At 46.8% G+C, this 71,554-nt stretch overlaps 1 protein-coding gene across 3 annotated transcripts; it reads right to left on the bottom strand.

Annotated features, from left to right (window-relative positions):
* Window positions 1-21,123: 21,123 nt before the first annotated feature.
* Window positions 21,124-65,983, bottom strand: LOC115899214 (protein S100-A7). Of its 3 annotated transcripts, none has more exons than XM_030936697.1 (3): window positions 65,935-65,983; window positions 22,258-22,414; window positions 21,124-21,348 (listed from the first exon to the last, which is right to left on the bottom strand). In XM_030936697.1, the coding sequence occupies exons 2-3, from the start codon at window positions 22,396-22,398 to the stop codon at window positions 21,184-21,186; spliced, it is 306 nt and encodes a 101-aa protein (XP_030792557.1). In that variant the 5' UTR covers window positions 22,399-22,414; window positions 65,935-65,983; the 3' UTR covers window positions 21,124-21,183. The 3 variants fall into 3 exon arrangements, with proteins under 3 accessions (XP_030792557.1, XP_030792555.1, XP_030792556.1); XM_030936695.1 differs by lacking the exon at window positions 65,935-65,983 and adding an exon at window positions 27,446-27,750; XM_030936696.1 differs by lacking the exon at window positions 65,935-65,983 and adding an exon at window positions 23,970-24,029.
* Window positions 65,984-71,554: the final 5,571 nt, after the last annotated feature.

Here is a 71,554-nt window from a genome sequence, read left to right as displayed (position 1 = left end):
CGCGTGTGCACACACACATCCATGGGCTTCAGAAGGCTGGGCCGTATCACAGGGATATAGTGCTCAAGATCCTGCTGCTTCTTCCCATCCATGACCATGACCCACAGAAAGGTGTCCCGCTGGCCCTTGGGGAAAGGCACCAGCTTTTGTCCAGGATGTATTTTCAGCATGAGAGTAGAGAGCAGGTTCCTCCATGACTCTGAGGAACAACAGCAGGGAGGGGCGGAAAACTAAGTAGGGGGTGGGAGGATCAGCATCTGCGCCTTCCCCCTGCTGTGCCCTCAACAGCCAGCTCAGTGATGGACCTCCCAGGGCACCCCTCCTCTAACTCTCAAACACAGACAAACACGCCTGGGTGACATGGTTCCCTGAGGACCCAGCTCCCTCACCTGAGCCTCACTGTGGCTGTGCTGATGGCAGCAGGTGCACCTTGGTGCCAGCAAGTTGGATGCCTTTGGGGGTTGGGGAGCAGAGGTGAGCCTGGGGGAAACCCAGGGAGACCTCTCTGGAGTGAGTGTCAGCTGTGCTGAACCCCCTTGTGAGAATCTACAAAAGTGAGAGCCAGCATTTGTCCATTTGTCAACACATGACACCCAAAAAGAAGGTGTAAGAGACCAAGTGTCTGGTAGAAAAAGACGTTTTATTGTTTGTGAGATCTCTGGAGACCCCTGGGGCTGGTTCACTGACTTCCCTTGGAACAGAGCTCTGCTCCATGGCTCTGTTTGTGGCATTCTGTAACTGTGTCCCCCAGCAAGGAAAGAAATTCAGAAAAGTGAATCTTCTTATCTTCATTCTTGTCCTTTTTCTCAAAGACGTTGTCCAAGTAATCTGTACCCTTTTTGTTCTGTGGAGAGAAAAACATACAAACAAGAAAAATTTAATCACTATCCACGTCTGGACTGGGAGAGAGAGACAAGGAGGACAAAGACAGGGAGACAAGCACCTACCTAGTGCTGAACAAAGCTGAGGCTGATCAGCTGAAGCCACAGAGATGGGGGTGAGCAGTGAGCAGCAACCCCAGTTACCCCCGGCAACTCCTTGTCTCAAGTGGCAGCTAGCATGGGAAGAGCTGTAGTTCAAATCCAAGGCAGTCTCCTGGCAGAATTCCCTCGGGACAGGTCAGTCTTTTTTCTTTTCAGGCCTTTAACTAATTGGCTGAGGCCCATCCACATTATGGAGGGTAATCATCTTTACTCAAAATCTACTGATTTAAATCTTAATCTCATCCAAAAGACACCTTCACCAACACATCCAGAATTATATTGGTCCCCAAACAAGTTGAACATGCAATTAATCATCACACCTAGCAATTACTGTTACTCTGGAAGTCACTGGGGAATGTTTTCCAGCAAAATGAGGGAGTAAGTCAAGAAGAGTGAGAAAGGATCCAGGAAGCCAGGGATCCATATGAGACAGCAGAATTTTCAAGAAGAGCCTGCATGGATAGAGGCAGTAAAGCTAGCAAAAGGCAGTGTCTAGAGAAGAGGGGGATTCCTAGGATGAGGAAAAGGGCAGACCCAGGTGAGTGAATTTGCAGGAAGGCTAACGAGCAGCCATCGGATGGAATAGCAGGTGTGTGGTGTGCACCTGGGAAGGGGCTCAGCTGTGGGGAGAAGGAGCTGGAACTGGACATTGCCTTGGCTGAGGGTGATTCAGGAGGGTTTACCTGAGGTCTACCTGAGGGCCAGGCACCATGGGGATGGGTAAGGTAGGGAATGTTCTTTCCTGAATGAGGCTCTGCCCTCAGGAACAGCCTGTCTTCCCTCCCCCATGGCATCTAATCCATACATCTTTTGACCCAGCCACTGCTATAGCCAAGGAATCTGTAACCACAACACCACTCCCACTGCTGTAAACTGGTTGCACCAGGGAGTGGGGATTTCAAACTCAGAGTCACAGATGTCACTTGAGCACCTGAGTCACAGATGTCACTTGAGCACCTGAGACACAGATGTCACTTGAGCATGTCAGTAGCAATGCCATCTCTTCACACTTATGCAGTACTCTCTACCTCACAAACCACTTTCTCACTGACAGGCTCTTGTGATCCTCAGAATTCTGGGAAGTAGGAATAGGTGTCTCTATTGATACATAAGGCCTAAGGCACAGAGAGCTAGATGCCACCCCTAGCCAGGCCACACAAAGGATGACTTGTGGGCCTGGGATTGGCACCCTGTGCTCCTGACTCATCCAGGGATGGCAGGCAGGTCACTCCAGAACCGCCACGTGAGAGGGCGCACCGAGAGATGTGGACGTGCTGTTGGAACCTGGGGTCCCAGCAAAACCTCTGTTTGAGGAAATCAGGGAAGGCTCTACCACTGCAGTGACTTTTGATCTGCATCCAAGGGACTGACGAGAGTTTTCTAGGCAGACACGGGTGGGGGTGGGAGGGTGGAAGGGAGTGCCAGGTAGAGGGCATGATGTGGGCAAAGGCATGGAGAGTTCAGGAAACCTAAGGGGTTCAGTGAACAAGGACGAGAGACATCAGTGCTGAGCAGGATAGGTAGCCTTCTCATGACATTTTCTAGTTCTTTTGTATTTCCTGCAGCTGTTGGTACAGAGTTCTGCTTCTGGAATGTTCTGCATATTTGATCAAGGGGTCTAGGCCCTGCCCTCAGGGACCTTATGGTGAAGACTAAGGGTCGAACTCATGTTTTCAAGGGGAACATAGCAAAAAATTGTGAGTGTGGTGAAAGTAAAAACCAGTCCGAAGTGTAATTTAACTCCATCTGCAGTGGAAGAATCCAAGACCTAGAGAAGGGAAGCAATTTGTGCAAACCAACAGCTATCATGGGACATAACTGAGGACGCTGGCAGCACTCATCCTGCCTAGCTTGGTGAGCCTAGATCAGCACTTGGAACCCTCGCCTGGGGCCTTGCCAGAGGCCAGATGGGCACTTGCTCTCTGCACTACTCTCATGAGTAGAAAGGAGCAGCAGTGGCATGAGCACTATTCCCCTGTCCTCTGGCCTGGCCCCTGCAGCTCTGGCCTCGTTCCTGTGTCTGCTTGTTGGGATCAGTGTGAATGGATATTGTTGTCTTTCTCTGAAATGAGGTTTGCTGAGTGCCAGCATCTGGTTGGGCACTGGGATGCAAAAGCAAGAGAGTCAGTCTTTAGTCAGTGAGGAAATCCTTCCAAAACACATGGAACTGGCTACAAGTCCAGCTGATTCAGGTCCATGCTTTTCGGGTGGTCATTGTTGGATAAGGAGCATCAGATGAAGGGCAGGGAGGAGACAGTTAGTGATGCTTATCTCTGAGCCTTGTACTCTGCCAGGCAATGAAGATGCGGAAATAAAAATGATGCAATGGCTGTTCCTCCCCACAAGATGCCCATCTTCTTGTGGCCTCTCCACTGGGTGTTGCTATTTCTTCCCAGTTTTAAGCCCTTCAAACCCTTCGGGCCAGGCAGGGGGATCAGCATTCATTTTAATCACCAGGACCATGTTCAGAACACTTCCCCATTATTCCTTACACCTCTGTGAATTCCTCCATCTTTGAGCCTCATGTCATAGGATTATCTTCCCTTTTTTGAGACAGGGTCTTGCTCTTTCCCTGATGGGATGGAGTGGAGTGGTGGGAGTGGTGGGATCATAGATCATTGCAGTCTTGACCTCCTGGACTCAAGAGATCCTCCTGCCTCAGCCTCCCTAATAGCTAAGACTACAGGTGCAGGCCACCACATCTGACTATTTTTAAAATTAGATGGGTCTTGCTAGGCTGTCCAGGTTGGTCTCACACTACTGGCTTTAAGCAATCCTTCCTCAGCCCCCCAAAGTGCTGGGATTACAGACGTGAACCACCATGCCCAGCACCCTCCATCAAAAAATGGAGTTTTATTTATTTTTTTTTATTATTATACTTTAAGTTCTGGGTACATGTGCACAACATGCAGGTTTGTTACATATGTATACATGTGCCATGTTGGTGTGCTGCACCCATTAACTTGGCATTTACATGTTTTTTTAAGTAGATGAGCTCTTCCTCTGTCACACAGACTGGAGTGCAGTGTTATGATTATAGCTTAGAGCAGCCTTGATCCTCTGGCCTCAGCCTCCTGAATAACTGGGACCATGGGGCACACTTCTTCGCCTGGCTTATCCTTGTTTCTTATCGGATTCTTGCATTCTCCTCACTCTTGATACTTGGCTGACATTACCCTTTCTATTTTAAGTTCACAGTCAGATGTCCTAGAAGTAGAGACTAAGATGGGCATTCCCATGCAAGTGATATGGTTTATCAGGGAGTGCTCTCAGGAGAAACCTGGGAGGACATGGGGGTGAGAGCATGGACAGGGAAAAATCTCATCAGAGACAGGAGCTTGGCCTCAGTCTAGCTTTCTTCTCATCCCACAGGGAGCTCTGCAGCCTGAATGGAGTTGCCCCACCTGGAGGCAAAGAAGCCCACCTCGTGTACCCCTGCACCATTTGTCACTGGCTACGGGCCACCCCCAGGGAGAGGCAGAGTGTTTTAGGCATTTCTGGGCTGGGAGCTCCATTGGATCAGGGGCTGCTCTTAGGAGAAGGGTGCAGTCTTGCCCTATTAGTGGCCAACAATGACAGAAGCTGGTGACGGGCACATGGATCAGGTAATGGAGATGAGGGTGGGCATCACAGCATCTACTGCACTCCACACCTTGTACCCACTCAGATCCATTTGGTTCTCATGTCAGATTCATTCCATCCAGTGACTGCCTCTCCAATTCTAGCTGGTTTTGATTTCTGGGTAATTTTACAAGAGAAGAGCTGGAGGCTACTGTAGGCCTTACTGCTGCAGTTGTTTTTGAGGTCGCAACAGATACTCATCCTCTGCCTCCTCTACCATCCATTATAGGTTTCCCTCTACTGGTCTAGGTGGCTTGCCTGGTGGGGTGATGCAGACTCTCATCGCTGAGGGGTGAGACTCTCATGGCTGAGGGGTGCATGCTCCTGGTTCCTATGCCCTTATCAGGCCTTGGTTGCTGTAATTACCCATTTACACTTAAAATTGCATGTAGGGATAATAATTGATACCCCAGGGGACCACCTGAGTCTCAGAAATATCCTCCCTACCCCATTATGTAGAAGCAGTCTTACATGGTGATCAGAATCAATTACCCTTCCTGTTAAGTTATGCATTTTGGGGGCAATTGGGGTCCTGGCATGAGGAGCTCCACGAACAGGCCCTATTCAAAGGAAGCATGAGAAGCAGCTGAGAGGAGGACCAGGGTACCTGGGTGGGTGCCCAGGGAGTCATCTAGGCTCCCCTCTCCTAGTGGGGAATAATTTGCATTACATAGTAGGCCAATGGTAAGCCCAGTGAGTTGGCAGGACTTGTTCCTGCCCATGAGGTTTATGTGGGGGATGGACCATGGCTGTCTTGGTGTGTCCAGGGAGCTGGTGAAGCTCTGAGATCATGCAGCAAGGGTGCTCATTGGAGTCAGAGTTTTGCGACCAGGCCCCATGTCTGCCCCTCCCCAGCTCTGTGACTTTGTGCAAGCCACCTGCCAGTGACCCTTTTTCCTTCAGCTGTAAAATGAGATAAAAATCTCAGTTGTCTTCCTGGGCGCCCTGGGAGGATCAGCAAGACGCCTCTAATAAAAGTGGGTTTCCTTAGAAAGCACAGGGGTTTCCTCAGCAGCTGTCCCTTCTGGAGTGACCTGGAGGCCACTGTGGCCAGCAGGATGACATGTGCTCTGGAGAAGACAGAGGCTTCTTGCCTGCCACCTGGGGCCTAGAGCTCACAGAACAGCCTGAACAAAGGTCCCTGGGCCATGTCCAGGTCAGAGCCCTGGTTTCTCTGCTGTGCACTGCACTGGACAGTGGCTCCTGTGGGGCAGGGTAACCAATGCTCAGCCAAGACAGACAGCACAGACCCTGGATTTCCACAGGCAGCTAGAAGTGGGCTTCGGAGTCAGGACTTGGCTTCAAATCCTGGCTCTGCCACTTTCTAGGGGTGTCCTCTTGGTAAATCTAGCTAAACTCTCTGTTCACATCTGTAAACTCAGATAATAATACCCATCACACAGGATTCTCCTGAGAATTAAATGAGACAATGCATGCAAAGCTTTTAGCAGACTGCCTGGCGTGTGGTAACCTGTCACAAATGACAGCGCATTTACCTTACCGACAGGTGAGGAAAGCTCCTCAAATGACCCATTGGATCCATAATCAGGGACTCCGATTCCACCTGCAAATCCCCAAATGCCCTATGTCCTGGGGGCACAGCAGCCTTCTCACCTTCCCTGTGTCATCACCCGCCGTTCCAGCCCCAAAGGACTTAGAAAGGCAAGAGGACTCTGCTGGGGGCTCGCTGGGAGGCACAATGGAGCCCTAGGGCAGTGTCGGCTGTGGGTTCCCACCCGGACCAGCGTCATGTTGAGGCAACTGATGGAATAAGCCCCAGGCGCCCAGTCCTGGTCCCAGCCTAGATCTGAGCATCATCAAAGGCACTGCTCTCCTCCCAACAACCTTCTCCCATTTACCTCCCTTCTCTGCCTCCTCTGTGGGGTCTGGTGAGTCCCTGTGTGCCCATGTGCTTCTTCTAGGTTGAAGGTACAATGCCCCAGCCTGCTTGCTGCCTGCTCATGTCAGGAGGAAGGCCCTGGGCTGGGAGTCAGGATGCCTGGGTTCAAGTTACAGCTTGTTCCTGATTGGCCTGTGCAGCCTGCAGGGAAGTCATTCGTCCTCTCCCTCCAGGCCTCAGCATCTTCTTTTGGGCAGTGAGCAGTTGGACTAGATAATCTACATCCTTTCTGTTCTGACTTTTGGTGGTCCTGTGACACCAGGGAGCCTCACAGAAGAGCTACTGCAGAGAATGTCTCTGTAGACCACTGAGGCCAGAACCAAGACCAGGATCCCCAGCGCCGCCTCTACCTGCTGCAGTCCTTCTTTCTACTGAGAGGTTTGTCCATTTCCCGGCTTCCTGGGCTCAGGTCTCTTCAGGACGCTCTGAGGCACCGGAGAGGCCCAGAGTGAATCCTTCATGTTTGTGCCATTCCCTTAATTTCCCCTTGCTCCCAGCACTGGGCCCAGAGTTGGGAGCACAGGGATGGTACAAATGTGCAGGGATTGGCAGAGTCCTCCAGTGTCCACTGGAGCATTGTAAGAGGACTTGAGCCCAGAGGTCCAGGAGACACATGGAGTGGGGTGGCTCAGGCCTCCCCCGGGCTGTTGATTGCTGACCTGTCAGTAGCTCCACAAGGACGACCTCCCCTCCCTTTCCTCAAACATTTATTCCCTCTTCTGGATTTCACCTGGACCAAAGGATTATCAGATTCCTTCTGCTCCATCTCAGGGTTGCCGCTCACCTTCCCTGCAGACCCAGCCCTTACTCCATTCCCTGCCTATCCTGTCTCCTTTCATCCCTGTTCCCCACAGTCTCAGATGTTGGAAAGCAAGCCAGGCAACTGGCACCCTTTCCTGCAGCCCTGGCCCTTACTCCATTCCCTGCCTATCCTGTCTCCTTTCATCCCTGTTCCCCACAGTCTCAGATGTTGGAAAGCAAGCCAGGCGACTGGCACCCTTTCCTGCAGCTTACTGGACACAGGAGCTGCGGAGCTGCTGAAGGGCTTACTCAACCTATGTCACAAATACACCCAAGATTCAGATGCCGTGGGCAGATCTGGCTGTCCAACGTCATGCATTTCCCCACCTTCCTGTCGGCCTGTGTGAGCAGGCACCCAGCGGCTGGGTGGGAGTGGGGCAGGAGTGCACGGCACCCCTGGACCTCACTGGCCTCAGAACCAGCTCATGGAGAGGCATGGATGTGGCAGGCTGGCGAGCACCTCGCACCTCTCCCCAGCCACTGCACCTCTACTCCTGAATGGAAGGGGTGTAGTAGACAGAGTCCAGGATGGGGTGAGAAGACCCGATTTCCTGCACAGCCCCTGCTGTTTACTTATTTCATTGGTACAAATACTTAAACACCAACTCAGGGAGCCTTAGTTACCTTAGATGTAAAAATGGGGACAATGTCACTTATTTCCTGGGATTGTTATGAACACTTAAATGAGGTAAAACATGTGCAATGCTTTGTAAGATGGGAAGAGGGATAGTGATGTTAACGATTGTTATTATGTAGTCAGCAGGCTACGTGACTTATGAGTCAACAGAAGGTCTCCTGGCTTAAAATATCTCTCTTCTGTCTGCAGAAAAAAAAAAAAATCCCCCTTTAGATTCAACTCTTTGGGTTCATCTCCTCCTTCTGGAAGCTTCTTTTCATGTACCCCTGGGAGCAGCAGTGACACCACAGAATCATAATGCCAAGTGAAATGGGGCAGCCCTAAAACCCTGGAGAGTTTTTGATTCCCCCTCACTATGACATCTAACTTCATCATTAAACCATTAACACCCACTGAACTCACTGGCACAAATAATGCAACAGACCGAATCACAGAGAGTGAGCTCCGACAAGGAGGGGATTCGGAACTGGTGTGTTTTGATGGAACGATGAAGAGAGAAGTGGAGGTTGTTTTGTTTTGTTTCGTTTCATTTTGTGTTGTTTTGTTTTGTTTTGCTTTGTTTTGTTTAGATGGAGTCTCACTCTGTCGCCCAGACTGGAGTGCAATGGTGCTATCTCGGCTCACAGAAACCTCTGCCTCCCGGGCTCAAACAATTCTGCCTCAGCCTCCCGAGTAACTGGGATTAGAGGCACGTGCCACCACACCTAGCTAATTTTTGTATTTCCAGTAGAGATGGGGTTTCACCACGTTGGCCTGGCTGGTCTTGAACTCCTGACCTCAGGTGATCCACCCGTCTCAGCTTCCCAAAGTGCTGGGATTATAGGCGTGAACCACCGCGCCCAGCCAAGTGGAGATAGTTTTGAGACTAGGGTCCAAAGGGTATTGGCCCATGTAGAATGAGTATTGGGCATTTCAAGGGACACAGGCAGACCCGGCCTCAGAATTTTGGGATCTCCTACGCATGCTTTCATTTGAGCCAAGAGTCACCAATTAAAACGCCAGGGTCAGGGCTCCCCATCCCATCCATTATGGCTGTCCCAACCCCACCCTCCAGCAACCCCCATCTCACCCCCTACGTATTTCCCCTTAGCCTGTGCTGTCCCCTTCTCATCTTCCTAGTCCAGCCCCAGGTTGTAACCTTCCCTTTGTTTGTCATCTTCTACTCAGAGGGAATAAAAAGGGCCCAGATTTCTTAGAAAAGTTGTTTAGGCCAGGTGTGGAGGCTCACGCCTGTAATCCCAGCACTTTGGGAGGCTGAGGCAGGCGGATCACCTGAGGTTTGGCGTTCGAGACCAGCCTTAATATGGAGAAACCCCATCTCTATTAAAAATACAAAATTAGCCAGGTGTGGTGGCGCATGCCTGTAATCCCAGCTACTCGGGAGGCTGAGGCAGGAGAATTGCTTGAATGGGGGAGGTGGAGGTTGCGGTGAGCCGAGATCGTGCCATTGGACTCCAGCCTGGGCAACAAGAGCGAAACTCCGTCTCAAAAAAAAAAAAAGAAAGAAAAGAAGGACAGCAATCATGATAAGAAGATCAGTTTTTCTGAGTTTCTCTCCGGTGTTGCTGCAGTTGCTAAGGAGTTATACCATCAGTTCCGTGACCAGAAGCCTTGTTCCAAAGGTTACAGTTGACCAAGCTCAAACCCAGCCCAGCACCACCTATAGGGTCTCCACCCAGGCCCCAGCATAGCAGACACCAAGAGCCAGTAAACTGGTCCCTTGCTCTGGTTGCTGTGTTATTTTCCTCTTTCTCTTTGGTTATGTGTTTTGGCAACACACTTGATTCTTGATTAGTTACTTTGTTTTTTTTTGGGTTTTTTTAGACAGCCTTACTCTGCCACCCAGGCTGGAGTGCAGTGGCGTGATCGCAGCTCACTGTAACCTCCCCTCCCCGGGTTCAAGCAATTCTCCTGCCTCAGCCTCCCGAGTAGCTGGAATTACAAGTGCCCACCACCGCCCGGGCTAATTTTTGTATTTTTAGTAGAGACAAAGTTTCACCTTGCTGGCCAGGCTGGTCTCGAGCATCTGACCTCAAGTGATCAACCCACTTCAGCCTCCCAAAGTGCTGGGATTACAGGGGTGAGCCATACTTATTTTTTTTTTATGTGGTTTTCCCCTCTTATGTAGCTTTGGACACATGCACAAACGCACATACATAAGCACACATAAGCACACAATTTTTTTGGTTACCATTGAAATTTTAACTTGCTTGCAATATAAACTACACTAGAGTTAATCAATATCTCTTCTCTCCACCTGAGCAATCTAAATAATTCACTTTAAATTTAAAGACTTCCCTTCTGGCTTATATGCTTTTTTTTTTTTTTTTTTCTTTTTTTCAGCCTTTTAACTCTCATTAAAAATTACGTCCCTTCTTTAGGAATGATTATTATTATTAGAGACAGGGTCTTGCTCTGTTGCTCAGACTGGAGTGCTGTGGCAGGATCATGGCTTACTGCAGCCTTGACCTTCCTAAGTCAAGTAATCCTTCTGACTCACCCTCTTAAGTAGCTGGGATTCCTGGTGTGTGTTGGCATGCCTTGCTAATTTTTTATTTTTTGTAGAGACGGGCGTCTCATTATGTTGCCCTGGTTAGTCTGGAAGTCCTGGGTTCAAGGGATCCTTCCACCTTGGCCTCCCAAAGTTCTAGGATTAGAGATGCGAGCCACTGTGCTGGGCCAGGAATTATTAGTTTTGATTTACACAAATATTTAATTATGATTACTCACTTGTTTGCTATTTCCATTATTTATCATTCTTTGTGCATTAGGGTAGTTTTCCTTTTACTTGCAGTACTGTACTTGCTTTTGATGTTTCTTTAGTAAGAGTGTGGTGGGGGGTGAGTCTTCTTAGTTTTTATATATCTGAAAGTGTCTTTATTTCATCCTCTAAAATTTTTTTAAATTATGAATTACTTTTTCAGACACATTAAGAATAGAGAAAATAGTGTGATAACTCCCTATGTATTCATTGCCCACTTTGATGATGGTCAATACACGACCATCTTGTTCCACTTGTAGCACCATCCATTCCTATCCTTCATTTTTGTTGGGCCACATTCCAAACTTCATATAATTTCATCTGTAACCATTTCGATTTGTATTTCTAAAAGATAAGGACAACCTAAGGAGCCCATAATCACCATGTTACTGTCATATCTAAAAATAATTAATAATATTTCTTTAATGTAATCAAATACCCAGTCAGTATTCACATTTTTCCAGTTGTGATGGATTTTTTTTTAAGTTTACTTAAACAGAGATCAAATAAGTTACATTCAATATATCTGATTGATATGGCTCTAAAGCCAACATTCCTGTTTTCTCTCTTTTTTTTTTTGCTTTTTGGTTTTTGTTTTTTTTGTTGTTGTTTTCTGTTGTTGTTGTTTTTGTTGTTGTTGTTGTTGTTGTTTTGTTGGAGTTTCACCATAAATTTATTTAAAGTTACCTTGTTGGATTGCATGAAATAAAGGCTCTCATGCCCTTCTGTGTAATTCCCAAAGAAACTGGTTGGTTCACATAAGCTGCTTTAATTTAGTTTGAAACATGGTAAATAATAATAAAAGATTTTAAAATTACTTAGGTAAAAAAAAACCTAAGAAACCAAAGACTCTACTAGAAATTGAGTTTTAATATAAAATTTAAAATAATGGTAAATAAATGATGCTCCTAGTGAAAAGCAGTAATTATTTAATCCAGTAATATTGAGGCCAAAGAAAGGAGAGCACTGAAGTTTATCTGGTGCTGGTCAGAGCTCTTGTAAAATACAAGTAACAAAAATGATAAAATATTATCTCACACTTAGTTAAATATATGTGTGTGTGTGTGTGTGTATATATAGATATAGATATAGATATAGATATAGATATAGATATAGATATATTCTCTATGATGCATCAACCCCTTTCCTGGGAAGGAATACCAAAGAAACTACCTCACGGATCCATAAGGGGATATGTATGTGTTTGCTGTCATGGTGTGGTTATAGTGACAATGTGGAAACAATCTGGTTGTTTATCAAACACATGGTCTTCTATGATTTTCTGCTCCTTTCACATTGTTCCCTTTGCCCTCTTTTCTTCCTGGAAAGTTGAGATCACTCTTGAGGAGCCTACTCAAAAACCACCTGCATGTGGGGGAACATAAGAGATTCCCGTGGAGAAGGTTGAATGTCAGTCAGAAGAAAACAAAAGGAGGCAGGAGTGACGTCACAGTGAACTCAGCACCACGGACAGCTCACAACTTTCTGGGTATATTTATGCAATATACCCAAGTTACTGGACCAGCCTGGCCAACATGGTGAAACTCCATCTCTACTAAAAATACAAAAAAATTGGCCAGGCATAGTAGCGAGCACCTGTAGTCCCAGCTACTCGGGAGGCTGAGGCAGGAAAATGGCATGAACCTGGGAGGTGGAGCTTGCAGTGAGCTAAGATCGCACCACTGCACTCCAGCCTGGGCGACAGAGAAAGACTCTGTCCTAAATTTTAAAATGAATAAATAATTAATTTAAATATATATACAAAAATCAGCCGGATGTGGTGGTGCACATCTGTAATCCCAGCTACTCGGGAGGCTGAGGCAAGAGAATTGCTTGAACCCAGGAGGCAGAAGTTGCAGTGAGCCAAAATTGTGCCACTGCACTCCAGCCTGGGCAACAGAGTCACACTTCATCTGAAAAAAAAAAAGTTATTGGAATGTTTTCATATCAGAATTTCTTGGGACTGTTTGGATTTCCAGAATCTCTTTCACATCAGCTGTCATGTCAGTGTGGGCATAAAGCTGTCAATTATTCTTTCTCTTTAGTACCAATACAATGTACAGTAGCTATTACTTATTCCAAATCAAGTAAATTCTTGCTCTAGTATGTGTTAGAACAAAGGTTGAATTCTGATCAACGTGACCTGTGCCCTTAGACCTTGCTCTAAAATATCCTCCTTCCAATGCAGAATGACACATTGCCTCCACCCTACTCCTTGACACTCTTTTGAAGGAATATTGGATGAAATCAAATCAATTTTCTATCTGGTGACTGTTTGGAGCTCTGGGCTGTGGTTGTAGAGATCTGGCCCTCTCTCCCCTTTACATCCATCTGCTTCTGTTCTATAAGCCACCTGGGTGAGTTTTGAATTACACAGTTCTCTTGATGACCTGCCATAGCAAATCAGCAATATCTCAGGATTTGGGATCTTAACTAGGAACTGCATGCCAAACATCTGGTCCCTGCTCTGTGATCACCTCTCTGGGGTGACATGAGTGCGTAAATAGAATATCCTAATAGATGTGATGTATCTTGCATTGGCATAAGCATGGAAAGTGTGAAATAGTCTCAGGAACATCAGACAAGTCTCCTTGAGAAGGTGATTCTAATCCTAGACAAGAAGATGAAGAAGTATTTGTCCACACACTCCATCCTAATTTGTATGTGCCACTGCCAATTGGATGGAATATTATCAGGTGAAATATGAACTGGAAAAATAAAGGGGAAGTTCCAAGATGGCCGAATAGGAACAGCTCCAAGCTACAGCTCCCAGCGTGAGTGACACAGAAGACGGGTGATTTCTGCATTTCCAACTGAGGTACCAGGTTCATCTCACTGGGGCTTGTCGGACAGTGGGTGCAGGACAGTGGGTGAAGCTCACTGAGCGAGAGCTGAAGCAAGGGGAGGCATCGCCTCACCTGGGAAGTGCAAGGGGTAAGGGAATTCTCTTTCCTAACCAAGAGAAACCATGACACGCAGCACCTGGAAAATCAGGTCACTCCCACCCTAATACTGTGCTTTTCCAAGGGTCTTAGCAAACGGCACACCAGGAGATTATATTCCGTGCCTGGCTCAGAGGGTCCCACGCCCACGGGGTCTCCCTCATTGCTAGCACAGCAGTCTGAGATCTCATTGCAAGGCGGCAGTGAGGCTTGGGGAGGGTTGCCTACCATTGCTGAAGTTTGAGTAGGTAAATAAATTGGCCGGGAAGCTCGAACTGGGTGGAGCCCACTGCAACTCAAGGAGGACTGCCTGCCTCTGTAGACTCCATCTCCGGGGACTGGGTATAGCCAAACAAAGAGCAGCAGAAACTTCTGCAGATTTAAATGTCCCTGTCTGACAGCTTTGAAGAGAGTAGTGGTTCTCCCAGCTTGGAGTTTGAGATCTGAGAATAGACAGACTGCCTCCTCTAGTGGGTCCCTAACCCTGGAGTAGCCTAACTGGGAGGCACCCCACAGTAGGGGCAGACGGACACATCACACGGCCAGGTAACCCTCTGAGACAAAGCTTCCAGAGGAACAATCAGGCAGTGACATTTGCTGTTCAGCAATATTCACTCTTCAGCCTCCGCTGCTGATACCCAGGCAAATAGGGTCTGGAGTGGACCTCCAGCAAATTCCAACAGACCTGCAGCTGAGGGTCCTGACTGTAGAAGGAAAATTAACAAACAGAAAGGACATCCACACCAAAACCCCATCTGTACATCACCCTCATCAAAGACCAAAGATAGATAAAACCACAAAGATGGGGGAAAAACAGAGCAGAAAAGCTGAAAATTCTAAAAATCAGAGTGCCTCAGCCCCTCCAAAGGAATGCAGCTCCTCGCCAGCAACAGAACAAAGCTGGATGGAGAATGACTTTGACGAGTTGAGAGAAGAAGGCTTCAGATGATCAAACTTCTCCAAGCTAAAGGAGGAAGTTTGAACCCATCACAAAGCAGCTAAAAACCTTGAAAAAAGATTAGACAAATGGCTAACTAGAATAACCAATGTAGAGAAGTCCTTAAATGACTTGATAGAGCTGAAAACCATGGCACAAAAATACTTGACAAATGCACAAGCTTCAACAACCGATTCAATCAAGTGGAAGAAAGGGTATCAGTGATTGAAGATCAAATAAATGAAATGAAGCAAGAAGAGAAGTTTAGAGAAAAAAAGAGTAAAAAGAAACAAACAAAGCCTTCAAAAAATATGGTACTATGTGGAAATACCAAATCTATGTCTGACTGGTGTACATGAAAGTGATGGGGAGAATGGAACCAAGTTGGAAAACACTCTTCAGGATATTATGCAGGAGAATTTCCCCAACCTAGAATGGCAGGAAAACATTCAAATTCAGGAAATACAGAGAACGCCACAAAGATACTCCTCAAGAAGAGAAACTCCAAGACACATAACTGTCAGATTCACTGAAGTTGAAATGAAGGAAAAAGTGTTAAGGGCAGTCAGAGAGAAAGGTCAGGTTACCCACAAAGGGAAGCCCATTAGACTAACAGCGGATCTCTCAGCAGAAACTCTACAAACCAGAAGAGAGTGGGGGCCAATATTCAACATTCTTAAAGGAAAGAATTTTCAACCCAGAATTTCATATCCAGCCAAACTGTTTCATAAGTGAAGGAGAAATAAAATCCTTTACAGACAAGCAAATACTGAGAGATTTTGTCACCACCAGGCCTGCCCTACAAGAGACCCTGAAGGAAGCACTAAACATGGAAAGGAACAACTGGTACCAGCCACTGCAAAAACATGCCAAAATGTAAAGACCATTGATGCTAGGAAGAAACTGCATCAACTAATGAGCAAAATAACCAGCTAACATCATAAAGACAGGATCAAATTCACACATAACAATATTAACCTTAAATGTAAATGGGCTAAATGCTCCAATTAAAAGACACAGACTGACAAATTGGATAAAGAGTCAAGACCCATCAGTGTGCTGTATTCAGGAGATCCATCTCACTTGCAGAGACACACATAGGCTCAAAATAAAGGGATGGAGGAAGATCCACCTAGCAAATGGAGAACAAAAAAAGGCAGGGGTTGCAATCCTAGTCTCTGATAAAACAGACTTCAAACCAACAAAGATCAAATGAGACAAAGAAGGCCATTACATAATGATAAAGGGATCAATTCAACAAGAAGAGCTAACTATCCTAAATATATATGCACCCAATACAGGAGCACCCAGATTCATAAGGCAAGTCCTTAGAGATGTACAAAGAGATTTAGACTCCCACACAATAATAATGGGAGACTTTAACACCCCACTGTCAACATTAGACAGATCAAAGAGACAGAAATCCTCAATAAAATAATGGCAAACGGAATCCAGCAGCACATCAAAAAGCTTATCCACCATGATCAAGAGGGCTTCATCCCTGGGATACAAGGCTGGTTCAACATATGCAAATCGATAAATGTAATCCAGCATATAGACAAAAACCACATGATTATCTCAATAGATGCAGAAAAGACCTTTGACAAAATTCAGTAGCCCTTCATGCTAAAAACTCTCAATAAATTCGGTATAGATGGAATGTACCTCAAAATAATAAAAGCTATTTATGACAAACCCACAGTCAATATCATACTGAATGGGCAAAAACTGGAAGCATTCCCTTTGAAAACAGGCACAAGACAGGGATGCCCTCTCTCACTGCTCCTATTCAACATAGTGTTGGAAGTTCTGGCCAGGGCAATCAGGCAGCAGAAAGAAATAAAGGGTATTCAATTAGGAAAAGAGGAAGTCAAATTGTCCCTGTTTGCAGATGACATGTCTACATTTAGAAGACCCCATCGTCTCAGCCCAAAATCTCCTTAAGCTGATAAGCAACTTCAGCAAAGTCTCAGGATACAAAATCAATGTGCAAAAATCGCAAGCATTCTTATACACCAATAACAGAAAACCAGCGAGCCAAATCGTGAGTGAACTCCCATTCACAATTGCTTCAAATAAGATAAAATACCTAGGAATTCAACTTACAAGAGATGTGAAGGACCTCTTCAAGGAGAACTACAAACCATTGCTCAACTAAATAAAAGAGGACACAAACAAATGGAAGAACATTCCATGCTCATGGATAGGAAAAATCAATATCGTGAAAATAGCCATACTGCCCAAGGTAATTTACAGATTCAATGCCATCCCCATTAAGCTACCAATGACTTTCTTCACAGAATTTGAAAAAAACTACTTTAAAGTTCATATGGAACCAAAAAAGAACCCGCATTGCCAAGAAAATCCTAAGCCAAAAGAACAAAGCTGGAGGCATCACGCTACCTGACTTCAAACTATACTACAAGCCTACAGGAACCCAAACAGCATGGTACTGGTACCAAAACAGAGATATAGACCAATGGAACAGAACAGAGCCCTCGGAAATAATACCACACATCTGCAACCATCTGATCTTTGACAAACCTAACAAAAACAAGAAATGGGGAAAGGATTCTCTATTTAATAAATGGTGCTGGAAAAACTGGCTAGCCATATGTAGAAAGCTGAAACTGGATCCCTCCCTTACACCTTATAGAAAAATTAATTCAAGATGGATTAGAGACTTAAATGTTAGACCTAAAACCATAAAAACCCTAGAAGAAAACCTAGGTAATACCATTCAGGACACAGGCATGGGCAAGGACTTCATGTCTAAAACACCAAAAGCAATGGCAACAAAAGCCAAAATTCACAAATGGGATCTAATTAAACCAAAGAGCTTCTGCACAGCAAAAGAAACTACCATCAGAGTGGACAGGCAACCTACAGAACAGGAGAATATTTTTGCAATCTATTCATCTGACGAAGGGCTAATATCCAGAACCTACAAATAACTCAAACAAATTTACAAGAAAAAAACAAACAACCCCATCAAAAAGTAGGCAAAGGATATGAACAGACATTTCTCAAAAGAAGACATTCATACAGCCACAGACACATGAAAAAATGTTCATGGCCGGGCGCAGTGGCTCAAGCGTGTAATCCCAGCACTTTGGGAGGCCGAGATGGGCGGATCACGAGGTCAGGAGATGGAGACCATCCTGGCTAACACGGTGAAACCCCGTCTCTACTAAAAATACAAAAAACTAGCCAGGCAAGGTGGCGGCGCCTGTAGTCCCAGCTACTCGGGAGGCTGAGGCAGGAGAATGGCGTGAGCCCGGGAGGCGGAGCTTGCAGTGAGCTGAGATCTGGCCACTGCACTCCAGCCTGGGTGACAGAGCGAGACTCCGTCTCAAAAAAAAAAAAAAAAAGAAAAAAGAAAAAATGTTCATTATCACTGGCCATCAGAGAAATGCAAATCAAAACCACAATGAGATACCATCTCACACCAGTTAGAATAGCGATCATTAAAAAGTCAGGAAAAAACAGGTACTGGAGAGGATGTGGAGAAATAGGAACAGTTTTACGCTATTGGTGGGACTGTAAACTAGTTCAACCATTGTGCAAGACAGTGTGGCAATTCCTCAAGGATCTAGAACTAGAAATACCATTTGACCCAGCCATCCCATTACTTTACAAAGGATTATAAATCATGCTGCTATAAAGACACATGCACACGTATGTTTATTGCAGCAGTATTCACAATAGCAAAGACTTGGAACCAACCCAAAAGTCCATCAGTGACAGACTGGATTAAGAAAATGTGGGACATATACACCATGGAATACTATGCAGCCATAAAAAAAGGATGAGTTAATATCCTTTGTAGGGACATGGATGCAGCTGGAAACCATCATTCTCAGCAAACTATCGCAAGAACAGAAAACCAAACACCACATGTTCTCACTCACAGGTGGGAACTGAACAATGAGAACACTTGGACACAGGAAGGGGAACATCACACACCGGGGCCTGTCGTGGGGTTGGGGTAGGGGGAGGGATAGCATTAGGAGATATACCTAATGTAAATGATGAGTTAATGGGTGCAGCACACCAACTTGGCACATGTATACATATGTAACAAACCTGCACGCTGTGCACATGTACCCTAGAACTTAAAGTATAATAATAAATAAAAAAATAAATATAAAGGGAAGGCAGGCCCACATTAGGGATGGCCAGTTGCCTTCCGGACTTTAGAAATGGACTTGAAAGTCCAGCAACCCCACCCCAGGGAGACCCTCTCTTCTTTTCGGAGATCAGGGCTTGAGTCAAGCTCTTCAGTCATTTGCATTATTCTTTTTAGCCTAGTTCCAGATTCTGGGTTCCAGATTCTGGAGTCCTCTCCTAAGCTGCACAGGCTGCCTCCCAAACTGGAAGTTTTTAGATTTTGCACTGCTCTTTACATGAAGTGGTATTGACCAGAATTTGCACAAAAGTATTTTATAATAAAAAATGATATAGAGTACTTATTATGAGCTGGGATCCAATACTGCTATGTGCTGGGTAACCAGGAGATCTGAGGCAACAGTGTTTTCCGCCCATGATTCCAAGTCTGGATGGAAAGACATGAGGGGAATCTGAGGTAATGCAGCCACTATGGTAGGAGTGGGGTGAGGGTGAGGGAGGCACAAATGAGGCAGATATCATTTCTTTGGGGTGAAGAGATGGTGGTTCACCCTCTAAATGTCTAAGAGACATTGACATTAAAGCTCAGTCTTGAAATGTAATGTGAATGAGACAGATGAAGTATTAAAAGACATTTCTGGCAGAGGCAGTAGTTTGAAAGATTGGTATTGAGGCATGAAATACTGAGATATACTGATGGGGGTGTGTTGCGCATACTTGGAATAACAGCAGCTGGGTGAACAGGAGGGATTCAGAGAGTGCTGGGCAGAGAGGAAGTCAGGCACCCACCCTTGGGACCCTGGCATGATGGTTCTGAGCAGTGACCAGCAGTCCTGGTGGAGGAGAGAGGAGGAAAATGGGGAAGATGGTTCTAGGATGGAGATATGCAGGGAAGTTGTGGCCCAAGGAAAGTGGGCAACAGAGCTAAGAGAGGAAAGAGAGCAATTCTGGGGTGGATGATGGGGGGCAGGCTGCATAGAGAAGGCAGCAGGGGGCTGGGAAGAGAAAATGAAAGCCCAGGGAGTGCAGGTCTCTGTGAGTTCCAAGAACAGGTGGAATAAGAATGAGAAAGGGAGAGAAGGAGAGAGAAGAAACCTAATGGTCAGACATTGGGATCTGGAGGTGAAAACTGCAGATCAGTCCTGAATGCGGATGAGGTGCAGAATATGTTCAGGAAGGAAGATTCCTGATGAGGAGAGGAGATGCTGGTCTGTGAACAGTGGTGTGAGTGTGGAGTGGAGCAGTCATTCACAAGAGCAAATAACGCATCCTACACACTTCTGCTGGTCAGATGGAAAGAGAATTTTTGAGATGGTTGCCTGATTCCTCCAAGAAGAATGTTTGCCTGACTGACAGGTTAGCAGCAGACTGACCAGGGTGGTAAGAGAGAAGGAGGAATACTAAGAGCAGCTGCACAGAACATGGCCTGGAAGTGGCACTGGGTGAACATTAACCCTGTGTTGTGGCCTGTATGGAGAGACCCGCCAGCACTCTGCTAGGACAGCACTGTGTCCTGCTTGTTTCTGCATCCTCAGCCCATAGCACAGTACCTGGCCTGGAGTAGACTACCAATAACAAACTACTCATTACCCACCAGATAGAGGTGCTGCAATTTCTCATCACAATCAGCATGAGCTCTCTGTGTCAGTCCTTAGGGCATTTCCATGGTGCTGCCTTATTCTGGCCAGACTCCTTATTTGGACTCCTGGACTACTTTGAGCTCCTAAAAATCTGGAATATTCATTCATCACCAGAAACCTAGTCCTGGCATTTAGCAAACCATCATGGAGGACAGCTCAGCTTCAAGGTGACTCCCTCTCACTTCCACAGGGCCACCCACATAGGCACACGCACACAAGCACACAGCACAGGGAGAGGACACAGCCCCTGAAGCCCAGACCACAGGACAAGGAAGTCCATCCTCAGGGAACTACTGAGCCTCCCATTCATAGCCACAAGGGCCGTGAGCCTGATGCCATCCAGGAATCCCTATGTGAGTGGTTTCTGTTTCCCCAAGCCCTGGAGAACAGCTGGGGCGGGAGCGGGAGGGCAGGAGCACACTGAGAGATGCCAGCTCCTTCTCAGTGCAGTATCTAAATACATCCAAATGACCTGGTCCATGCCTTGACAAGGAGGGGCATTGCTGTGACCTGGCAGAGGCCTTCTACCAACTTCCACCTGTAACCAGCTGTGGTGGCTGCATTTAGGAAGTGGGGCAGAGGCAGACACCAGGACCTGTGTGAGAGGCAGCTCAGCTCTGCTGGAGGCCACAGGGAGAACATTGGTGGTGGGACATTACTCCTGGGTGACCCACTGTTTGGGGGTGGCGGGGATTCTCCAACAAAGTTAGCCTGGAATTGGCAGTTTTGACAATGTAGGTCACCAAAGAGAAGAAGGAAATAAGGCAAGTGTCTGGTGGGAGGAGACACTTTATTGTTCCTGGGGTCTCTGGAGGCCCCTGGGTGGGACTGGATCACTGGCTTCCCCCGGAACATGGCTCCCCTCCGTGGCTCTGCTTGTGGTAGTCTGTGGCTATGTCTCCCAGCAAGGACAGAAACTCAGAAAAATCAATCTTCTTATCCTCATTCTTGTCCTTTCTCTCAAAGACATTGGTCAGGTAATGTATGCCCTTTTTGTCCTGTGAAGAGAAAAACATACAAACAAGAAAAATTCAATCACAAACAAGTTTTGGGCTGGGAGGGGAGAGGAGGAGGCAGAGACAGAGACAAATGCCTAGATCTGCACAGGCGTTGTGGCGGGGCTGGAAGTGCAGGGCGAGTGGGTGAAGTTGGGGTGAGGATGTGAATGTTATCCCTGGAGTTCTCTAGGGAGACTTTTTGTCTCAAACCTCAGGATGGGAGGCAGTTCCTGTCCCAAGGCGCTCTGTTTAGTGACCTTGGGGAGAGCAGTCCCCTGTCCCAGCCTCACTCTCACCTGTCCCCAGCCTTTAAGGGCACTGGCTACCTTAGCTCTACCCCAGGGCCCCCAAATTGGCCCTCATGCTTTGTTCTCTTCTTTCTCTGACCTCCTCTCCTTTCTTCTCTTTTTCCACCAAACTCATCTTCTGGGTTCCCTGCTTTTGGTCGTCTAGACCCTTTGGTACCTAGTAGCCCACAATTTTTTTCAGATTTGCTAATGAGTCTTGTTTATTGCAAAGAGGGCTATTGATTTCTACTAGCAATTGAACTTCCAGTGCTTTCCCATTAATCTCAGGGATGTTGATGTGGGGCCTTTGGGAAGCAGTTGAGTTGAGTTTCAGTCTCACAGAGAGGGGGTCAGTGAGCATTGGGAGGGGACTGTGCACCGCCCTCAAGCTGCACACTTTGCTGACCATCTAATAACCTCATTTATATCTGTATAACTCTTTCCTATTTTCATACTTTTTTGCCTATCATCATTAGATTCCCATATGATCCAAGCAACAAATTTGCAAATGGGAAATGTTTTAATCAGAGGATGAGGGTGACTCGTCCAAGGACACATAGTAAAATATATCCTCAGCCATGCCAGCATCCAACCAACATTGAGAAGCTAAACCCCGACTCACACAGGCACTGAGGAAGTTGGGGAAGTTCTCCTTCATCATCGTCAGCAGGCTTGGCTTGTCAATCTTGTCATCACGTCTGGTGTATTTGTGAAACATGTCGATCATGCCTATTATGGACGTCTCAGCTTGAGTGTTGCTCATCTTGGCTTTCAAAAGGCTTCAGGAAATAAACACAATCATTTTTTTCCCTTCATTTAAGTTAGGGTCTCTATGTGGGGGTGTTGGAAGGAGGGCTGAGGTCAGAGGAAAAACAGCCCTAAGATGGAACAGAAGGAAGTCGATTTTTAAAAATGTGATGGGATAAGTTGCTCAAAAATGAGAGGGTAGGACCAAGTCTGAGACCTGGCCCACCCTGGCCAGGGCCAAGAGGAGGTGCAGGTGGATGGTGGAAGTCCAGCTGTGGGCAGAGCTTTGGAGAGGGAGAAGCAGAGAGAGTCGGGGGCCAGCAACACATGGAAGAACTGAGCTGGGACCCCTCCAGTCTCAGCCAGCACATGGCAGACCCCACTCCTAAAACAGCACCAAATCCATCTCCTCCAGCTTCACAGCCGAGGTGAGAGTCATGGGGGCAGGACAATAGCCTTGGTGATCTGGTCTCTGGCCCTCCTGGGCTGCTTCAGGAACCAGACACCGTGGGCCCCACCTTGACTCAAGTGCAAGCCCTGCATGACACGGTGCGTGCAGGCTCCAGGTGCACATGTGAGCATGGATGTGAGTGTGAACGGGAAAAACAGCCCTGTCCCAAGCACAAGGGGGCCCTTCCTGCATTCCCCTGGGAATGAGAAACAGGAATGGCCACTGTTACAAGGAACAGAAATAACTCCCTGGTTCTTAAGCTGCCGGATGGGGTGGGAGTGAGGTGGGGGTCGCTTCATGTCTGCTCTTGGGAATTATCTGCACCCTCAGAATCACCAAGGCTTGACCCTGTTTAAATAAGAAGGTCTGACTTCCCAAAGCAAATCTTCCAGCCAGTGGTCAGTCTGGGCTGGCCTGCACCCCAAGCCTGAAAAATAGGACTGTGCAGCTCTCACTTCTCACACTTTCCAAAGAACAACAAAAGGACCTTGGCTAACGCGTGTGGGTGTCTGACAATAAACCCCCAACTCCTCTCAACACAGGAGAAAGCTCCATGCTGGCAACTGACTAAGAGGAGCCACCCAAAGCTTTTTTGATTCTGAGGCCAAGGCTAGACGCCAAGCCCTGTGCCCAGAGGATGCCTGAGAATTTGCAGGTTGTGGTAGGGAGTGAGGGAGCTTTGGCTGCTCAATACCTTACCCAGGTAAGGGCAAGCCATCTGGCCAGGCCTTGGGGTTTGGAGAGCCTCCAAAGCATTCACAGGGGATCCTTAGCCCTCCACCCCCTGTGGGAGCAGAACTGGGGAGGGGATTCAACAACTGGGACCCCAACAGGAGGATGAATCCAGGGAGGAAGAAGACAGGAAGGTCCTGTGCTCAGGTCCCACTGGGGACATTTCCACAGGAGTTGTCTCAGGAGATCCCAAAGGAGCAATGGACAGGTCTGGTTCCGCCACCTGGTTGTACAGATGTGGGCTTTTGGTGTCAAGTGAAGGTCACACAACCCAGCTAATGGCAGAGCTGGCCTAGACCCAGCCTCCTGAGTCTTCGTCCACAGCCCTTTCCCTTCCTAGAGGCAGCACAGCAGACCGGGCACTGGGCACTTCTAGAAAACACAAAGAGGTAGGTGAGACTTACCGGAGCTGGGAAGTGACACGGGGAGAAGGATGAGTGAGATGTGTGTGTTTGGAAAAAGAGCAGTCCCTTTATAAGGCTCAGCCTGGCTCTTCCCAGGGGCTGGGAGGCCTTGGGCCACCTCTGTCATCTGTTTCTTGGAGCCTTGCCCTACATCAGGTGGGTGGGACACACCCAGGAGGCTGGGCTCAGGGTTTCTGGCCAGGGTCCCAGGTCACCAGGTCCCACCCCACCCCAGAGACCTCACCTGGGGAATTCTCTGGCTCAATCTTGATTTGAGGGTAAGGCAGCCGGTGCATGTGTGGTAGCAAGTCAGGAAATGGGAGAGAAGAGCACTGGGCCTCTGGACCCAAAGAGGATGGAGTTTCAGACTCCTGAAGGTAGCATGATCTTGTTTGTTCCCTCTCCCAGTCCTTCCACACAGTTGTTGTGACAGCCTGTTCTATGACCCCACCGCTTACTGAGCATTCTAATGTCCAGACATCAAGATACCTGCTGCTCCTGCATCTTCCTCAACCCTCATAGTCCTAAGAGGCAGGTGCTGCAATCTCTATTTTAGGAAAGGAGAAGTTGAGATGCTCCCAAGTTTACTCAGCTAGTAAACACAGCAAATCATCATACGAACACGGAAGAGGCGAAATCAAATCCTTATTCGTGTGCCCTGTGCTATGGGTCTTGGGTCGCATCAGGGGCTGCCCTACGGGAACTCAGAGTCCAGGGAGGGAAGCAGGGTTCCTTCATTGCTAACCATTGGTCAGCCCCTCACAGAAGCCCTGGATTCAGGTGAGGGGACCGGGGTCAGGGCCCCACTATCTAGGTTGGGTGGCGGAGTGACCCTCCGTGGAATGAGCCTGGAGGCAAGGAGTGGGAAAAGTTCTTTCCTGCCCCATGGCACTAACTTCCCAGAAAGTCTTCAGCGTTTTTCCTCCTCCTATGCAAAACAGCCTGTGTAGGAGTTGGGAGCTGTGCCCTTGGCTATAATGTGCCCTACCCTGCTGTGGAAAGGCTGACCCAGGTAGGGGCAAGAGGATTGTGAAGGCATGGGAGTCCCTGGGGCATGGTGAGGAAAGGGAGATGATGAATCACTGACATGGACATTTTCTGCTAACCCCTTCCAATGTTCCTTTTAGGGTGCAAGAGAGTTCCAGGTGCATTTAGTGCCAACCCCTTAAGCACTCTGGGGCTCCATAGAGCTGATGTGATGTCTCCCTAGGTGGGACCCATTTTCTCCACCCATCATATTTCTTCAACTTCCTTCTCTGTCAGTTCTTATGTAACTGGGGGACCTGTTTCTCCCTCTCCCACTTCACCATATGATGGCAATGTTACTTTTAGTGGCAAAAGATACACACACACACACACACACACACACGCAAACACAGTGGAATACTACTCAGCTATGAAAAAAGAATGAAATCATGCCTTTCACAGCAACATGGATGGAACTGGAGGCTATTATTTTAAGTCAAATTACTCAGAAACAGAAAGTCAAATGCTGTGCACCCTCACGTGTGAGTGGGAGCTACATCATGCATACAGATGGAGGTAGAGAGTAGAATCATAGACACTGGAGACTGTGAAGGGCAGAAGGTCAGGTGGTGGGTGAAGGATGAGACATTTCTTGGTGGGTACAATGCTTGCTATTTAGGGTGGCTAAATTAAAAACCTGGACTTCACCACTGTGCAATATATTCATATACAATTGTATGCAGGTTTTTGTGTGGACATAAGTTTGCAATTCTTTTGGGTAAATCCCGAGGAGTGTGATTTAGGGATCCTATGGTAAGAGTATGTTTAGTTTTTTAAGAAAGCACCAAACTGTCTTCCAAAGTGGCTGCACTATTTTGTGTTCCTGCTGTCAATGAATGAGAGTTCCAGTTGCTCCACATCCGTCTTCAGCATTTGGTGTTGTCAGTGTTCCAGATTTTGGCCATCCTCGTAAGTGTTTACTGATATCTCATTGTTGTTTTAATTTGCATTTTCTTGAGGACTTATGATGTGGAGCATCTTCTGATGCGCTTATTTGTCACCTGCTGTGTCTTCCTTGATGAGATGTCTGTTCAGGTCTTTGGCCCATTTTCTAATTGGTTGGTTTGTGTTCTTATTGTTGAGTTTTAAGAGTTCTTTGTATGTTTTGGATAACACTCCTTTGTCTGATATTTCTTTTGTAAACATTTTCTCCCAGTCTTTAGCTTGTCTTTTCGTTCTCTTGACAATATCTTTCACAAAGCAGAAATGTTTAATTTTCAAGAAGTCCAGCTTACAAATTCTTTTTTTATGGATTGTGCCTTGGTGTTGCATCTAAAAAGTCATCACCAAAACCAAGATGATCAAATTTCCTCTTATGCTACCATCTAGGAGTTTTGTAATATTGTGTTTTGCATTTAGGTCTATGATTCATTTTGAGTTATGTATCATCACTGTTTAGCAAAGAGGACCAGAGGAGAAGCAATACAAAAGGAATGAGGGACAACAATATTAATACAAGACAACAAAGAATTCTAAGAAAATGGATTAAATGAAAAAGAATAATATTTCTTATTGATTAGTGTGCAAGTGACCAAGATATAACAGTCTTATCCTTTTTTTCTTTCTTTTTTTTTTTTTTTTTGAGACAGAGTTTCACTCTTGTTATCCAGGCTAGAATGCTATGGTATCATCTTGACTCACTGCAACCTCCTCCTCCTGGGTTCGAGGATTCTCCTGCCTCAGCCTCCAGAGTAGCTGGGATTACAGGCCCACGACACCACACCCAGCTAATTTTTGTATTTTTGGTAAAGACGGGGTTTCATCATGTTGGCCAGGCTGGTCTCGAACTCCTGACCTCAGTTGATCCACCCGCCTCGGCCTACCAAAGTGCTGGGATCACAGATGTGAGTCACCGGGCCCAGCAATAATAGTCCTATCCTTATACACACAAGAACATAATTTTGAACGATATAAAGCAAACACTGAAAGAAATTAATGGAAACTGACAAACTTATATCACTTGGCAGGTTTTGGCAGATTCTGCCCAGAAACTCGAGTCGTCAGATAACAAAACACTAGTAATGGTACAGAGCAGGGCGGGCAGATACTGCCACAGCCCAGAAGCAGCCCCGGACACAAGGCCCCACAGATGTGTCCAATAAACACTAACCTCCAGAAACAGGTGGCCAGCTGCATTTGGCTTGAAGACCATAATTTGATGATTCCTGATATAAACTATTTGAATGACACATTTAAATTTATTTACACACACATACATTCGTAAAGTCGTGCCCAACCATAGAGAATACACATAAATTTCAAACATATTTGAGACATCCAAAAAACTGATCATTTGTTTTTGCTAAAATGAAAATCTCAGCAAATTAGCTTTAATAGGGGCCTTATCTTTTGCACTTGCTGATCAGTTTGAACCCTGTGAGCCCTTCCCCTGTGTCATGTCTGGAACAAACACTCTCCATAAACCTGCCCCACCCCATCACACATCCAACCTCCCAGCCACTGCTGATCCCCCAGGAGAGCTCACAACAGGCTGGTCATGAACAGGAATCTGGCTGGTTGATATCTTCATCTCCTCCATCGTTTTGGGGAGTTCCCCTCTCCCCAGTCTGAGGTAGAAGCAACATATTTCTGGATCTCTTGAAGATCTCAAGTTGCTGAGGGAAGAGGACAGAAAACAATTTGTTCTTTTTGCGGTATTTTATCCATTCATTTATGCTGTGAGTGCTGACTCTGTTATGGGTGTGCGGATGTTGGGCTGGCAGGGAGATGGAGTGGATGTGGACCGTGCTTTGAGCAGTGCTCTGGCCCCAGGAGAGTACTCCAATAAACCACTGGGTGGTGAGAGAGTAGAGCGGGACAGAGCCAGGAAGCCCCAGGTCCCCAGGCAGTTCAGTGGTCACTTTCTCTGTGAAGCCTTCTCCAGGCAGAGCCATCATCCTCATGTCCCTGCACATCTCAGTGACAGCCCTGGCTGCACATACACTATGTTTGCAGCCGCCTGGCCATGTCTTATATTGTGCCCCCAGCCTCCAGTGCAGAGAACTCCATAAACATTGGCCGAACTAGCAAGTGAGGCAGGTGTCTTCAGAAAGGTTCAGATAAAGTATGTGGGAATTCAGAACAGGGGAAATCACTTTTCAGGTGGGGGAACCAGGGGAAGCTTTGCCGGGGCGCCCTTTCAATAGGCCATAGAGCACTTCCAGGAGCCACGGTGAGAGGGAGGGGGCAGAGGGAGCCACAGGAATGTTCCGAGACAGACAGCTGTTCTGTTTGAGGTCCTTCCGGGTGGTGTTGGCCGGCTGCATCTCTGGACTCGAGCAGCAGTTGGGAGAGCGGGACAGAGAGCGTTCCGTGGTGTTCAGAAGAGATTATTCAGACTCAGTTCTGCTGTGAGCCACCCACACTGGAGGATCCATCCACACTGGAGGATGAGAATACCCAGCTGCAGCCCAGAGCCTGTGGTCCCACTGTTAGGTTTTGAAGGGAAGGCAAGGGTTAAAGAAAGACACAGAGAGAGTCGGCGGCTCTATGGCAACGCAGGTTTTATGTCCAGCACAAGACCCAAGGAGGTGGGACCAGCTTAACGCCAGACTTACAGGCTGGGGTAATTTATAGGTCTAGGTGGGGGTCTGGGCAGTATGGCTTGCTCGCCGGGAGGATAGTGATAAGACGTTCCTACGATCGGGTGGTTTGGACCTTTTTCCGGCGGATGTGATAGGCTGTTTCTTGGACCTTTGCCCTGCAGGATACGATAGGGATGTTCCCTCAGTTGGGCCTTTGCCCTGCAGGGTATGATAAGGGTGCTCTTGTGCCTTGTGGTCAGGTGGTTAGGCAGGATAGGATGTTTCTCACGGCCCGAATCCATATGGAATTTTTCACTCTGACGAGGTTCTGCAAAATGGCAGGGGGCTTACAAAATGGTGCAATTCAGACTAACACCCACCATCCCGTCTAGAATGGGTTTGCTGGGAGGATTTAGTGTCAATTCTGTTCGCCTGATAAAGGAGGTTGCTTTCTCGGAGGCCATACACACAGACAGTGCTGGGAAGTGACCCATGCATACCCTGAGAAATTTGTCTGTTCAACCAAATTTCACGTTGGCAATGATCATTCCTCACCTCACCCAAGTTTAAGAGGAGGCTGGGCCCTGTAGGTTAAAACTGGCAAACTGGAGAAAGCAGTGGAGGCCACTGCAGGAAGGTTCTCTGACCAAGGGGGACTTTACAATTTTGACTTACAGTCAGGGCTGTTCCTGTTACAGTTGGCACCAGTCAGAGGCCCAGGATGAAACTCTGGCCCTGAGTGCAGACTTGGTTTTCTGTTTCCCAAGCTTCCACAGAATATTCCACAGAATATCTTCGCATATGCTATTGAGGCTTTATGACTTTGCTTTCCACAGTTAGACCTACAATCCACTTAGAATTGTCATTTTGTCTGCTTGTGAGGTCTAGTTTCATGACAATGAGCATCCAATTGATCCCATAAAATGTATCGAAAAGCTCATGCTCAGCAGTGCCACTTTTGTCACAGAATAAATATACTACACGTGTGTGTCTTTTTCTCAGGCCTCTGTTTAGTTCTGTTGATCTGTTTGACTGTCCTTGAACCAGCCCAGCAGTATCTGTTACCAGAGCTATCGTGATAAATCTTCACATCTAGTACTGTAGATCCTTCCATCTTTTTCATGATTGTCCTGGGTATTCTTGGCCTTTCCGTATACTTTTTAGAGTTAACTGGTCAGTTTCTACAAAAATTCCAGCAAGGACTTTGGGATTGGGATTGCACTGAATCTATAGGCTATGTTTGGGAGAACTGACAGCTTCACAATAGCAGAATGTTCCAGTCCATGAACATGGCATATCCCTTACTAAAAACCTTTCAGTGGTTTCCCATTCTGCTTAAAGTTCAAATTTTGCTTGTCCTCTGCCTGCCCCTCAGACCTCATCTCCTGTCTCTCTGAACTCCATTTACACCACTCCAGCCCTTCTTTCTGCCCCTCTGTCAGCCCAGGCTGGCTCCCACCTGAGCACCTTCCAGCTCTTTCCTCTAACCATGGGGCCCTTCTCCTGCTCTCCCCAACGTTGGATCCCCTGTTATTTATTCTGAGCCAAATATGAGTGGCCATGGCCCATGACACAGGCTGAGGCATGTGGATCACCTGAGGTCAGGAGTTTGAGACCAGCCTGGCCAACATGGTAAAACCCCATCTCTACTAAAACCACAAAAATTAGCCGGGCATGGTGGCGGGCACCTGTAATCCCAGCCACTTGGGAGGCTGAAGCAGTGGAATCACTTGAACCCAGGAGGCGGAGGTTGCAGTGAGCTGAGATCGCGCCATTGCACGCCAGCCAGGGAGACAGAGTGAGACTCCGTCTCAAAAAAAAAAAAAGAAAAGAAAAGAAAAGAAAAAGAAAAAGAAAAAGAAAGATTAAAAAGGTCTGTAAAGAAAAAAGTATAAATAAGCTAGTGAGAACTGGCAAAAATCCCAAAAGGAGCCTCAATATTTAATCAGTAAAACCTGGTTCATTGTCTTGAGGACCATACATTTCTTTAATTTTTAAGATAATTGCTTGATTCTCTTCACCTCCACCCCACTGCCCTCTTAGCTAGCAATTGAATATTATCCTTCTTGAGGTCTTTCCAATCCTTGAGTTGTCTAAAACCCTGGGTGGGAGCAGACTTTGGGTCAGGGGTACTTCAGGGTCAATTGTGGGTAAACTTCTGAAGACTCAGTTCTGATTTTTTTTTTTTTTATCTTGCCCAAATTCCTATCTAAGGGATCTGGGGAGTCAAGCCCTACAAACCATAAATTCTCATCAGATGGGTTTTATTTAACCCTATATATCGTGACTTACTTTCCATCCTGACTCTAGTATAACATTACAAGGCAAGGAAGAAAATCAAAATATTTTATCCCAAAAACATGTTTCTTTGTCACATGTTGAAATGGCCCTGCAAGCTTTGTCCTTTGTGGGGGAAAATTCACATCTGTAAAAAATCTCTGATAACACAGCTAGACCTTTTCCTTCTAGGCCCCTCCAATTCTGAATAGATTAACTGAGAGTCTAGCACCTGTTAAAGGGTCTGAATAGGAAATATTTTGTCAACTATTGTTTCTAAGGGCAACCGCTATGAGACTTCAAAAGAACATTGGTCTCCACAAACTTTTATCTTAACCTGAACATTTCCTTTCTATTTGTCGCAGGTCCTTCCTCTCCATTAGCCTGCCCAGCATACCTGGAGCGCCTGCAGACGGCAAGTTGTGAGAAGTAGAAGTAGAAGCTAGAAAGCACTTCCCTAAAGGCAAGCACTTGCTAATCACAGGTCTTAGCTGAGGGAAGGGAATGAGAAGTCTTGTCTTTGAATCTTGTCAGTGAAGATTGAAGACTCTTGGACAGCACAAAGGATACAACTGGAATGGCCGTGAGAGGCCATTCATGAAAGCAAAGCAGGTGGGAGTTGGAAGTGGTGAGCCAGGACTTTGGGCAATTTATCTTAGCAATCACTTGACTCCGATGACACCAGGCATGGAAAAGCCAATGCTAAATAAAATAACACTGGAAAATGTGAGTGGTTCACTGTGACCCCAATCCAAAAGAAATAGTCTAATAGGGAAATTTCAGTAACAAGCTGGAGGTGAGATACTTAAAGGTATAGGACCTTTTCTTATCCCTCAAATCCCAGTTTTTGACCAAATAATGACAAATATATATATATATATATATGCCACTTGTGGTTAGTTTGGATCCTCCAAGAAGAGGCCAAGATTAGGCATGCAAAAATGTTGGAGGAAACACCTGTGAAGGATAATTGGGGAGGAAGAAGATAGCAAGAGAAGGCAGGGAAAGCCTTCAGACTTCAGTGCAAGCCTGACACCAGAGAAGAGACCCGGGAGGAAGGAGAATTGAGTAGGAAGAGTCTCAGACTACAGCATAGTTCCAAGAAAGGGTTGGCCATGCGTGTGGGGGGTCCCCAAGCCAGTCATCCATGGAGGAGCCCCACATCTTTCAGTAACAGGCCCGCATTGATATCCCTGCCATGCTCAGTCATTGCCTGAGAGAAGCCCCACAGGAAGTGTGGCCCAAGTGCAAAAGTTCTGATGGACTTAGAGGGTCAGCTGCCGGGATTGTCAATCCACTCTGGTACCTGTAGCAGGAGAGCACTGTAGCAGGCATATTTTTATAACCTCTGTAGTCCACTTCTTGTCCATCACAGATCTGCTTTTCCACATTGGCTAGGGAAGAGCTCCTCCATGGTTACTATGGGACTCTTTCCCTGAAGAATAACTCAGAAGACAGAGACTAGTGAGTGAATTACCACACATCATTGTAGCTGGTCTCAGGGATGCAGCTGGTATTCCTCTCCCTCTTCTTCTATGCACTCTAAATTCTCCTCACCCCTCATTATCACCTTGGCAGATCTTAATGATTTTCCTAATAGTATAACCCAAACTTTCATTTCTGAGGAGGCTTAGTCCTTGACCATCGTCTTGTTCTCAGACCAGAGTTCCTGCACTTACCTGTTCATAGTTAAAATGGGACAAGAGATTACCAGGAAGTGGCCAAGTGAATCACTTGGGTTCTGCACATATTCCTCCCTGCCTCCACTGTGTAACAGCAGCCCTATCTCCTGCGGATCCACATTAAATATTACTACCCCAAGATTGACTCATCTTCTGCCCTGTTGGTCCTCTCTCCCCAGTTGGTCCCCTGTTGACCTCCTCTACCCTGTTGGTGCCCTGGTAGCAGCTGTAGCTTGTAGTTCAATGTGGCCTTTTTGTGACCCCTGGCAAAAATGTGCCTCTTCTGGGGACAAAGACCTTCAACCTTTCAGAACCAAGAGTTGTGGGGATAAAAAGTACAAACTCCCCAGGTGGGTCCCTGAAGTGATTGTAAATGGGGCCAATTATGAGTCTTCAGGAAGGAAAGGAAATAGTTAATGTATCTACTGCTTCCTAAAGGATAGAACCTCAGCCTTGCAAAGTGTTGCCTCTGAGCAGGTAATTCAGCTGTGCCTTTTGAGGCTGTTCCAGGGCTCTGTGAGGCCAGCTGCTTCCAGGGGATGTGGTGTATGATACCACCATGATCTGGGTCCATCCCGCACCCACTTCCCTATAAAGCTGAGTCCCCTGAGTGCATTCTATGCCTGTGGATGGGCATTCTGTAAGCCCCTAGATAGTGGTCCTGGCCAAGGCTATGCAGACAGGAAGGGAAAATCCACACCTGTGAGAACAAACCATTGGCCCTTTCTGTATAAAAGGTGTCCAGTGTAGTACATTTGGCTCCAAGTGGCTAGTTGGTCTCAGTGAGAAATAGTTCCATATCTGGGGCTCAGCATTGGTCTCTGCTGCTGACAGGTTGGATATTCAGAGGTGACAGCTGTTGTGGGAAGTCAGGGACCCCAAATGGAGGGACCTGCTGGAACCACAGCAGAGGAACATAAATTGTGAAGATTTCATGGACATTTGCCAGTTCCCAAGTAATACTTTCATAATTTCTTATGCCTGTCTTACTTTAATCTCTTAATTCTGTTAGCTTCATAAGCTGAGGATATATGTCACCTCAGGGCCACTATGATAATTGTGTTAACTGTACAAATTGATTGTAAAACATGTGTGTTTGAACAATATGAAATCAGTGCACCTTGAAAAAGAACAGAATAACAGCGATTTTAGGGAACAAGGGAAGATAACCATAAGGTCTGACTGCCTGCGGGGTCAGACAAAAAGAGCCATATTTTTCTTCTTGCAGAGAGCCTACAAATGGACATGCAAGTCCATTTATATCTGCCAAGATATTGCTAAATTCTATTCCCAGCAAGGAATATTAATAATTAATACCCTGGAGAAGGAATGCATTCCTGGCGGGAGGTCTATAAACGGCCACTCTGGGAGTGTCTGTCTTATGCGATTGAGATAAGGCTGAAATATGCCCTGGTCTCCTGCAGTACCCTCAGGCTTACTAGGATTGGGAAACTCCACCCTGGTAAATTTGAGGTCAGACCAGTTCTGTGCTCTCAAATCCTGTTTTCTGTTGTTTAAGATGTTTATCAAGACAATACATGCACCTCTGAACATAGACCCTTATCAGTAATTTTGCTTTTGCCCTTTGCCTTGTGATCTTTGCTTTTGCCTTTTGCATTGTGATCTTTGTTGGACTCTTATCAGTAGTTCTCTTTTGGCCTTTTGGCCTGTTTCCTCAGAAGCATGTAATCTTTGTTCTCCTTTTTGCCCTTTGAAGCATGTGATCTTGTGACCTACTCCCTGTTCTTGCACCCCCTCCCCTTTTGAAATCCTTAATAAAACTTGCTGATTTTGCAGCTCAGGTGAGCATCACGGTCCTACTGATATGTGATGTCACCCCTGGAGGCCCAGCTGTAAAATTCCTCTCCTTGTACTCTTTCTCTTTATTTCTTAACTGGCCAACACTTATGGAAAATAGAAAGAACCTGTGTTGAAATATTGGGGTTGGGTTCCCCGATAGCAGCTAGGTCAGTCTTGGTAAAGGGAAGTCCATGTTCTTGGATTCACTTGTAACTTCCATGTCTGCCATTATGGCACTCCATTAGAGCGCTCCAGTCATGTGCCCATTGAGCCAGTTCTGGGGTGGCCAATGACAAAGCTATCTAACGTCAACTGGCCAAATTGTCTACTTGACTGTTCAGTGCCTCTCCCTTATGCTTTATGGTGGGTGATAAAGTGCAATAAAAAAGATCTTCATACTCTGTCCCCACCCCCATATGTTCACCCACATGCCTCTACCCCAACCTCACCGTCTATTATCTTCTCATCCTTTTCCATTCAACCCTCTGACTACATGGCCTGGCCATTGACTGCTGCAAAGAATCTATATATATTCTCACCTCAGGCCAATTCTCCTTCCAAAGTGGATGACAAGGTCCCTTGCTTACATGTGTTCCCATTCCCATGTACCTACATGTGAGCAAGGTACCTCTGACTGTCTTCAAAGTCACATTTAAACATGACTATAATCCAGCTGCTGTCCACTTCTGGCTTTCACTCATGTACCAAGTTGACCATTCATAGACCAAGCTCAGGCCTTCTTCTGTTCCTTCAGTTTATCATATGAGAAATACCACATAGCTATAGGCTTGGGTTGGGGAAGAGACATGATGGAACCCTGGCAGATGACATGGTGTTCTAGGCTGCATTCCCATGCAGCTTACTCACGCCCTCCAACTGTGCTCAGGCTCAACTCCAAAGATGCTATTTCTATTTTATGATAGCCTGCTGTTGGGCCCATTTTATAACTCAGTAGGTCCAACAGAGCCCAGCTCACAGTGGACAGTTTCAGATGCATGATCACTTGATGCCCCAGGATCAAACCAGGGTCCAATAATATGCCAGGGCCTGTTTCCCAAAAAATCATACACTTCCCTGCTATGGATGGCCTGGCCTTGCTCCAGAATCCCAGGGACCTACATTGTAATTCTCCCACTGGGGCTTGCCATAAACTCCTTAGTATATTTTTACCACCATCAACCCCTCCAACATCATAGGGTGTACCAAATCATATGGCCCAACTGGATGGTTCTGTGCACTGTGATCTGGACCTGCTGCAGAGCACTTTCCCACTCCTGACCCCACCAGACCTGGCATCCTTCCACGCTACCCAGTTAATACACCAGAGCAGTGTTCCTAGGTGTGGAACACATTGCCTCCAGAATGCTGTGAAGCCTATGTGCTACCTTCTTTGTGATAGGGCATGCAAGATGCAGCAACTTGTCTTTTATTCTGGGTGGGCTATTCCAGGCCACCTCTGACCAGAAACCTCACTGATGTAGTAGAGTCTCTGAATCTTCAAAGTGTACCTGTCTTACCAAGGTCTCTACAGTAGCAACCACCCTGGCTCATCCTATCTGATCAACATGATACCACTCTGAGGGAGGTTAGTGACAGAGGGAGGACCAAGTCCAGGATTAGCCCACCAGAGCTCTTCCGGCAGAACCTCTCAACTGACCTGGATTTTCAGCTACACCAGGGCCCAATGATTCTTCCTCTCCTGACACCTCTCCCAGCCTCAAACCCAGCAAGACCTCCACTCACAAAACCCACACAGATTTTAGGAAATTCTCCTTCATCATCTTCGACAGACCTGACTTATCTAGTGTATCATCTTCTTGGGTGTTATTGTGAAATAGATCAATTATGGCATCACAGAGTTCTCGGCATGGGTATTACTCATCTTTGTTTTCAAAGGGCTGCTGGAAAAAAATAATAAGCGGTGTGTTTTGTCACAAGGTCTGTGACAAAACAGATCTTGTGTATGGGTCTGTTGGGGAAAAAGGAGGCTGATGGATGATAAGATGTGTTGGAAAGGATTTAAGGGAAGGAGGGTGTAATATGTGTGAGGGCTGTGCTAAAATAGAACTGGATCGTGATGATGCACAGAGAAGGGAGAGAGCTGAGCTTCCATGTGCGGTACAGGAGCCTGCCTGGCCCTGGATGCTGGTTATCAGAAGATCCTGTGATGAACAACAAAGGAGCACCACATTTGTTGCAAGACTCCCCAGCCAAACACTGCACGTCTTCTCTGCCCCAACTCCAAGACTTACCAGCAAACTCTTCCCAACAGCCTGGAGGGTCAAGGCTGGAGTCTGGTGTCGTGGGCAGGACAACTGTCCTAAAGAATATAACTGGTTCACTCTGGACAGGCCCCCTCAGAGTCCTGGACCTCCTCTCCTACACACATATGCATATGCACACACACACACACACGTGCACACAAAACAGCATGTTGGCTCATGCTGTCCATAGATTACACTCTGGTGCAGCCTCCACTTTAACAAAACCAGCACTTAGTGACCACCTCTTGCTGATGAGTGTAAGTGTAAACAGGAATAAATATCCCAGGAACACTAAAAAATAAATAAAATAAAAAAATAAAAATAAAAAAGGCTGTAAGCAGTAAGCAAGTAAGCAGAGGTTGTAGCCCCCAATTACTTCCAGGCTATACATCAGAAGAAATGCATGCCAAACTTCTTGATCTGATGGAGGGGTCAGAAAGTCCTCAGATTAGCCACTGTTGTGAGTTGTCTACTCCTGCTCCCTCTCAATCAACCAAATCAAAGACCTTGACTTTAAAAAAAAAAAAAAGGAAAAAAAGAAAAAAAGATTGGGTCTAGGATGTGCAACTGACCAGAGAAGGAAGGACACTGGGGCAAAGGGAGAGAATGACTCATCTCAAGGTCACATAGTCTAGTTGGTGGCAGAGCTGGTGAACTGGATCAGGCTGATAACCAGTTAAAGGCAGTTTCTCCTGCTCTTTAGGAATAGCACATGGGCTGTATACTTGTGTGCACCACCACGCTCAGCTCATTTTAAAATACTTTGTAGAGATGGGGTCTTGCTATGTTACCCAGGCTGGCCTCAAACTCCTGGCCTCAAGTGATCTTTTTGCATTGGCCTCCCAAGCCCTGGGATTACAGGTGTGAGCCACCACACCTGGAATCACAGAGACTGACCTGAACCCTGTAATGATTCATTGAAGAGAAGGACATGCTGGTAAGGAAGAGGTGCTTCTCTGGGGCCAGGAACTGGTCCAACACCAGTGTTCCACCAACCTCCAGGCCTGGTGCCCATGCTCAGCTACTCCCAGCACGGCCCCAGAGCTTATTAATGCACCAGAACCCTGTGCCTTCTGAGCCTTCTGATCCACCCCAATCCCCAAAGCTGAGGCAGGGTAACAGGATATATTGGGTTGGAAAATGAAGAGAAGTTTGCTGAGCCCCACAAAAACTCCACTGTGCATCCAAGGATGGAAATAGGGTCTCCCCTGGTTCCCTTTCCAGTAATTCAAAAATAATAGCTACTAACAACTATCAATTATTCGACATTCTGTGCCAGGAAAATACAATGTGTGATTTACACATATCCCTTTATTTAATCTGCAGGAAAATCGTGTTAGGTAAATACATCGTCCCATTATACAGGTGAAGAAACTGAGACTTAAAATGTTTACATAACATGGACAGGTCACCCAGTGGGCAGATGCACAACCAAAATTCAAACCCAGGCCAGCATGACTGCTAAGCCTAGCTCTTAACCCCTCCACTATCCTAAGGAGTTCCTGGTTTGTCACACCAGGGCCTGCTGGGCAGGAGCTCACTGTGCAGAGAGCAGACGGGCATGTACTTTCAGAGTAGAGTCTGCTTGGGTCTGACAGCACACAGATATCTCATCCTAGGCAGTTGTGTGGACTTCAGGGCCCAGGACAGTAGTGAGCGGAACCTCAGCAGGCTGCAGAGCCCTGGACCTCATATTCTTTCAGTCCACAGGCCACTCTGGAAAGAATTTGCTCTCCTAGAGTTTAACATCAAGATATAGCACCTTGGCCAGGTGTGGTGGCTCACACCTGGAATCCCAGGCCTTTGGGAGGCCAAGGCAAAAGAATCACTTGAGGCCAGGAGTTTGAGACCAGCCTGGGTAACATGGCAAGACTCCATCTCTATAAAGTATTTTAAAATTAGCTGAGCATGGTGGCGCACACCTGTAGTCCCAGCTACTTGGGAGGCAGAGACAGGAGGATCAGTTGAGCCTAGGTGTTTGAAGTTGCAGTGAGCTATGATCTCACCACTGCACTCCAGCCTGGGTGACAGAGTGATACCACGTCTCCAAATAAACTTTTTTTTTAAAAAAAGAGGCAAATTTCAAGCAGAAATAATAATGATCCTCTTGGATTATGGAGGAAGCCACTGCCAGAGGCCCATTCACAGTAAACCAGTATAAAGCGTCTTCAATTTTAAACTGTGTAAGATTAAGTTTTGGCCAGGCACAGTGGCACAAGCCTGTAATCCCAGCACTGTGGGAGGCCAAGGTGGACAGATCACTTGAGTCCAGGAGTTTAAGATCAGCCTGGGCAATATGGCGAAACCCCATGTCTACTAAAAATACAAAAAAAATAGCCAACTGTGGTGGCACACGCCTGAGGTCCCAGCTACTCAGGAGGCTGAGGTGGGAGGATCACCGGAGCCCAGTAAGTCGAGGCTGCAGTGAGCCATGATCACACCCCCACCTGGGCAACAGAGTGAGACCCTATGTCAAAAAAGCAAAGAAGATTAAGTTTTATAAAACCTTGAGATGCCCTGAAATCTTATGGCTCATATGTGGAAAAAAAAAAAAAAAAAAAAAAACTTGATAGAGGTTTTCCCAAGTTGGCCAATAATCCTAAAAATTTACATAGCATTATGTATAAAGATGTGAAGCTAAAAACAACATCCTCTCTAAATTATCAGTAGAAATTTAATCAATACTATGAAAGACTGAATTGTCTTTCTAGTCTCATGTAGAAAATGATTTTACAAAATGATTGTCACATGAAGCAAAATCACAGAGCCAGGAAAACATAGAAAAATAAAAACTATAGTTGCATCACCCAATTAATAACAATATTGTCATTTTCCTAGCTTTTGCAATGTTTGTGGTATTTGTCAACTTTCTGAAATTTATAATTTGCTGTAACTCTTTTCTCATCCTAAATGAATATCCACTTTCATGTTTAGTTTTGTGCTGCTGATTTTTAAGTCTTTTTCTGAAATGAAGTCCTCCCAAAAAGTGTCAGGGCCCACAACCCCTTTATCCAGCCCTCATGCTCTTGCTGATTTTGTCCATAGTTTTGCCTACACCACACCCTCGGTCTGGCATCCCCTTTCATATCTTCTCTGCCTAGAAAATTCCTAACCCTTCTTCAAGGCCCTACTCAAAAGTCACCTCCTCTGTGAAGCCTTCCTTGACTAGTTCAAGAAAGTAGAATTCTCCCTGCACTCCAGAACACCACAGCACTTTCTTTTTTTTTTTTTTTTTTTTGAGACAGAGTGTCTCTCTGTGGCCCAAGCTGGAGTGCAGTGGCAGGATCTCAGCTCACTGCAAGCTCCGCCTCCCTGGTTTACACCATTCTCCTGCCTCAGCCTCCCGAGTAGCTGGGACTACAGGCACCCGCCACCTCGCCCGGCTAGTTTTTTGTATTTTTTTAGTAGAGACGGGGTTTCACCGTGTTAGCCAGGATGGTCTCGACCTCCTGACCTCATGATCCGCCCGTCTTGGCCTCCCAAAGTGCTGGGATTACAGGCTTGAGCCACCGCGCCCGGCCACCACAGCACTTTCTTAGCTCTCTCTCCTTGGCATCTCATGGCCCTGGAATCACGCTCTGCAGAAGCCTCCCCCACCAGCTAGGCAGGAGGCTCCCGGGGCAGCCACAGCAGGAGCTCCCAGAGAACATGTTTGTGAGGTGCAGTAAAGGCCCGGGGCATGGAGGGGTGGGGCTGGAGCTAACACAAGGCCTCCCAAGCCAAGAGTGCAAGGTTCTAACTCCCTTTGTGACCCTGGGCAAAACCTGTATTTCCTTTGTCTGAGAAGTCTGTGTCTTCTCATCTGTCAGAGGAGAAAGGAATTACTACTTCACAGAGATAATAGATGTGAAAGCCCAGGGAAAGGTAGAAAGTACTATATCAACGTAGAGGGATTTGTGTTATGATTGTTGACAGATTCAGGTTTGCTGGCAGGAGACACTGAGCTAAATCCTGCGACTTAGAAGCCCACATCTCTCACCAGGCACACCTCAGTTTATAGAAGTGGGTGGTGGCGCTGCAGTTTCAGCTTCACAGGGTGTGACAGCCACCAGATTTAAAAATGAATGTCAACTGCACAATGGGAAGGGGGCGCCCTGGCTCCCAAATGTCCCTGAGGCGAGAGCTCAGCCTTCGGGTGAACTCGACTTCCTAGATGGTTCTCAGCAGAAGGGAAACAGAGTCCCTGGCTCAAGTCTGAGCCCGTTCCTCCTCCCTAGTCCAGCCCACTCATCAGCATGAGCTCCAGGCATTCATCTCAAACCTTAAAGCAGCTGGAGTTCAAAACAATAAAAATAATAAGTTATGCTTGTCTCCACACCAAACTCCACCCTGGAAATAACTGCTGATACCAACATCTACCATTGACTTCTCACCCTCATCGAAAAAGACAAATTTTTATCAATACAAATCCCGCCTAAGATTGGCTTTTTTTTTTTTTAAAGCACATACCTTTACTATAGCTAAAGTACTTTATAAAACACTTTATAATTAATCACACCCAGCTTCATGTCACCTAAAAATGTAAGTATTCTCAATTAACAGCTATGCAAAGTAAGTATCCAAAATTAAGAGAGTAATGCATTTACTAAGATCACACCACAGTGTACTCTCACAGCATACGCTCATTTCCCCCAGCACTGTGGAGAAGCAGGGCCAAAGGTCAGTGTTTGATTTGTAGCAAGAGGTGTGTGCACATCTGTGTCTCCCTGCCATGGATTCAGGCCCCCAGAGACTCTAGAGTGACCAGCTGACGGGCCCAGCAATTCCCCCTCCCTGCCCAGCCATTCTCACTTTTCTTCCACCATTTGGTGGACAGGCCCTCTCCCTGATGCAAGCCATGGCAGAGCAGAGGCTATGGCTGGTTTGTCTTTAGAAATTCCCCCCATTCTCCCTTTTGGGAAGGAGAGTGAGCTTGCAAAAGCAACATAGCACGGTGGTCAAGAGAGCCTTCGCTCTGGAGTCCAACTGTCCCAGTTCAGCTCCAGCCGCGTGTTTATTAGCTGTGTGATTTTGAGAAAGTTACTTACCCTCTCTGTGACTCTGTTTCATTATCTGTAAATCAGGAAAACTAATAGTATCTTCCCAAGATGTTGTGCAGGTTAAGCGAGTTAACATCATAACGTATTTTGGAACAAAGTCAAATGTGTGTATGTGCCTGCTCATTGTCAGCTTCTTCCTTGAAAACATAACGCCACATGGGCAGGGATTTCTACCTGTTTTGTTCATTGCTGTATCCTCAATCTCTGGAATGGTTCCTGGAACATAGTAAGTTTTAAATAAAACACTACTTAATGAATAGATCTCCTCTCTAGGCAAATCTATTCGGATAGAGAAGACAAGGGTATCCCAATCTAACAGGAGAGGATTCTGCAGCATCTGTGCGGGTGCAATTATTTGTTCACTTACCCAACCAATATTTACTAAGCACCTATTATGTGGCAAGCACAGTTCTAGACCCCTCCTGATACATTTGTGTGAGTGATTTTTAGGTTGCCTAGTGTGAGCCGAAGCTCCCCACTCCCCACTCCCTCCTCCTGCACTGCTTGTGCATCCTCTAGCTCCAGCCCAGTTCCCAGCCCCAGCCCTGTCTCTCCAAACCTAGTACCACCCCACTCCTCTCCCATCTCCTAAGTTTTTCCCAGACCCATGGGTCCCTCCAGAATTGATTTTAATCAAGTTATATATGTACATAATTGTAAAGTCAAACAGTTCTCCAAGGTTAATCAGTGCTCCTCACCTGAGTCCTCCCCACCCTCAAGTCCCCACCCCTGAGGCAACCACTTTCCTCCCCTTTACACGTTTCTTCCTGTATTTACCTCTGTATTTCTGAATAATTGATTTCTATTGCTATTTGATGATTTTTTTTCTTTTTTGTATACTAGCTAATGACGTCCTACAATGGAAAATAAAAATTTGGTTCTTTGGCAATACATACACACACAAATATGCACACACTTCCCCTCCCTGCAAAATTCCTCCAGTATAGTTACATGACTATTTTTGGTTAGAACAGAATTAGGGTACAGAGTATTATGATCATGTAAGTACTATTCACAGATTAGCAGGCAGTCTGCTTTGAGTATATTTTCTTTCTTGTGCAACTTTTTAATTTTCTAAGAAGTTAATAATTGATACTTTTTTCATTTGTTTAGTTTTCTCTTTTCCTATCATTAACCCTCCCCAGACTCCCCACCACATAGTAAATTTCCTTTCAATTCAGTTAAATACGTTACATGATCTATAACCTTTTTATTACTTGGAGACGTCTCTCCTGGAGTTCCCCATGATTCTACTCCAGTTTGGACTGTTTTCTCTCTAGATCTGCCACAGAACCATCTTCTTGGCTCATAGCTGCTCCCTCATCCTAGGATTTCCTTTTGCGTTTCTCCCATGTGGCATCACCTATTGCCTGGACCCTATGCCTTCCTCTTTCTTGGCTTAATCCCCTGTTTCAGAAGAGTACATCCTCCAATAACTTCCTGAGAAAGAGTTCTCAGGAAGTAACGTTAAGACCTTGCATGTCTGGAAATACTTTTGCTACTCTTATAATTGACAGTTTGTCTGGGTATAGAAACCTAGACTGTAAATAGGCATAGAAATCTAGATTACAAATTACCTTCCTTCAGAAGTTTAGAGACATCACATGATTTTCTTCTAGTTTCTGGAACTGTATTCTGTTTCATCCAGCTGGAAAGAATCTGTTTTTTGTCACGGTGTTCTAAAATTTCGTAATTACGTGCCTTGCTAAGAATCTTTTTTTATCCATTGTGCTAGGCAATAAAGGGATTCTTTTACGTGAAAACAGTTTTCTTTTATCATGCCTTTGATAATTTCTTTGTCTCCATTGTCCTGGTTCACTCTTCACTCCAGGACTTGATTCTCTAATATTCATTTCTTTTCTGTCCTAGTTTCCATATTTTTTTTTGAGGCAGGGTCTCCCTCTGTCACTGAGGCTGGAGAGCAGTGACACGATCTCAGCTCACTACAAACTCTGCCTCCAGGTTCAAATGATTCTCCTGCCTCAGCCTCCCAAGTAGCTGGGATTACAAGTGCATGCCACCACACCCAGCTAATTTTTGTATTTTTAGTAGAGATGGGGTTTCACCATGTTGGTCAGGCTGGTCTCGAACTTCTGACTTCAAGTGATTCGCCCTCCTCAGCCTCCCAAAGTGCTGGGATTACAGGTGTGAGCCACCGTGCCCAGGCTCCATATTTTTTAATTCTACTTTCTGTTGAACTTTACCTTTTAACACTTATATTGAATGTTTATTTCTGCCAATAGGGGAGAAACCCAGAAGCAAACCTATTTTATAATTTCCAAGATCTTTTTTTTTCTGAAAATTCCTTTTAAAATTACTTCCTGGCCAGGAGCAGTGGCTCACACCTGTAATCCTAGCACTTTAGGAGGCCAAGGCGAGCGGATCACCCGAGGTCATAGTAAACTTTCAATAAATATTAGACCATATTATTATTTGTACTACTCCTCTTTCCCAGCCTGCTAAATGTTCTCCCTTATCCTCTCTTCCCCTTTCCAATCCCAGTATACATTCTTCCCTCAGAGTGACCTTTTTAAAACATTAATCTAATCAATCAAGTCCATCTTGGTTTGCTGGGACTAAGGGGTTTCCCAGACACAGGACTTTCAGTGCTAAAACCTTCAGGTTGAACATTCCAAGCAAACCGGCGCTAGTTGATCATCCTGCCACTCCCCTGCATAAAAAAGCAGGTGAGGCTTCCCCTTTCTGTCTGAGTAAAGTACAAATCCCCTGCCACTCAAAGCCCGGGGCATCTGGCCCCTGCCTGCCAGGCTCCAGCCTCTCCTCCCTGCCCACTGCTCCATCTGCTCTGGCTGCTTCCAGCTCCGCCCTTACAGCCCCATGCTGTTCCACACTCCTGTTTGCCTTCCCTTGTACCCAGCTAACTCGTGCTTTAGGTATCTAGCAGGAAGACCTTTTCTGAACCCCCAGATAGAGTCATGTGCCCTGCAATAAGGACTCCTCGGGAGAACCAAATGGACAGGGTGTCTGTAGAAGAGTCTCTCCTGTTTCTTCAGAACTGCATCCCTGGCAGCCAGCACAGGTACTGCCCCACACTAAGATCCAAGTGGTTTTCTGCTGAATTAACTAAGTCATTAAAATGTGAACAGCCCTTTATTATCTGCTGGCATTTGGTGGTGATCAGTTGGCACCCTACTGGGAGCAAGGTGCTAGGAAAGATACACCGGATTTGGAAAGAATTTTCCAAGGGGCTGCCTTGCCTCTTCCTCAGCTCTGCTATACGGAAGGAAGACTCCAGGGGAACCACCGCCAGGCCTAAGCATTTCTTAAAACCCTCCTCGCTCTGGGAATTAGGAACCTCACCCTCCACACCCCCACTGTCAGCCCAGGCACTTGGCTACACCTGCCTTGCCATAGGCACAACCCTAATTGGGATGGGTTCTGGTGAAGGGTTAGCCCATGGACGCTGGCACCAGTGCAAAGCAAATTTTGTGATCTTACTGCTTAAATTCACCTTGGAGCAATCTGCCACTGGGCAGCTCCATCTCAGCCTCTCTCCCCTCTGCATTCCATCTCCCACCCAGGCCTTGCTCAAGCCATCTCCATCTCGTTGATCCCCGTCTCCCCATCCCAAACTCTGCCCCCTTGGGGAGCTCTTCCCCTGACTCAGCTCCCACACCACTCCCATCTCAGAGAGCTGCTGCCTTGAGCAACACCCTAGATCTGCTGGCCAGGTTGTTTCCATGGAGTCCCATTCCAAGAGGTTCTATTCAAAGGGGTTGCATCTTGCCCTGCAGGGAGCGTCTGGTGAAAGAGAGAGTTAAAAGGCTATATCTGAATTTCTAAAGGGCTAAATCAGAAGTGGGGAGCAGGAGGTAAGAAGAAGAGAAAATAAATTTTAAAAAAAATTAAACCATCTCTTAGAAAATGGGGGTACTCAGTGACAATCTCTTAACTTGTGACTCCCCAGCCAGCAACCACATCACTCTGACCTTTGCTTGTGCCATCACACTCCCTTCTCCGACTCTCCCTGCTCCCTCTTTCCCTGGCAGGGACCTCTGTAGCTATCTTAGGTCCATCCCAATAATCCAGGGTGATCTTTCCATCTCAAAATCCTTAACTTCCTTCTCAGCAGAGGCTGTGTTTTCCTCACTGAAACTAGATCCCCTCTGAGGGCCAGAGCTTTCTCCCCTCACCTAGGTGGTCCCTAAAAGAAGGACTGTGTCCCTGCTCAGCTGGCAACTTATTCAAGGCCAAGCCTCAGTCTCCCTATGAAGGCTGAGGGCCCCCGTGAGGGCCTCCCCACCTCTTTCCAGCCCAGGGGATCTTGAGCATGCAGAGGGAAGGAGACGATGGTGTACCTCCATCCTAGCCCCCGACTGAGGGTTGGAAAGGAGGGCACAGCTTTAAAATGCTGCCAAGCCAGAAATTAAAAGGGGTTCCACCTGGCTTCTGATGTGGGACTGGACCTGAGTTCCAACTCCCAAGGTTCTGGTGGAACCGACAGCAGCTGTGGCCTCAGTGAGATCTGCTGTGGGTCCAGAGCTCTCATGCCTGAAACAGCAAGCCTCCTCCAAAGCCATCCTTCTGGTTTCCTCTGCAGTGACTCTCAAGGAAGCACACGGGAGAAAATAGGAATCATTATATGTTTAGGCCTTCCTGCGTGCTGACCTTGCATACACTGCCTCACATTACCCAATTACAGGCTACTTCTGGATATTCTAAAATGGTCTGGAAAGGATGAGGTAAGCCCGCTCCCCATTTTCCAAGCCAAGGTCTACCAAACCCCATCCACTAAGTGCAGCTCCCTCCAGGACTGTCTCTGGCACCCACCCAAGAGCTAATGTGGATGTGATCATTCAATTAACAATTACTGGTGAGCTACTCAGTGCCAGGTCTAATCCAATTAACGTACTGGGACTCTCCCCTCCACCACCCTGCCACCTCACCTCATCAACTTGGCATAGATTTGTGTGTAGTCACAGTCAAAAGATTTACAAATCTGACTACAGAGGTAACTGTAGGTTTTTTTAAAGGACTCAACCACAGGATTTAACCAAAGCACTGTACAGAAATCTTCCCAGAAATTTTCACCAGAGACATTTCCTCTCCCTAAACCCTCTGCCTCAACACAAAAATCTCTTCAGCTCTGTCATCCAGTTCCCTTTCCAGTTCCCTCACTGCTACATCATTCTTTCTGTCCTCTTTGTCCTTCTTCACATTGCCATTCCTAGCCAAAAGCAGCCACTCAGACTTCCGTTCCTCCAGCCATTGCCTTGCCACCTCGGAGAGCAGAGGCACTTAGCAGCTCCACGATCCGCCTCCTTCAAACTCGGCGGACACAAGCGCAGCACCTGCAATGTTTAGGTCCACACAAGTCAGTTGTAGTCCTATATAGTAGCAACAGTTAGTAAAAAAGTTAACAACACCATTTGTTGTAGAACAAACAATTGAAATATCTAGGAATCAACCCAGCAAAATACACTGGTTCTGAAATGTATCTGGAAGAGCCTAGATAATTTTGAAGATGAACAAGATGGTGGATGTGGCCTACCAGAGAGAAGACTTACGGTAAAGCGGTGAACACCAAGACATGAAAGTGAAGGCGTAGAGACAGAAAAGCAGAACAAAGCAGACATCCTAGAATTAGGCCCATACATAAATGGAAACATGATCTGTGAGACAGGTGGGCACTGAGTGAGGCACTGAGGCAGGGGGTGGGGAGATTACAAAGCAGTGGGAAATGACAGCTGAGTCAGTAAGTGGTACTGGGATAATTAATTATCCATATAAATAAAAAACAGATTTAGATTTCATTCTACATCACATAATATGAAAAAAAAGAGTTAAAAACTTAATTAAAAAAAAAAAAAACTTTATGCTGGGCTTGGTGGCTCATGCCTGTAATCCCAGCACTTTGGGAGGTGGAGGCAGGCAGAAGTCAGGAGTTCAAGACCAGCCTGGCCAACATGGTGAAACCAACTCTCTAATAGAAATACAAAAATTAGTCTGGCATAGTGGCACATGCCTGTAATCCCAGCTACTTAGGAGGCTGAGATGGGAGAATAGCTTGAAACCTGGGAGGCGGATGTGGCAGTGAAGCGAGAGCAGGCCATTGGGCTCCAGCCTGGGCGACAAGAGCAGAACTCTGTCTCAAAAAAAAAGAAAAAAAAAACTTTAAAATGGGCCAGGCATTCCAGCATTTTGAGAAGCTGAGGTAGGAGGATCATTTAAGCCCAAGAGTTTGAAACCAGCCTGGGCAACATAGTGAGATTCCATCTCTGCAAAATAAATAAATAAATTCAGCCAGGTGTGGTGGTGTGCACCTGAGGTCCCAGTTACTTGGGAAGCTGAGGTGGGAGGATCACCTGAGCCCAAGAGGTTGAAGCTATGGTGAGTCATGATCCTGCCACTGCACTCCAGCCTGGGCAGCAGAGTGGGACCCTGTTTCTGTTTCTTTTTCTCTTTTTCTTTCTTTCTTTTTTTTTTTTTTTTTTTTTTTTTTTTTTTTTTTTTTTTGCAGTGGTAGGATCTCAGCTCACTGCAATCTCTGCCTACCAGGCTCAAGCAATCCTTCCACCATTATCCAAGAACTTATTGCCAAATCTAACATTGTTAAGCTTTTCCCCTGTTTTTTAAGAGTTTTATAGTTTTCGCTCTTACATTTAGGTCTTTGGTGACGGTTTCTATCTTAAGCTGGTGGGTAATCAGGCATTCCTTGTGTTATTTGTTATATTGCAGGGGACGTGGGGGAGTGTGGATTCTCTTTTGCTCTGCCTGCTTTTCTTGCATTGCATGAAACACAAGTCTAGTCAAGTCCTCTCTGCCATGGTCACTGGTATTACTGTCTAGAAGATCATCTTGTATATACCTTATTGAGGCCATTGTCTTCTTCTCTGTCTCTGAAATGGAGCATGAGGCAAGTAAATATAATCTAAAGAATGGGGGTCTTACCAGAGCCTGGGAAGGGGAGACGGAGAGGCGAATAAAAAGAAATTTAATGGAAATTCAATTACTGGGAAAGGGAGAGGCAGAGGGGAATGAAAAGAAATATATAAAGGGTTATATAGAAGGAATACAGAATACAGTTACATAGAAGGAATAAGTTCTAGTATTTGATAAGTTCTAGTGGTTTGACAAGTTCTAGATACTAAGTTCTAGTATTTGATAGTACTAGATAATACAATAGGGAAATTATATTAACAATAATTTATTGTAAATGTGAAAATAGCTAGAAAAGAAGAATTGTACTGTTTCTAACACAAAAGATAAGTATTTGAGGTTATGAATATTCCAGTTACCCTGATTTGATCATTACACATTATATACATGTATCAAAATGTTACATGTACCCTAAAAATATATACAACCAGGATATATCAATCTTTTTTAATTCTTTGGCGAGCTGGTAGTGTCAGACAGCAATCTTTAATGACCAGTACTGCTCCTTGCAGAGCAGGGCTAACTCACAGGCAGCATGCGCAGAGTCAGCCATGATATATCGACTTTTTTGAATTTTTTAATACCAAGAAAAAAAAAAGAAATGAGGGTCTTTGCCCTTATCCAAGTGCTAACCACTCAGAACACCAAGAGCATCTGAGCTAATGACTGGGAGTGAGAGACCAAGCTGACATCTGTCTGGGTAGATGGCACTCCCCTCCAGCACCCTCCTCCCTGAGTCTCCCGCACTACTACTTGCCCTGGAGTCACCAGGAAGGAAATCCAGACAGGGCTGGCTTCCTCATACAAGGGCTTGAACACGGTATGAAAAACACAAATAAGAAAGCTCTGGAAAGTGGGCACACCCTGGAAGGAAGCCCAGAGATACCAGAGTCTTTATCGTATTAAAATCACATGTGCCAAGTGCCAGGCTCATGAGGCAAGGCCTGTGTGTGCTGGAAAGATATGTGAGACACTGCCCTTGTGCTAAAAAAAAAAAAAAAAAAAAACAGTTGTGGAGGCTGCTGTGTATAAACTCGTGGTGAAGAGCACTAGCCTTGGGGGCCAAATATCACAGGTTTGAACCTGGTTCCTCTACTTCCTAGCTATGTGGATGTGACAAGTTACATCTCTGAACCTCAGTTTCTCGGCTTGTAAAATGGAATAAAAAATATTCAGGCTGGGCGCGATGGCTCATGCCTGTAATCCCAGCATTTTGGGAGGCTGAGGTGGGCGGATCACCTGAGGTCAGGAGTTCGAGACCAACTTGGCCAACATGGTGAAACGCCATCTCTACTAAAAATACAAAAAATTACCCAGGCACAGTGGCGGGCACCTGTAATCCCAGCTACTTGGAAGGCTGAGGCAGGAGAATCGCTTGAACCTGGGAGGCGGTTCAAGATCACACCACTGCACTCCAGTCTGGGCAATAGAGTGAGACTCCATCTCAAAAAAATACGGGGGGCTTTATATCTATGAATGTATTTAATCATTAAAACACATTTAAGAGTTAGGAACTATTATTATCACCTCCACTTTACAGATGTGAAAGCCGAGGCACTATAGGATTACATAATTTGCCCAAGATCACACAGGCAGTAAATGGTCACACCTGGATTTGAACTCAGGCAGTCTGGCTCTAGAATCCTTGCCCTTAATTGCTGGACTCTGACACCTAGTTTAAACCTGTTTATTTTTATGTCTTATGCTACCCACCTTGTGAGCTGTGACCCTACAATAGCAGAAGTGGCGGTGGCGGTGGCAGTGGGGTGGCGATGGCGGTGGCAGTGGGGTGGCGGTGGCAGTGGCAGTGGACTGGCAGTGGCAGTGGACTGGCGGTGGCAGTGGCAGTGGAGTGGGGGTGGCGGTGGCAGTGGAGTGGTGGTGGCAGTGGCAGTGGGGTGGCAGTGGTAGTGGCAGTGGAGTGGTGGGGACAACAGTACGAATCACAATCAGAGAATTCAAGGGCACGAATGGGAACATTCGACCACTGCCGTGAAACTGCAAAACTTGAAGGCTCTAACACTGAACCTTCAAATTTATTAAAGTTCTATCTCAATCCTAAAATTAAAGCCATATAGTGGCCTTTTCCTCCTGAGCCCCGACGTGGGGAGGTACAGAACACTCCTGGACAAGTGGGATTGGGCCAAGCTCACTGCAAAATGAGGGATGAAAGCGGCTTTCCCGAATTCCTCACCCACCATCATTCCTCCAGCCTCAACCAGGAGGATGAGAGAGTCAAACACTGAGCAGGGTACACGGAATCGCCACTTTGGGAACACTGGATGCATGCCACTTCCTTTCCCTGCGAGGAAAGGCCCCTCCAGGTCTACCTGGTCCTGGAGCTGGACAAGGCCCATCCAAGAGTCCCACCCTGAGGGCGGGAGCCGCCCCCTGTTGTCAAGTCTGAAAAGCCACCATCTGGGCTTCCTTCCCAGGGATTGATTCATCCTTACATCTGTCCTGGTAGCCTTTGCAGATTACAAAACCCTCTTTATCCCATTTAGTTTTTATGACAGCAATCAGAATGGTGACTTCATTTGAGCCCCAGCCAACCTCACGATGTAATGTGAATCCCTCCTAATGATGAAATGAGACATTGTCCCTTTTGCTTCGATTTTTCACTGTTGCTGCTGCTGCTGTTAGACCCTGCACCTGGCAAAAGTAAGTGCAAAACTCATCTGGAAGTGAATGATTGAAAACTCTAGACAAAACCTCTGCAAGCAAACCAAAGAAGTTAATTTGTCTGAAGACACAGAGCTAACAGAGGCTAACAGAGGCTGAGCTGTGATTCACACAGCAGTCAATCTGTCCCCACAGTGCTGCTGTTTCATAGATGACGAAAACAAGACTGGGAGAGGTGAAGTGGCTTGCCCAAGCCGCAGGGCTGGTGAAGAACTGAAGGAGACTTAACTCAGAGCTCCAGATCCCTAAGGCAGGCACTCATGCCTTCTTTGAAGAAATGGAGGACTCCACTGACTTCTGACAGAGGAAACACCTATGCAATCCGCCGACAGTCTTGGTTGGCAAGCCACAGAGTGTAACACACAAGATAGGAGAGGGAGGCACTGAAGCCACCTCAGTTTTCTTGGGGTGGGAGGTCCAGGAAACTCCACCATCACCCCTAAGCATGTCTGAAGAACCCCATCTCTGGCCCAGGGGCCCATAAGTCTTTCACTGAATCCCTTCCCAGCCCTCCTCCTCCCCCAACATTCAGCACTCCTGATCCCTCCCCTCTGCCCAGCGTCCCCACCCACAATGCCCCTCACAGTCAGCCCCTGACTTCCAGCCTAGCCTGGTCAGAGCACTGCCCCTCACAAAGACGGGAACTCCCCAGGCTGGGGCTGCTTCCTCCCCATTAGGCAGACGTCTGCCATTGCCCTTCTGCACCCCTCTCCTCCCACTGCTAAGGGCAGGGAGTTCAGACCTGGAAGTTCAAGAGAAAGAGATGAGTTCCGGTCTCTCCCCCTTCCTGGGTCTTCATTTCTACCCACTCCCAGGAGTGTCCAGCCTCTGGGGAGTTTTTCCTCATAGAGGAAGAAGGAATATGTTGCCCAGGAGACAATGTCAGCCTCCACCCTGTGGATTCAAGGTGACTCCTCGTGGTTGAAACTGCAGGGGCAAAAACAGAGGCTGAGGTGGCTTTGGTCTCGCCGTCTAAGTAAACTCTAGCACAGGTGCCGTGGGGAGTCCCTCACACAAAGCCAAAGCATTCAGTCTACAATGCACCTTGAACCCAGCACACAGGCATTCTTAAACCCAAGAGCTTGACTCCTCTCTCCCCTGCAAGCCCCAGGATTTGGTCTTCTTGCTCTTCCTCTGTAGTAATTCTGCCACCCCTCTGTTCCTTGGGCTTGCAGTAGTCACTGCTGGTCACCAACCATCCACCAGTCCCCTCTCCTTCCTTCTTGCTGGCAGACCACACCTTCCACAACCAAGGCCGACAATGCCAAAGACTTGTTCTCCAAGCCTCCCGTACATCTAAGTGGCCTAGATGGGACCTAGTTCTGGCTGGTGATATGAAGGGGATGTCTTCTGGAGAGTTTATGAGAAAGATTTTCTGCCTTTCTCTGAAACAAACAAAAAAAAAGTTTTGGGAGAAAAAAAAAAGGTCCCTGCACTCCCTATTTACTTTGTTTTTGTTTCGGTTTGATTTTTTTTTTTTTTTTTTTTTTTTTTTTTTTTTTTTTTTTGAGACAGTCTTGCTCTGTTGCCCAGGCTGGAGTGCAGTGGCACCATCTCGGCTCACTGCAATCTCCTCCTTCCGAGTTCAAGTGATTCTCCTGCCTCAGCCCCCTGAGTAGCTAGGACTACAGGCATGCACCACCTCGCCCAGCTAATTTTTTGTATTTTTAGTAGAGACAGGACCTCACCATGTTGGTCAGGCTGGTCTCGAACTCCTGATCTCAAGCAATCTACCTGCCTTGGCCTCCCAAAGTGCTGGGATTACAGGCATGAGCCACTGCGCCCACCCCTATTTACTTTGGATGTTGTCATGGAAGGAGCTGTGCTTATTGCTTCTCAAGAAGAGAGAAAAGAATTACAGAGCACTGGAATGGTTGAGCTGCAGGGATCTCTTATCTCTAGATTTCTCATTATATGAGATAATAAACCTCTAGTTATAATCCACTTTAAACGGTGGTTTTATTTATTTGCAACTGGGAGGATCTCAAATGGCACAAATTTCCTTTTCTAAGACTATTCCTATTCCAAGAATAATATTCAATATTCTTGGAATTCCTATTCCACTATTCTTGAAATTTCCTATTCCAAGGATAATGAAGGGACACTCAATCTCCAGCTACCCTCTTTGATGCCACCCAGAAATTGGACGTAATCCATAAGTCCCAACCAGATACTCTCTGGCCAAGGGGTCCGCTTGGGCTGAACTCCTGCCTCCTGCTTTTCTCACTAGGAAAAGAAGGGATTGAGCAAATATGTGGAAAATGGAGCATGGAGTCAGATAATGAAACCCCCATGGGAAGTCTGGGGGTGAGAAGGTGGAGAAAGATGATACTTGAGTTACTCCACTTGGCTTTTTCCACTGATGCAGCTTGGTGTGACACCTCTACCATTTTCCTTTTTTTTTTTTCTTTTTTTTCTTTTTTTTTTCTTTTGAAATAGAGTTCCACTCTGTCGCCCAGGCTGGAGTGCAGTGGTGCCATATCTCAGCTCACTGCAACCTCTGCTCCCCAGGTTCAAGCAATTCTCCTGCCTTAGCCTCCTCAGCGGCTGGGACTACAGGCGCCCGCCACCACACCCAGCTAATTTTTGTATTTTTAGTAGAGACAGGATTTCACCATGTTGGCCAGGCTTGTCTGGAACTCCTGACCTCAAGTGATCCGCCCACCTCGGCCTAAAGTGCTGGGATTACGGGCGGAAGCCACCACACCCAGCCCCCTCTACTATTTTCTAAATATCCAGGTATGTGACCTCTTCCTTCTGTGACTTCCTCCTCTTTATTAAATCGGCATACCAATTATAACTCCTCCCACCCTTGTGTGTGAGGCCCTCCACAGCCCACCCCAGCCATGTTCCTTCCCAGCAGCTGTAGCACAGTCTGCTCCAGTCTGACAGGTCTCACGGTGGCCACCTTCCGAGCCCAGATCAAGTCCTGTCAAGTCCTGCTTGCTCTGTGAAGCCTCCTTAACCACAGCAACCCTGCTGCCCTCTTCCTTCCACAAATGCTTGAGATTGTATTTCCTCCATCACTTTACCCAGCCTTGTAATTACACAGTCATCATCATTTAGCGACCATAAATGTTTGTTTCGTGTAACAAAAACCAGGACTCTACTCTTGAGGTCATGGCCCCAGAGCACATGGATGATATAAGGCCACCCTGGCTTGCAAATTCTCAGCCCATGGGAGCAGGCTCTGCCTGCCTCAATTCTGAATCAAAGAAGGACACGTTCACAAAGACTTTATTTGTGGAACAACGTGTTTTCCATTACCACACCAACACAGGCCTAATCTTCCATCATCCAAAGCAGCACATCTCATAAACCACAGCTAACATCTTTAACAACAAAGGGCAGCTTTTGGTGACTGCTGTTGACAAGTCTTAGGGTATCATCTCTGCTATCTGCACCACAGACACTATCTCTGGCCACTTCAAGCTTTTCTACATCTACCTCCAAAATATAAATCTTTATATAGTCTTCTCTACTAGCATCTACAAATTAAAAATTCTGAACTGCATTTGATACCTACATGTCAGCAGGGGCCTCTCTGTTCATAACTACCACCACCCTGCCCTGATTCCACCCTGCATCCCCCACATATGTCCAAAGCCCTCGCCAAGATTCCCACAAATTACAGGAGTCTGTATATTCTGGGGCTTATTTCTGCCTATGGAGCCTGTATTCATGCATGAAATATCTGGCCTATACCTTGAGCCACATGCAAAATTCAACCCTTACCTCAATTTCCGCCCAACACAAAACAATACAGATGAAAAGCATCAAAGCATTCATGAATGTAGATGATGTTGTTAAATATTAGGAAGGGAGATTCTCAGGGAAGAATCATTTCCATCTAAAAAGGAAAGCCATTAGATTTTCCTGAGGTTAGAGAAAATTCAGAATCCACCAGAGGAGGAGTGTCTTCCTCAAAACCAAGGGCCACTAAGGGGCATGGAGGTGAAGGAAAAGTCAACCCCCCACCCCTAGGCGGGTAAGGCAAGGCTGAGCTTCTGGTGAGCAGAGCCCAGGCGTGGATGATGTCTGATTTCAGCAACAAAGAGAGGAGCTGGAGATTGAGTGTTCCTCCATAATTAGTCTTGGAAGAGGCAATTTGCAATACTTGGGAGCCTTTTGATTGCAAAAAAAAAAAAAAAAAAAAAAAAAAAAAAAAAAAAAAGTGGAATACTTGATTTAAAGTGGATTATAAATAGAGGATTGTTATTTCATATAATGAGAACCTAGACATAAGAGGTCCCTGGTTTGGTAAATTCTGCAGCTCAACCATTCCAGTGTCTCTGTAATTATTTTCTCTCCTCAAGAAGACCACACAGACCTCCCCTGCCAAAGCCAAGGTATGAAGCAGGGTGGCACCTTCCCAGCTCCCACCAAGCTCCTCCCCACCTTCCTTCTGAGAGCCCTGTCCATCAAACCATCTCCTCCCTTTTCCCTCCTTCCTCTGCCTGCCCTCTCCTGCTAAGGTCTACTTCGCCCCCTCCTGGCCAATCTTGGCAATAGCTTAGGTCTACTCTGAGACCCTTCCCCGGTCCCACCCACTTTCTAAAATAAGAGTACTGGTGTCACCCCTCACCCAACCACTGCTCCCAGGAGGCCAGGGGACACATCATTGACTTCCTGCCACCAGACTGGAGGGAAAAGAGAGGGGGTCAGTTTTGGGGTCACTCTGACCCACGCAGGGAGAAGCTACATGATGCCTCATCCTTACGGTGAGACCGGCAGCTCCTGTGGTCGCGGGTGGTTTTCCCCCGAAATGGGAGCTCTCTAGAGGTCACTCTGTGGTTAGGCCACAGGCTCTCGTTCTGAGTCCCTCGGGCCAGCTGAGGGAAAGCTACTGGAGCAAAGCAACAACAAGCAAGGGCTAGCATGGTAGGTGAACACCCAGCTGGGGAGGACAGGCTGGCCCCAGGGGATATTTGCCTGGGGTCACACCTGCTCTGAACTGCCCTGAGACAAAGAGAATCCACTCCCAAGGTATGTTGGATTTTTCCCAGAGATTAATCCCATCCTTAAAATGCAGAACACTGTAAGGTTCTCTGCCTGCTGGCCTGGCTTCCCCACCCGCCTCTCAGAACAGCAGACTGTGACCTCATCCCTCCCCAGGACCCATGGCAGGTATTACCCCAGTGGCCTGTGCCTCAGCCCACACCCACCCCATCACCTCATCCTACAACCTCTGGGCTCCCCAGACAACAGCAGGGGCAAGACAGCACAGGCCAAGGCAGATGTGGACACAAGGAATCTTCAGCAAGAACTGCCTTTGTAACTTTTAATAAGTCTAAGCCTCCCTTTGTTTTCAGACAGTGCCTCTGAACTCCCCACACTAGAAGAGGATATGTGTGTCTCCCGGTTTCCCTCCAACCTCCCACCTCACCTTCCTCCTCTCACCTTCTGTCAGTTACAACTTTACGTGTCATGTAAACACTGTCATGTAAAACACTGACATTCTGTTCTGGAATCATAATTAAGTCTTTGGGCTTTATTTATAGATCTGTTAAAAGTAATCAAAAACCGGAAAGTAGTGTTTAAATTATTATGAAACATTATTATTGTTTACTACAAAGTTAAGATGACACTTCTTTCTGTAATGATCCAGAGTTACAACCTCTTGTCTCTTGCAGAATAATATTACCAGCATGTCAATAAAATTCTTTTTTTTTCTTTTTGCTATAGACTGAATGTTTGTGCCCCCAATATTCATATATTGAAAACTAATCCCCAATATGATAGTATTTGTAGGTGCGGTCTCTGGGAGGTGATTAGGTCATGAAGGTAAAGCCTTCATGAATGGGATTGGTATCCTTATAAAGACACTGCAGCGAGTCCCTTTACTCCTTCCACTTTGAGGACACAGTGAAAAGACTGCCGTCTACGAACCAGGGAGCCGACTCTGACCAGACACTGAATCTGCTGGCACCTCGATCTTGGATTTGGAGCATCAGGAGCTGTGAGAAGTACATTTCTGCTGTTAAGCTATCTAGCTTATGCTATTATATGCTATATAAAAATAACCTTTTATTAAGAATAAAAGGTTATGTTAGTTTCTCTAAATAGCTCTTACATTGATGCAGGGTTTACTGTGCTATTGTGAATGTATATCTGTTTTCTCAACTGGTTTCTCCTCTGCATAAGAAGGCTGCTCAGAAGTACCATTTATGAGACAGTCACAGTGGCTCAAATCTGTAATTCCAACATTTTGGGAGGCCAGGGCAGCAGGATTGCTTGAGGCTGAGAGTTCAAGACCAGCCTGGGCAACATAGCAAGACTCCATCTCTATAAAATAATTTTTTTAATTGGTCAGGTATGTTAGCACATGTCTGTAGTCCCAACTACTTGGGAAGCTAAGACAGGAGGATTGCTTGAACCCAGGAGCTTGAGGCTACAGTGAGTTATGATCACACCACTGCACTCTAGCCTGGGTGACAGAGTGAGATCCCGACTCAAAAAAAAAAAAAAATACCATTTATGGTCTGTCAAGCTTCACTTGAGGGTGAATTGACAGGAACCAGCTGTTCATGCTGGAACTGAGAAGGCTTTATTCTGGGGGGCCAAGGCAAAAGAGCCAGAGTGTGTGGCTCTGCAGGACCTAGGCAGCTATTGCTCTGCAAGCAGATAAGAAAGAGAGGAAAAGGGTTTGACTGCCCTAGCTGGTGCCTGGACAGACCTTCAGTTAACCCTAGCATTGCCTGTCCCTTCTCACTTCCACCCTCTATGGTCAACTCATCCCTAAGTCTCTCTGGGGCGCCAAAGTGTAGGTCAGCCCCACCTCCTCCCCAGTCCTTTGCAGGCATCATATTCTGTTCTGAGGCTTCCTCCACTCTGTTTTATCCACCAGCACACCTCCTTTGCCTTTCCAGCTTGGGGAAATGTTTACGTCTCCTATCCACTGTCTGATCCACCTTATATTATCTCTGCTGTGATGGGTGTATAGTCCCCCTTTAATGAGATCTCTGAAGGGAGACACAAACACAAGTCCTCAACCCATTATTGGGAATGAAATACCCTTTATGCTTCATTTGTTGTATTTCCTCCCAGATGTTTTTAGAGCCATAAGTTTATGTTTCACAGCATACTAATTTCACAGGAGATTAATAATAAGTTTTCAGAAAAGAAAAGGGAAAAAGTACAGACAAACAACTTTGGAAAATTTCTCCCTTTTAGAAATTCACGCCGGGCGCGGTGGCTCAAGCCTGTAATCCCAGCACTTTGGGAGGCCGAGACGGGCGGATCATGAGGTCAGGAGATCGAGACCATCCTGGCTAATACGGTGAAACCCCGTCTCTACTAAAAAATACAAAAAACTAGCCGGGCGACGAGGTGGGCGCCTGTAGTCCCAGCTACTCGGGAGGCTGAGACAGGAGAATGGCGTGAACCCGGGAGGCGGAGCTTGCAGTGAGCTGAGATCCGGCCACTGCACTCCAGCCTGGGCGGCAGAGCAAGACTCCGTCTCAAAAAAAAAAAAAAAGAAAGAAATTCACAGTACACATTAGCATAATAATGCATCAGTCAATATTCAGAAATGCAAGCAGCAGAAACTGCCTCCAACTGATTTGAGCAGAACAAAATTTTCCTTAAATAACACTAGATTCTAGTATTCTAAAAATAACTTAAATAATTCTAGATTCAAGAAGACTAGAGAACTAGGGTTTAGAAGGTGGACAAGAACAAAGGAAAATTACACAAAGAGAAATGCCAAAATCACACCACTGAAACAGCCTGATGAGGACCTTGGCATAGTCACTCTGAACACTGAATGGCATGGGCACTGAGAAATGTGGCTGGCCCCTGCCAGGAAGTGTTCCCCACCACCCCTGCTTCTGGGGGTAACCAGTACAGCTCCAGCTCCCAGACAGGTGCATCTATCTGACTGGTGAAGCCACCAGGAAAGAGAAAAGGTAAGGAACTGGGATCATCCACTTTGGCCATAGGAGATGGACACTGCCTGATGAGACGAGGAAGTCCACACATGGAGGATGAGGGTCCAGGAGTTGGGTGGCCAAAAAAAAATATATATATCCAATAAGGCACTGAGAAGACTTGACAAAATGAAATGGTTTTATATGGTTTTGCTTAGATTTTCCTAGCCTTGTTTTACCAGATCCCTTTTTCTGGAACGATTATTCACAAACATCTCACAGGTAGTGGTGTTCTACAGAAAGCAATACAAGAAATGCTGTCATATAAGTTTAGAGAAATAGTTATCATTTTTACACAAAATTGGATTGTACTGTACATACAATTTTGCATCATTTAATGTGTAACAGTATATAACTTACCTGTATATAAGTTAACAGAGCATAATTAATATTCTTTTCTCTTTTTTTCATTTTTTTAAGAGACCGGGTCTTGCTCTGTTGCCCAGGCTAGAGTGCCACAGCTATTCGCAGGAGTGATCCCAATACTGATCAGCACAGGAGTTTTGACCTGCTGCATTTCCCACCTGGGCCAGTTCACCCGTCCTTAGGCAACCTGGCTGTCCCCTGCTCCCAGGAGGTCACCATAGTGATGTCAAACTTAGCATGGACAGCCAATTAATTGGCATAGTGCACTGCAGCCCAGGACTCATGGGCTCAAGAGATCCTCCTGCTTCAGCCTTCTGAGTAGCTGGAACTATAGGCACGCACCACCATACCCAGCTAATTTTTTATTTTTTGTACAGACAGGGTCTCCCTATGTTGGCCAGGCTGGTCTTGAACTCCTGGCCTCAAGCAATCTTCCCACCTCGGCCTCCCAAAGTGCTGGGATTACAGGTGTGAGCCACCGCATCCAGCCTGTTTTTTCTTTTTCATACTTCCTCACCCTTTGCTTTCTGCTTTCACTGTATGCGTCCTATTTTGTTTTATCAGGTGCTCTCCGGTTATTTGGAAAACATATTTTGCTCTCCATTTTCTCTGCATATATTTTAAAGATTTTCAAAAACATTTTTACAAATATTATTCTGATCTTGAAAATTAAGAATAAATGTATATCCTTTTATTCTCCTCATGCAAAATGAGGAAATTAATACACTTTTACTCTTTCTCAATCTATTTGCTACTTACTGGTGTCCAGCAATATGACTTGTGACTTAAACTCTGCTTGTTGCTCTTTTTTTTTTTTTTCCTTTTTTGAGTGGGAGTCTCGCTCCGTCGCCCAGGCTGAAATGCATGGTACAATCTCGGCTCACTGCAACCTCCACTTCCCAGGTTCAAGCGATTCTCCTGCCTCTGCCTCCCGAGTAGCTGGAATTACAGGTGCCCACCGCCACACCCTGCTGATTTTTGTATTTTAGTAGAGACACGGTTTCACCATGTTGGCCAGACTGGTCTTGAACTCCTGACCTCAGGTGATCCGACCACCTCTGCCTCCCAAAGTTCTGGGATTACAGGTGTGAGCCACAGGACCCAGCCTGATTGTTGCTAATTAATTGTTGTGTTTTCATTTTATTTTTTCTTGAAATAATTATTTTTTAAGGTTATAGTAAATTTTATTATTATATTTCAATGATTTAGATCTAACAGTATGTTTAACCAGTTTCATTGGTTTGCCATCAAGAATTCTAAGTCACCATTCCAGAATTCTTAAAAATTTTATTCATCTTTTGGTCAGGGATAATACTTCTTCAAGTAATTTACTTCAAGAAGAGAATATGAGGCTGGGCGTGGTGGCTCACGCCTGTAATCCCAGCACTTTGGGAGGCCGTGGCAGGTGGATCACGAGGTCAGGAGATCCAGACCATCCTGGCTAACATGGTGAAACCCCGTTTCTACTAAAAATACAAAAATTAGCCGGGCGTGGTGGTGGGCACCTGTAGTCCCAGCTACTCGGGAGGCTGAGGCAGGAGAATGGTGTGAACCTAGGAGGCAGAGCTTGCAGTGAGTCGAGATCACGCCACTGCAATGGAGCCTGGGTGACAGAGCGAGACTCTGTTTCAAACCAAAAGAGAGAGAGAGAGAGAGAGAATATGATTCTTTACTTCAAGAAGAGAATATTAGGGACCTATGTATATCTAGAGGTATTTTTCTGGTGTCCTAACAGATGGCTAGCTGCTTAATTAGATTTATGCAATTCTGAGGCACAACCTTTTCTTTCCTCAAAAACTGAAGATTTTGCTCACTTGTAACTTCTAAGAAATATGAGATTCACTTGAATTGCTCTTTTATAGGCAATCTTTTTATTTTCCTTGTGATTCACTACTTTTGCCTGAGAGTGTCTAGGCATATCTGTGTTTTCATACATTTTTGCCTGGGTTGCAGCAAGCCCTTTCGGTCTACACAAAATCTATGAGGTAGGTGCTACAGCTCTAGAGAAAGTTGGAATTTGTTGTGGCTGTTTATCTGTTGTCCATGCCTGTTGTGACTGACTTCCAGCAATGTTGAGGGACACTGTTAAGAGCTACTCTTTTTGTCAAAATGAGGGTACCATGCACCACTCCTGGTCTTCGCTTCTCTCTTACATCTACTTTCTGCCTGATGATCCTTTATTCTCTTGTTAGATACAGAAAGATTGGGAAGAGCAGGGAAGAGCTCAGGGCTCTGGCTTCCTTATAGTGATAGGCAGATAGGAAGGCAAACACTAAAATTAAATTAAAATATAAAATAAAATAAGCCCTACAAGGAGTTGTCTCTTTGGTAGTAACCCTGTGTAGCCAGGAACCTCCTTCTTGCCCACATTTGGGGAGGGGATGGAAGACTACCCCTTCCATGCACCACTGCCTTCCTCAGTTTCCAGGCCCCACCACCCGTGTGGGCCTTTGGTGGGTGGAATGGGAGGCTCAGTGAAGTGTCCAGGCCCTGTGTTCCTCCTGCTGGCACTGATCAGAGCTAGGAGGGGCCATCTCAGGGCTACAGCTGTTCTGCAAGCTCAGTGCTCTCAGCTCCTGCCCCCACCAGTTGTCCCATAGGGACTGGCTGGGGCCATGGTAGGAAGCTTAGGGAAGTCTTATATATGCTTCCAAATCTTTTTTTTTTTTTTTTTTTTTTTTTTTTTTTTTTTTAATTTTTTTTTTTTGAGACGGAGTCTCGCTCTGCCGCCCAGGCTGGAGTGCAGTGGCCGGATCTCAGCTCACTGCAAGCTCCGCCTCCCGGGTTCACGCCATTCTCCTGCCTCAGCCTCCCGAGTAGCTGGGACTACAGGCGCCCGCCAGGTCGCCCGGCTAGTTTTTTGTATTTTTAGTAGAGACGGGGTTTCACCATGTTAGCCAGGATGGTCTTGATCTCCTGACCTCGTGATCCGCCCGTCTCGGCCTCCCAAAGTGCTGGGATTACAGGCTTGAGCCACCGCGCCCGGCCGCTTCCAAATCTTTATCATCTTGCATCTCTACCCTGGCTTTTTAAAATGCAAGCACCAGGACGGGCGCAGTCGCTCACACCTGTAATCTCAGCACTTTGGGAGGCCGAGGCAAGCGGATCATGAGGTCAGGAGTTCGAGACCAGCCTGGCCAACATGGTGAAACTCCATCTCTACTAAAAATACAAAAAGTAGCTGGGTGTGATGGCACGTGCCTGTAATCCCAGCTACTCGGGAGGCTGAGGCAGAAGAATCGCTTGAACCCGGGAGGCAGAGGTTGCAGTGAGCCGGGATCACACCACTGTACTCCAGCCTGGGCGAGAAAGTGAGACTCCATTGCAAAAATTTTAAAAATAAATAAATAAATAAATAAATAAATAAATAAATAAATAAATAAAATTCAAACACCAAAAATGTGACACCTGTTTTTTCTGGTTCTTCACTAACTGCGTTCTCTAAAGCTGCCAGTGACGCTGGTCCAGCTGCCTGGATGCAGAGTGGGCTCCAGAAACCACTCAGTGAAGCCCGGTTGGGAGAGAAAACACAAAGGAATCCCCACATCCTGTCTCTGGACCCTCACAGGAGCAGACCCTGTAGGACAGCAGTTCTCAAGATGTGGTCCCCAGAACGGCAGCAACAACAGCACCTGGGATCTTACCAGAAATACAGAGTCTCAGGCCACCACAGACCTGCTTGTGTTAGGACCTCTGGGATAGGGACCCAGAGATCTGTGTTCTAACAAGCCCTCTGGTGATCCCAGTGCCCACTCAAGTGTGGAAATTACTGCTCAGTTACCAGGTGTCCTCCCACACTTCCACAGGCTGCAGAGAAACTAGTCTAAGAGAGAACAGAGTGCAGAGCACTGACCCAGGGTATTTGTATTTCCTTGTGTTTGCTGCTTGTCGGGCTGGGTAGTGTAGACATTTTGCCTTACTCCTTACCTTCAGGAGCCATTTCATAAGAATGTGATGGTGTCATGGTCTGTGGGCCAGGTACCTTTTAAATTGGAAGCTCTCTTTTGAGACTCAAGGCAGCTTTACAGGATAGATAATTGTATCCCATTGCTGTGGCTTGAATATTTGGCCCCTCTAAAGCTCATGTTGAAATGTAAACCTCAGTGTGGCAGTACTGGGAGATAAGGCCTGTACGAGGTGATTGGGTCGTAAGGTCCCTGGCCCCACAAATTCACTAATCCATTCATGGATAAATGGATTAACGGATTAGTGGGTGATCATGGGAGTGGGATTGGTAGCTTTATAAGAGGAGGAAGAGAGACCTTAGCCAGCATACTCAGCCCCAACACCACCTGATGCTCTGTGCTGCCTCAGGACTCTGCGGGGAGTCCCCACCAGCAAGAAGGCCCTCACCAGATGCAGCCCCTTGACCTTGCACTTCTCAGTCTCCAGAACTATAAGAAATAAATTCCTTTTCTTTATAAATTATCCAGTTTCAGATATTCTGAAGCAACAGAAAACAGACTAAACCACTAGTTTTTCAGCTGGTGAAACTAAGTCTCAAAGAAGTTAGCTGCTCTTTCTAAGTCAAAGTCTAACTCCCTGCTGCTTTCTGCAGTGCCACACTGCCTCACAGTGGCACTGCATCACATCCTGGCACCAGATCACCTGGGTTTCCATCTCAGCCCTGGCACCAGCCCTGAGGCGTGGGCACAGCTCTTCACTTCCCTGAGCCTCTGTTTCCTTACCTGCAAAATAGGGGCAAACCCAACCTGCCCAACCCACCTACCTCCCAGAGTCATTTACAAGGCCAAGTGGGAAAGATGACCTTAATACAGTATTAATCTTTCCATTTCCCCAGTTGTGTGTGTTGGCGGAAAGCAGTGGTACAAGCGTGGGCAAAGGACAGTGACTCAAACAGTGAGGCAGGGGAGAGTCACCAAGGGTACATGTTGCTATGACATAGTGTCAATGTGGGGGCTCCTGAAGGGATGTCTTAGGATATTTTGAGGGGAAAAACTCCTCTACTAAGAGTCACTTCAGAGAAAAAGAGAAACTGACCAGGTGCGGTGGCTCACACTTGTAATCCCAGCACTTTGGGAGGCCGAGGTGGGTGGATCTCCTGAGGTCAGGACTTCAAGACCAGCCTGGCCAACAGGATGAAACCCCATCTCTACTAAAAATACAAAAATTAGCCAGGCCTGGTGGTGCAGGCCTGTAATCCCAGCTACTCAGGAGGCTGAGACAGGAGAATCACTTGAACCTGGGAGGCGGAGGTTGCAGTAAGCTGAGATCGCACTACTCCTTCACGGGCAACACAGTGAGACTCCATCAAAAAAAACAAAAAAGAAAGAATAAGACAGAAGAAAGAGAAAAGAAAAGAAAGAAAGGAAGAAATAGAAAGAAAGAAATAATAAAATAAGAAATAAAGAAAGAAAGACAGAAAGAAAGAAAGAAGGAAGAAGAAGGAAGGAATGGAAGGAAGGAAGGAGAAGGAAGGAGAAGGAAGGAAGGAGGAAGGAAGGAAGAGAAGGAAAAGGAAGGAAGGAAGAGGAGAAGGGAGGGGAGGGAGGGGGGAGAGGGCGAAGTGAAGAAGAAGGAAGGAAGGAAGGAAGGAAGAGGAAGAAGGAGAAGGGGGCAGGAGGGAGGGAGGGAGGAGAGGAAGGAAGGAAGGAAGGCAGAACGGAAGGAAGAAGGGGAAGTCTTTTTTCTTTCTTCCTTCCAGATGGAGGGAGGGAAGGAAGGAAGGAAGGAAAGAAGAAAAGAAAAGAGAAGCTGGGTGCATTGATGCACACCTGTAGTCCCAGCTTCTCAGGAGACTGAGCTGGGAGGATCACCCGAGCCCAGGAGTTCAAGACTGCAGTGTGCTATGATCTCACATATGGATAGGCACTGTACTTCAGCCTAGGCAATACAGCAAGACCCTCTCTCTAAAAAAGGAAAATAAAAGAAAAGAAAAGAGCTCACAGCACTGGATGACACAGGGGTAAATGCCAAGACTCAAATAATGTCACTTGGTTTCTAGATGCCATTGATGCTCCATCTCTCTTTCTTGGGAGATCTTGTACTCTCCATGCTAGGAGAGCTTCTTTGTGAGACAGACAGCTTTGGTCATTCACTGGTAGCAATTCAAAGGAGAGAGGACATTCTTTCCCTCACATCCTTCCCCCAGGAAGGGGCCCTGATTGGCCCAACTTAGGTCACATGCCCACCTCTTCAATAATTATTGTGGCCAGAGTGACATCATCACAGAAGCTGGATTTGAGGCTTGGAGAAAAGAGCCCTCTGATGCCTCATTTGTGTAAAGTTGGTACTTGTTGCAAAAGACCCAGAGAATGCCATTTCCTCAGAACATTCCGGAGGATGTCAGCCTGGGGGATCTTTGCTGAACAGGCACCCCAGTTTCCCCTCATGTTCTCAACTTTGTCTTACTGAAACTCCAGCACAGCTACCTGATATGGTGTATTAGTCCGTTTTCACACTGCTGACAAAGACATGCCCAAGAATGGCAAGAAAAAGAGGTTTAATTGGACTTACAGTTGCACATGGCTGGGAAGGCCTCAGAATCTTGGCAGGAGGACTAAGGTACTTCCTACATGGCGGCAGCAAGAGAAAAATGAGGAAGAAACAAAAGTGGAAACCCCTAATAAACCTATCAGATCTTGTGAGACTTGTTCACTATCATGAGAATAGCACAGGAAAGACCGGTACCCATGATTCAATTACCTCCCTCTGGGTCCCTCCCACAATACATGGGAATTCTGGGAGATACAATTCAAGCTGAGATTTGGATGGGGGCACAGCCAAACCATATCACATGGTCTCTAAACTGTCTTTAGGAAACCACATCACCCGGACCCAACTTCTGGCTTCCAAATTCAATTTTTTCTCAACTACAAAACCCTTCTTGCTACATCACCCCTGTATGCACAGCTACATGAAACCTGGGTCCGCACGGACAATCAGTCACCACCTCTCAGTTGCTTGCTCTGCCATAGGACTACAAGGGGCTGAGCAGGGTAGGCATGGTCAGGGTGCCAGGCATCAGGGGACAGGGTTCTCGGATGAACCAGGCCTGTGCCGTGACAGGTAGGAGTGAGGCAGCATGATTGGGAGCACCACCAGAACCACTAAAAATGGGGAGAGAAAGTTCTGCTAGGAATGAGGTTATCAGAAACGGGAAGAGACAGTAGTCAGACCTGTGTTGGTGAAAATGAATGCAGGAATGACACCAAAGACCAGCTAGCTTCCACGGCCCTTTGCAGGACGCTCTGAACTTACTGAGCCCTTTCACACCCACCACCTGGTCCTAGTTGACCCCACAGCTGTGTGCAGCTGACTATCTTCACCAGCTCTTTGAACAAGAGTTTTCATTTCCAAGACCAGGATCAGGGAGGCTGCGACATTTTTTGTCAGAGAATCCAAAGAGCACATGAGTCAGCTGCCTGGGTCAAGGCCCAGATCCCTGTGGCGGGTCAGCCAGAGAGCAGCAGCTGGCCCTGAAGAGGGGAAGGGGGAAGAAAGAAACCCAGAAGGCTCAGAGGGCACAGGACCCTACCCACCAGGGCCACTCTGCAGAGGCCAGGCCCAAGGCTGAGTTGGGCCTCCCACACAGTCACGGGATGAGAAGGCTGTCAGTGAGGCACAGGGTGAGGACACACTCAGTGGGGATGGCTTTCTCCCACAACAGCCGCTCCACCCAGGGGCCAGAAACTGGCTTCACCTCTGCACTGAATCCTTCCTCCTATGTCTCCCTCCTCCTACCCATCCTCCTCCTAGTGTTTCTAGCAGAGCCAAGGAGCCTGTGCCCCACCTACTCCCTTCCTGCTGGCAAAGACCCCCCACACACACCCAAGGAATAGGAATAACAAAAATGACACTACCATTTTTGTAGTGTAAGACACTCTTGGACTTACAGTTGCACATGGCTGGGAAGGCCTCAGAATCTTGGCAGGAGGACTAAGGTACTTCCTACATGGTGGGGGCAAGACAAAAATGAGGAAGAAACGAAAGTGGAAACTACCACAGAGTGAAGCGTGTCCTGCAGACATTATCTCTTTAATCCTAACTGTAATAGTCCCGATTTTAGAGATGAGGCAAATGTGAGAGAACAAGTGACTTTCCCAAGAACACATAGCCAAGAAAAAAGAAAGCCAAGATTCAAGCAGATGTCTGCCTGGGGGTTTGGAGCCAGCTCCCCTGCTGCCCCCTGCCATCCCTCCCTTCCACTCCCACAGCCCCATTTCCCACCCAGAAGCCCTCCTGGAAGCAGACCTCACCCCCAGGCCCCATTATTCTAAGTCCAGTTGTTCACAATTCATTCTACAAATGCTTATGTAACGGAATGCTAAAATAGAACTTTGTCACCGGCTCCTTTTTTATGGTGGTCTCAAAGCTGAGGACAAAGGGCGTTGAGTTTCTATATATTCTTAAGAGAGGCTTTTGACCACCTATGGAGAAATTTCTAGGTAGGAGGTGAACCAAAAACACAGTTCAGTGACTTATCTACCCCTCACCTCAAGGAAAGGAAAGGCTGGGGACTGCTCAGAGAGGGGGAGGGGGAGGGCACCACGTGCTGCCCACCCCCACCTCCATGGAGGAGGGCAAGCTGCCTCCTTCCCCCTTCAACCAAGTGAGAAGAGCTGTAAGAGAACCCCTCAGAGGGCGTGGGCTGTGTCCTGTAGAATTGGAGGATACCAGAAATGCTTCCGGACTCACACCTATAAAAGTCCAAAGGCAAGAGGCTGCCTGCCCCAAAGCAGATGAGGAGGGCGTCTGTAAGAGGCATGAGGCTGAAGGAGTGAGGCTGAAGCCGACTGATGTTGGAGCAATGCTGGGGTCCTGTGACCAGATAGGGATCCCCACAAAGGGAGCCTGCCTATAGGACAGGTCCACCCCTCTAGGAGTCTGTGTGGAGACTTCTCCTGGAAGCCAGGGGCAGGGGCCGGGAGGCCGACTGAAGAAGGCAGCACCTACATCAGGAGATCATGAGTTGGGGAGGCTGCCCCAGGGGTCAGCATTCAAGTATCCACCACCCAAGGAGGCCACGAAAGCCAGATTGTAAACATGCCAGTGAGAAGACCTTTGTGACCACTGCCTCTTCTCCTGCTTCCCCCACTTAGAAGAGCCAGAGGACACACGGTGTGGGGAAGGGGAGCTGAAAGGACAGAGGGGAGACAGTGAAGAAGCTACTCAATTGCCCTTCCCCGCTGCAGGGCAAGCGCCAGTCCAGACAAGAGAGGGCCTTTGAGAACAAGAGATTGAACTTCAGGCCGGACTTTTCACAGCCTGATAATTGAGGCCTGGCCTGGTGTGGTGGCTCAGGCCTGTAATCCCAGCACTTTGGGAAGCAGAGGCGGGCGGATCATGAGGTCAGGAGATCAAGACCATCTTGGCTAACACACTGAAACCCCGTCTCTACTAAAAATACAAAAAAAAAAAAAATGAGCCAGGCATGGTGGCACGCACCTATACTCCCAGCTACTCAGGAGGCTAAGGCAGGAGAATCGCTTCAACCCAGGAGGCAGAGGTTGCAGTGAGCCAAGATCACGCCACTGCACTCCAGCCTGGGTGACAGAGTGAGACTCCGTCTCAAAAAAAACAAAAGAAAAGAAAATTGAGGCCTAAGATTGACTAGAAAAGCTATGGGACCTGCCGAGATTGCATCCAGGAATAAAAAAAAAGTAAGAATGTGCGTTCATTGGAGCGCATTTGAAGAGAATTGAGTTTTGTTTCCAATTGCACGCCACCATGTCCTGAGCACTCAACAAGTTGGTAGTGATTAGCAAGCACATGCTGTGCTCCAGGCATGGAGCTGGGTGTGAGGGACACAGCAGTGAACCAGCACCCTGGCTTCCTCAGCAGGACTGAGCCCTCACTGCCTTCCTGCGATCATTACTGGCGGACACCCTCTGCCTAGCACCTGCAGTCTGAAACCTGTCTGTTGGGCCTGATCTCAAATATTCAATTCGCCTCTTTGCCTCAGAGCTGAACTCATCTTCCAAGATTTGTGTGGGTCAGAATACAACGTAAAAATACCTTTCACAGGAACTGTCCTCTGCCCTTATTCCACAACCCTCCACAATGTGGAAATGTGTTCATCCAGCTAGCAAAGATTTACTGAGTACCCACCATGTGGCAGGTCCTGTGCTAAATGAAGATGAGGATGACATGGTCCCTCACTCCGAATAGCCTTCGGTCTGGATAACAGGAGGTGGGAAGTAAAAGAAAGGGGAAATGGAGGGGGCCAGGCTTGTACACTGATCCTTTCACTAGGGTGTACTAAGGACAACTGTAGAGGAGTATATTGGGTACAATAGGAGAGAAGCACAGGGACCTGAGTTGTCACCAAGAAGATCCCATTTGAGCTAGGTATGGAAGCCTGGGGGTGGAGGAGGATACAAAGAGACAGAAGAAATTGCATGAACAGATCATGGAGGTGCAAAAGGGCATGGCACGATCAGGAGACCAGGGCAAGTGTCTGGCATGTGTGCCATGCTCCCTCTTTCTGCCAGCAGGGGGTGTCCTTAGCAAAACTGGAGGGAGGCTGCTGCATTTGGCACCATAGAAATGGAGCTAGTGGATGTTTTAGCCTCACTTTGGTGCTTGGCAAACACCACTCACCACAATAATCAGTATTACTACACAAAGGAAGCACATCCCCTTATTAATACAACTTCAACATCCTCTTTGTAAAATATTAATACTGGTTTTACTATGCTATGGTGCATTTTGTTTGTTTCCAGTTTAAACTTTCAAACAGATCATAATCTGTTATTCCTCTGCCTGAGCCATCAGGCCAAATAACACCTCTCACTCACATGTTGTCATAACCCCAGCCTTCTCTACACATAACTGGAGCAAAGGTTTCTTTTGTCTCTAAAAATATCTCTGTCCAAGGCACAGATCCAGGCTTAGGGAAGGGGGCAAATTGCTGAAAACATGAACAGAAGAAAAGGCTGAGGCAAAATTGAGAAGGGCCTTGGGTGCAAGCCTAAGGAGTCAGAACTTGTTCTGTGGGCATTATAGGAAGCCAATATAGGATTTTAAGCTACAGACCAGTTTTGTTAGCCAAAAAGGCAAATGTTTTCTTTTTGTTGTTGTTGTGTGGTTGATTGGTGTTTTTTTTTTTTTTTTTTTTTTTTTTTTGAGACGGAGTCTCGCTCTGCCGCCCAGGCTGGAGTGCAGTGGCCGGATCTCAGCTCACTGCAAGCTCCGCCTCCCGGGTTCACGCCATTCTCCTGCCTCAGCCTCCCGAGTAGCTGGGACTACAGGCGCCGCCACCTCGCCCGGCTAGTTTTTTGTCTTTTTAGTAGAGACGGGGTTTCACCGTGTTAGCCAGGATGGTCTCGATCTCCTGACCTCGTGATCCGCCCGTCTCGGCCTCCCAAAGTGCTGGGATTACAGGCTTGAGCCACCGCGCCCGGCCGATTGGTGTTTTTTGAGAGTGAGTCTCACTCTGTCTCCGAGGCTGGAGTGCAGTGGCATGATCTTGGCTCACTGCAACCTCCATCTCCCAGGTTCAAGCAATTCTCCTGCCTCAGCCTCCCAAGTAGCTGGGATTACAGGCATACATCACCACGCCCGGCTAATTTTTGTATTTTTAGTAAAGACAGGATTTTGCCACGTTGCCCAGGCTGGTCTCGAACTCTTAACCTCAAGTGATCCGCCCTCTTCGGCCTCCCAAAGTGCTGGCATTACGGGTGTGAACCACCACACCCAGCCCAAAAAGGCAAATGTAACAGCAATACGGGCCGGGCGCAGTGGCTCAAGCCTGTAATCCCAGCACTTTGGGAGGCCGAGACGGGCGGATCACGAACGAGGTCAGGAGATCAAGACCATCCTGGCTAACACGGCGAAACCCTGTCTCTACTAAAAACTATAAAAAACTAGCCGGGCGAGGTGGCGGGCGCCTGTAGTCCCAGCTACTCGGGAGGCTGAGGCAGGAGAATGGCGTGAGCCTGGGAGGCGGAGCTTGCAGTGAGCTGAGATCCGGCCACTGCACTCCAGCCTGGGTGACAGAGCGAGACTCCGCCTCAAAAAAAAAAAAAAAAAAAAAAAAAAAAAAAAAACAGCAATATGGAAGACAAACTGAGACTGAGAAGTCCAGCTCAGCCTTTTCCTTACAGGGCAGGGCTGCCCATCACTGGGGCAATGT

The sequence above is a fragment of the Rhinopithecus roxellana genome, chromosome 8, assembly GCF_007565055.1.
Source record: "Rhinopithecus roxellana isolate Shanxi Qingling chromosome 8, ASM756505v1, whole genome shotgun sequence".
Taxonomy (NCBI): domain Eukaryota; kingdom Metazoa; phylum Chordata; class Mammalia; order Primates; family Cercopithecidae; genus Rhinopithecus; species Rhinopithecus roxellana.
The sequence above is the reverse complement of the archived record's forward strand: the minus strand, read 5'-3'. Positions and strand labels throughout refer to the sequence as shown.

Bases quoted from the DNA above. Each gene is read 5' to 3' on its own strand.
- LOC115899214 (XM_030936695.1), bottom strand. From the start codon at position 27,534: ATGGAGGAGATGAAGATATCAACCAGCCAGATTCCTGTTCATGACCAG. The intron at 22,415-27,445 runs GTTGGATGTGTG...TATTTCCTGAAG, and splicing joins GGATCAGCAGTGGCTGGGAG to CCTTTTGAAAGCCAAGATGA. The intron at 21,349-22,257 runs GTGAGTCGGGGT...TTCTCTTCACAG, and splicing joins CCAACTTCCTCAGTGCCTGT to GACAAAAAGGGCATACATTA.